We start from the raw sequence: 55,748 nt of genomic DNA, 5'->3' as shown, positions 1-55,748 counted from the left end.
TGACCTACATTCGTCAATTTCTTAACAGATTCAGATGAATACGAAATAGACTTTAAAATCGAGTCTATACCAAAGTTGATTTTAATGAGTCAATATCAAGACAGGGTTCGTTTTCCGCTGTCTTTTTTGTTACATGGCGTTTTTAGACGGCTTCGAGCTCGCCTCAGATGCTTTTCTTTTAACCCCAGACCGTACACCGGATTGTCAGCATTATCGGAGATAACATCGCTGTCAAAACTATCATCCGTGTTCTCCCCTAGTGACAAAATATTATCCATATCTGACATAATTCTACCGGCCGTCAAACAACTTAAGTGGCAATGTGAACGTAGAGTATGTATACCTATAAAATTATACAGGAAAGTGAACCAGAACTACGTTCTTAGAATACACAAAATAAGTTTTAATTTCTAGACTTCGTCCTAGAAACAAGATATTATAACACCTGTATGTAATACACAGGTCCAGGGCTCTACATTAACTTTTTTCCCTACTTGTCCATTCGGACAAGTGACCAAGATACTTACTTGTCCGAACTTCAACTTCACTTGTCCGAAAAAAATTTCAATATTAAAGATCAAATATTGTCAACTTAAAAACTACAGTTCTGTATTACTAAAATAAAGTCATTTATTGACTATTCTTGCTATAATTAATAACCTGACTTTTTAAATGGAAACTTAGTGTCTTTCCTAAATGTATTGGTTCCATATAACATTAAACATGATTTGTCAGCTGTTAACCAATTTTTAAATAGTGTCGTATAAAAATCAAATCTTCATAAATCATTGTACAGTGTACAGTACCATTAAATTCTTCATGCAATTTACTACTGATATCGTCTCTTCACTTGCCTCGGATAGTTTTTTAAACACCATCAACAGTCCTGTAAATTCATGTGGTGCACTTTGTTTACATGTAAAAATGGCGACTCTCGATCTCGATGTAATTTCAACATACTTGATTTTCGAGGTCGGTAGCGTGTTTCAGAGAAAGTCTGAGGCAAATAAAGAGGCGATATCAGTAGTAAATTGCATGAGGAATTTAATGGTACTAATTGTTTTCACAGAATTTGCGTATAAATAAGGTAAATCAGTCCAAAACTAGCGCAAGTTTTTCTGCGCAATAAATATACAATTTTTTCAATGGGTGGCCCTGTAGCTCTCCGGTCTGTCAATATTTTTTTCCCGGAGAGCTACAGTTCTGCAGCTAACAATTCTTCGTCATGTAAACAAGGCTCGTGCCCTGTATTTGTTTACATAGGTTCAATATACCAGTAAAAAATCTGTTTAAAGGTGGTTTGTCTATCTTATTATTCATTTCAAGCATAAATAAACAGTTTCTAACGATTAACACATTTATTTTAGGTATAAAACTGGAGTTTTCCCTTCAACATTCGAAATGTAAACAAACGTTTTGTTTACACAGCGAAGAATTGTAAGCTCTGTAACTCGCTTATAACTCATTAAATGACACTCAAATTTCGGTTGCCTATTAAAAATGCCTTACTAAAGCATTGTAAACATTAAAATCGAAAAAATATGTTTTGACCAAAATCGTGACCATGCCCCTTTAAAGATGTTTGAAATAAAAACGTTAGCGTATACATATATATCTGCATATTTTAAAGCTGCTTGGTCCGATTTTATATCAAATTTGATGCACGCTTTTAAACGATGGCTATGCTTAGTATATGTATAATAATAGACATTGCAGTAGTTTTACCCGTCAATTATGCCAAATTTCAATGAAGAAAAATACGTACAAAATTTGCTAACAAAACAAACGACATTAAAAGGTACCGCGGTATTTCGCCTCATGTTAAATTTCACCCCTGACGACGAGACGGGTATGGTTGTATTACGAATTTGACATCGCTTTAAATAAAGGTCGAAATGATCAGACAATTACAAATAAACATGTGTACGTTTTGTTCGCTAATATTTCCAAAGTCTGCTTTCTTTACAATCGATGCATAGCATGCGGGTTGAATAACCCCAATCATTCGGGGGACGAAACCAAGCGGTTTCCTTTTCTAAACATTCCCGTGATGCATTTTGGTTTGTTTTTTCGTTTGCCCAAAGAGAAATTATTTTTATTTACTTTGAATATTTCTAATTTTGAAAGGAGACTGATTCTGCTGGTGTAAATAGGAGAAAGTCCATAACTTTCTAAGATTAATGATTTGTATGGAAAAAATTTTGATACTGTAATTTCAAAAAAATCGGACCAAGCAGCTTTAAACCAATGAAAGTCATTGAGACGTTGGTTAATCAACCCGCGTTCTGGAAAGTTCTATTCCATTATCTCACCAGAGGTCGCGCTTCGCAAGATATCCATGAAAATTAAAAATCAGGCATTCAAGAAACGAATTGCTTTATTATTTTTTTTACAATTATGAAATATTATCTTTTATTTATACTCCAAGTCCGCAGTAAATATGTTTACTCTTTTCATAATCATTCAATATTAATTCATTGCAAGTACATGTGTATATAGTCTGATGCTAACTATCACTGACTTAGATTGGCCAAAGCGTATTCCCCTCTTTACTCTTTTTTTGTTATTTCGGGCTTGTTTATCGAGAATAAAATTAAGATTTAATTAAAATTGCAATAATTACTCAACAGGAAAATTTCAGTTACTAGCATATCTTACGTACACCGTATAACCCGTGTTAATATACCAAGGAAGTAAGCAGTTACTCTAGATATAGCGCAGACATTGTTTAGTTTATTGGCAAAATGTATTAATTTATACACATGTACATGTAAGTATATACGATATAGCTAGGTTTTTTCTGTAAACTTAAATAAATATAAAAATTCAATGATTATCAAACATTTATAAAGTATAGGACTTGTAATTTGATATTATGATATCATTTCATACTAGTATCATTTTAAATCATTTTTTTAAATTTCAGTTTTGTTTATGAAAGGTTTTTTTTCTTTGTTTTGGTGTTTTTTTTTCTTTTCGTTTTATGTTTTGTTTTTGTTGTTTTTGTTGTTTTGTTTTGCTTTGTTTTTTGGTGTTTTTTCTTCTTTTTTTTTTTTTTGGGGGGGGGGGGGGGTGGTGTTAACAAGGATTCTAATATCAACATGGTTCCACTGTAGTGGTATTTGAAGGCAGGGGGTCAATGCAGGGGGGGGGGTGGGAGTCTTAGTTATGCAATATCCTTTTCTGATACAGAATAACAGCATTGTAAACAGTGAGTTTTAAAGACCGTTGCTACGCGGAAAAACAAACATCAAAAACCTAAACTGATTTATAACAAGGAATTCGAAAGGTGAAATCGCATTTAAAACACAGACTTCGGTAATCAGCGCAACGCTATTCAACGACCAAATATTTGACACTCAAAAAATAAACCAAAACGCTTTCATATTACTTCCGTTCGACATATCTTGCTGACTTAATATTAAACTAAGCTAAAACATGTTCTGATAACCATTGTTGATTGCTGTTGTTTCCCAACTTGTGATTTTCTTGCTTTTAATGAATTTTTGTTGGACTTTACAAATGGAAACAAAAAGTTAAAAGTTTCCTGTGATACAGCAATTGAATTTAAGTATCTAAATAATTATATTATTTAAAAGGATGAATTAGTCATATTTAAGATAAAACGGTAAAATTGTCTTATGTTGAAAAAGTTGATTTTGAATATTTATAACAGTCCTTACTGGTAAGATTAACAAAATGACTCCTTATCTCGGAATGTTTTCTACTATATATATATACACTATATATTCATATTGATAATAAACACGAATCCAATAATCAATCAATATCATAATTTTAGAGGATGAAAATGGGTTGTCGGATTAGAACACACTCTCAACATGCCATAACTCTAGAGTGAAAACTACACTGGAAACAAGTTGTAGAGCAAGCAGAAAAATATTGTCTAAATACATGTATGTAAACTTTAAGTTCAAAAATGAAGAAACCTAAGCATGGTTGTGTAATCTAAAACACTAACTAATTTAAAAGTTAAAGATGGACTCATAGTGGATTGTCACGAGAAAGTGATGCTTTATTCCCCTTAATGCAAATATACTTCATCCAGTGTTGACCCAATTCTTAATGGAACAGATCTTTTTATCTACAAAAGTGGTATGTAATACGGACTAAACAACAAATCCAATAGAATTAAGAAAAAAAGCAATGTTATGATGATTACCGAGATATGGACTTGGTTAGTCACGGGATTAAATCCTTTGAAAACTTCTTGAAGCGTTTAGATTAACGTTTTTACTCTTCTTTAGATTTGTAGATTGAACTTTATTTGCAAATGAAAATATTGTGTTATTGTAATTTGAATATTGTACATTTATTCAACTCTTAACTAATGCTAACTAATTGTCAAAGCAATGCACTTAGTTGATTTAAATCTTTCTCCAAAATGCCGCATACGGTGTCTAAAATTTGTATAGCGATGCTGATGAAGTACACCAAAACCGATAGTAATTTTTCTTCACGTTACGATGCCAAATACATTAAAAAGAGACAACGTGATATGACATCAACATTTTTGGAGTCTTTTTTCTTAATTGCCTATGTCTTTTCGTTATTTCTAAAGTCTAAATTTTACCTATTGTATACTTAATACATTCATTACTTGGGACAATTTACGCTTTAATTATATACTGCTAACCAGTTAAAAAAGCCTATTCAATGTTAAGTCATACACGTATAACATTGTTAGAAATTAAATTTATTCCTTGTAATTTGATTGTATACGACTTAGATTTGAAAACAAAGCACATTATTTTTTAAAACTAACGTTTGATTGTGTACAAGTTAAACACAACGTCAAAATGGTTAATAAGTTTTGCACGCGCGTCATATTGCCACGTAGGCAAGTAACGTTCTACGATACAGATTGATTTGATTAGCATATCAAATAAGGTGGTTCATTATTGTTATGTTGAACACTTCTAGAGTTATTACGAAACAACATAAATTTTGTAGCTGTTTGACAGGCATACGGACTGAAATACAGACAAACGGCCAATGTGGTTTTCATTCTTGAGCTTTAATTATAACTTATAAAAACAAAATCTGTGACTGTGTTTTTCTTAATTCTTCTTCACGTAGATATTTTACAGAGAATAGTTTGAGAAAAAATATTTTCGATTAGAAAGTAACCATTATAAATCTATACAATGGGGAAAACAATCAATGATAAGTTAGCCGTTTGATTACAAGTACATTGTTTTCTTATGAAATATCACACGTTCACATTTACCATGTATATATTTGCAAAATAAGAAAACCATAAACAGTGGCTTGAATGTCTATATGATTCATATTCCAGGTTTAGGAATTGAAGGCAAATATAATGATTGCAACACTGACCTAAAATGAAGAGTTTACAGTATGTATGCATTCTTTTGATGACAATAAAAACCGCACAAATCGTAAGGTCTAATGACGAAATACAAATAGACTCAACAAAAAATATTTCAAAATACTCCAACACTTTGCCTTCGACATCTTCAATGTCAAGCAGCACTTTATACACTACAATGGATGTAGGAACAACAACCCCTTCTGGTACAACAGGTCAGACATTAACAACAAGCATTGCACCATCTACGATTAGTCCAGAACATTCAACAAATGAAACCTCAACAATGACACAGCCAGCAAGCATTGTACCAAATACAGATATGACTACTAATAGCACACCTTTGGACTCATCGACTCTTGTATCAGGCGAGCAGACAACAGAAACTACAGTATCTAGTGAATCAACAATACCTACTGACTCCAAAACAGACTCATCAAGTACAACACCAATATCAACCACTTCTATGGAGCCAACAACCACATCTCCATCTGAACAAACAATGAGCACAGGTTCTGATTCCAGCACTTTGCCCTCGACATCTTCAATGTCAAGCAGCACTGTAGACACTACAATAGATATAGAAACAGTTACCCTTTCTGGAACAACAGGTCAGACATTAACAACAAGCACTGCACCATCAACGATTAATCCAGAACATTCAACAACTCAAACCTCAACAATGACACAGTCAGCAAGCATTGTACCAAATACAGATATGAATACTAGTAGCACATCTTTGGACTCATCGACTCTTGTATCAGGCAAGCAGACAAAACAAACTAAGGTTTCTAGTGAATCAACAATACCTACTGATTCCCAAACAGACTCATCAAGTGCAACACCAATATCAACCACTTCTATGGAGCCAACAACCACATCTCCATCTGAAAAAACAATGAGCACAGGTTCTAACTCCAGCACTTCGCCGTCGACATCTTCAATGTCAAGCAGCACTCTAGACACTACAATAGATGTAGGAACAACAACCCTTTCTGGTACAACAGGACATACATTAACAACAAGGATTCCACCATCTACGATTAGTCCAGAACATTCAACAACTGAAACCTCAACAATGGCACAGTCAGCAAGCATTGTACTAAATACAGATATGACTACTAGTAGCACATCTTTGGACTCATCGACTCTTGTATCAGGCGAGAAGACAACAGAAACTACAGTATCTAGTAAATCAACAATACCTACTGATTCCCAAACAGAGTCATCAAGTGCAACACCAATATCAACCACTTCTATGGAGCCAACAACCACATCTCCATCTGAACAAACAATGAGCACGGGTTCTGACTCCAGCACTTCGCCGTCGACATCTTCAATGTCAAGCAGCACTCTAGACACTACAACAGATGTAGGAACAGCCAACCCTTCTGGTAAAACAGATCAGACATTAACAACAAGCAGTGCGCCATCTACGATAAGTCCAGTACATTCAACATCTGAAACCTCAACAATGACACAGTCAGCAAGCATTGTACCAAATACAGATATGACTACTAGTAGCACATCATTGGACTCATCAACTCTTGTATCAGGCAAGCAGACAACAGAAACTACAGTATCTAGTGAATCAACAATACCTACTGACTCCAAAACAGACTCATCAAGTGCAACACCAATATCAACCACTTCTATGGAGCCAACAACCACATCTCCATCTGAACAAACAATGAGCACAGGTTCTGACTCCAGCACTTTGCCCTCGACATCTTCAATGTCAAGCAGCACTGTAGACACTACAATAGATGTAGAAACAGTTACCCTTTCTGGAATAACAGGTCAGACATTAACACCAAGCATTGCACCATCAACGATTAATCCAGAACATTCAACAACTGAAACCTCAACAATGACAAAGTCAGCAAGCATTGTACCAAATACATATATGACTACTAGTAGCACATCTTTGGACTCATCGACTCTTGTATCAGGCGAGAAGACAACAGAAACTACAGTATCTAGTAAATCAACAATACCTACTGATTCCCAAACAGAGTCATCAAGTGCAACACCAATATCAACCACTTCTATGGAGCCAACAACCACATCTCCATCTGAACAAACAATGAGCACGGGTTCTGACTCCAGCACTTCGCCGTCGACATCTTCAATGTCAAGCAGCACTCTAGACACTACAACAGATGTAGGAACAGCCAACCCTTCTGGTAAAACAGATCAGACATTAACAACAAGCAGTGCGCCATCTACGATAAGTCCAGTACATTCAACATCTGAAACCTCAACAATGACACAGTCAGCAAGCATTGTACCAAATACAGATATGACTACTAGTAGCACATCATTGGACTCATCAACTCTTGTATCAGGCAAGCAGACAACAGAAACTACAGTATCTAGTGAATCAACAATACCTACTGACTCCAAAACAGACTCATCAAGTGCAACACCAATATCAACCACTTCTATGGAGCCAACAACCACATCTCCATCTGAACAAACAATGAGCACAGGTTCTGACTCCAGCACTTTGCCCTCGACATCTTCAATGTCAAGCAGCACTGTAGACACTACAATAGATGTAGAAACAGTTACCCTTTCTGGAACAACAGGTCAGACATTAACAACAAGCACTGCACCATCAACGATTAATCCAGAACATTCAACAACTCAAACCTCAACAATGACACAGTCAGCAAGCATTGTACCAAATACAGATATGAATACTAGTAGCACATCTTTGGACTCATCGACTCTTGTATCAGGCAAGCAGACAAAACAAACTAAGGTTTCTAGTGAATCAACAATACCTACTGATTCCCAAACAGACTCATCAAGTGCAACACCAATATCAACCACTTCTATGGAGCCAACAACCACATCTCCATCTGAAAAAACAATGAGCATAGGTTCTAACTCCAGCACTTCGCCGTCGACATCTTCAATGTCAAGCAGCACTCTAGACACTACAATAGATGTAGGAACAACAACCCTTTCTGGTACAACAGGACATACATTAACAACAAGGATTCCACCATCTACGATTAGTCCAGAACATTCAACAACTGAAACCTCAACAATGGCACAGTCAGCAAGCATTGTACTAAATACAGATATGACTACTAGTAGCACATCTTTGGACTCATCGACTCTTGTATCAGGCGAGAAGACAACAGAAACTACAGTATCTAGTAAATCAACAATACCTACTGATTCCCAAACAGAGTCATCAAGTATAACACCAATATCAACCACTTCTATGGAGCCAACAACCACATCTCCATCTGAACAAACAATGAGCACGGGTTCTGACTCCAGCACTTCGCCGTCGACATCTTCAATGTCAAGCAGCACTCTAGACACTACAACAGATGTAGGAACAGCCAACCCTTCTGGTAAAACAGATCAGACATTAACAACAAGCAGTGCGCCATCTACGATAAGTCCAGTACATTCAACATCTGAAACCTCAACAATGACACAGTCAGCAAGCATTGTACCAAATACAGATATGACTACTAGTAGCAAATCATTGGACTCATCAACTCTTGTATCAGGCAAGCAGACAACGGAAACTACAGTATCTAGTGAATCAACAATACCTACTGACTCCAAAACAGACTCATCAAGTGCAACACCAATATCAACCACTTCTATGGAGCCAACAACCACATCTCCATCTGAACAAACAATGAGCACAGGTTCTGACTCCAGCACTTTGCCCTCGACATCTTCAATGTCAAGCAGCACTGTAGACACTACAATAGATGTAGAAACAGTTACCCTTTCTGGAATAACAGGTCAGACATTAACACCAAGCATTGCACCATCAACGATTAATCCAGAACATTCAACAACTGAAACCTCAACAATGACACAGTCAGCAAGCATTGTACCAAATACAGATATGAATACTAGTAGCACATCTTTGGACTCATCGACTCTTGTATCAGGCGAGCAGACAACAGAAACTACAGTACCTAGTGAATCAACAATACCTACTGATGCCCAAACAGACTCATCAAGTGCAACACCAATATCAACCACTTCTATGGAGCGAACAACCACATCTCCATCTCAACAAACAATGAGCACAGGTTTTGACTCCAGCACTTCGCTGTCGACATCTTCATCGTCAAGCAGCACTCTAGACACTACAACAGATGTTGAAAAAGCCAACCCTTCTGGTACAACAGGTCAGACATTAACAACAAGCAGTTCGCCATCTACGATAAGTCCAGTACATTCAACATTTGAAACCTCAACAATGACACAGTCAGCAAGCATTGTACCAAATACAGATATGAATACTAGTAGCACATCTTTGGACTCATCGACTCTTGTATCAGGCGGACAGACAACAGAAACTACAGTATCTAGTGAATCAACAATACCTACTGATTCCCAAACAGACTCATCAAGTGCAATACCAATATCAACTACTTCTATGGAGCCAACAACCACATCTCTATTTGAACAAACAATGAGCACAGGTTCTGACTCCAGCACTTTGCCCTCGACATCTTCAATGTCAAGCAGCACTCTAGAAACTACAACAGATGTTGGAAAAGCCAACCCTTCTGGTACAACAGGTCAGACATTAACAACAAGCCGTTCGCAATCTACGATAAGTCCAGTACATTCAACATTTGAAACCTCAACAATGACACAGTCAGCAAGCATTGTACCAAATACAGATATGACTACTAGTAGCACATCATTGGACTCATCAACTCTTGTATCAGGCAAGCAGACAGCAGAAACTACAGTTTCTAGTGAATCAACAATACCTACTGACACGAAAACAGACTCATCAAGTGCAACACCAATATCAACCACTTCTATGGAGCCAACAACCACATCTCCATTTGAACAAACAATGAGCACAGGTTCTGACTCCAGCACTTTGCCTTCGACATCTTCAATGTCAAGCAGCACTTTAGACACTACAACAGATGTAGGAACAGCCACCACCCCTTCTCATACAACAAGTCAGACATCAACAACCAGCATTGCACCATCTACTATTAGTCCAGAACATTCAACAACTGAAACCTCAACAATGGCACAGTCAGCAAGCAATGTACCAAGTACAGATATGACTACTAGTAGCACATCTTTGGACTCATCGACTCTTGTATCAGGCGAGAAGACAACAGAAACTACAGTATCTAGTGAATCAACAATACCTACTGACTCCCAAACAGACTCATCAAGTGCAACACCAATATCAACTACTTCTATTGAGCCAACAACCACATCTCCATCTCAACAAACAATGAGCACAGGTTCTGACTCCAGCACTTCGCTGTCGACATCGTCATCCTCAAGCAGCACTCTAGACACTACAACAGATGTTGGAACAGCCAACCCTTCTGGTACAACAGGTCAGACATTAACAACAAGCAGTTCGCCATCTACGATAAGTCCAGTACATTCAACATCTGAAACCTCAACAATGACACAGTCAGCAAGCATTGTACCAAATACAGATATGAATACTAATAGCACATCTTTGGACTCATCGACTCTTGTATCAGGCGGACAGACAACAGAAACTACAATATCTAGTGAATCAACAATACTTTTTGACTCCAAAACAGACTCATCAAGTGCAACACCAATATCAACCACTTCTATGGAGGCAACAACCACATCTCCATCTGAACAAAAAATGAGCACAGGTTCTGACTCCAGCACTTTGCCCTCGACATCTTCAATGTCAAGCAGCACTGTAGACACTACAATAGATATAGAAACAGTTACTCTTTCTGGAACAACAGGTCAGACATTAACAACAAGCATTGCACCATCAACGATTAATCCAGAACATTCAACAACTCAAACCTCAACAATGACACAGTCAGCAAGTATTGTACCAAGTACAGATATGATTACTCGTAGCACATCTTTGGACTCATCGACTCTTGTATCAGGCGAGCAGACAACACAAACTAAGGTTTCTAGTGAATCAACAATACCTACTGATTCCCAAACATACTCATCAAGTGCATTACCAATATCAACAACTTCTATGGAGCCAACAACAACATCTCCATCTGAACAAACAATGAGCATAGGTTCTGACTCCAGCACTTCGCCGTCGACATCTTCAATGTCAAGCAGCACTCTAGACACTACAATAGATGAAGGAACAACAACCCTTTCTGGTACAACAGGACAGACATTAACAACTAGCATTGCACCATCTACGATTAGTCCAGAACATTCAACAACTGAAACCTCAACAATGGCACAGTCAGCAAGCAATGTACCAAATACAGATATGACTACTAGTAGCACATCATTGGACTCATCGACTCTTGTATCAGGCGAGAAGACAACAGAAACTACAGTATCTAGTGAATTAACAATACCTACTGACTCCAAAATAGACTCATCAAGTGCAACACCAATATCAACTACTTCTATGGAGCCAACAACCACATCTCCATCTGAACAAACAATGAGCACAGGTTCTGACTCCAGCACTTCGCCGTCGACATCTTCAATGTCAAGCAGCACTCTAGACACTACAACAGATGTTAGAACAACCAACCCTTCTGGTACAACAGGTCAGACATTAACAACAAGCAGTTCGACATCTACGATTACTCCAGAACATTCAACAACTGGAACCTCAACAATGGCACAGTCAGCAAGCATTGTACCAAGTACAGATATGACTACTAGTAGCACATCTTTGGACTATTCGACTTTTGTATCAGGCAAACAGACAACAAAAACAACAGTATCTAGTGAATCAACAATACCTACTGATTCCCAAACAGACACATCAAGTGCAACACCAATATCAACCACTTCTATGGAGCCAACAACCACACCTCCATCTGAACAAACAATGAGCATAGGTTCTGACTCCATCACTTCGCCGTCGACATCTTCAATGTCAAGCAGCACTCTAGACATTACAATAGATGTAGGAACAACAACCCTTTCTGGTACAATAGGACATACATTAACAACAAGCATTGCACCATCTACGATTAGTTCAGAACATTCAACAACTGAAACCTCAACAATGACACAGTCAGCAAGCATTGTACCAAATACAGATATGACTACTAGTAGCACATCTTTGGACTCATCGACTCTTGTATCAGTTAAGCAGACAATAGAAACTACAGTATCTAGTGAATCAACAATACCTACTGACTCCCAAATAGACTCATCAAGTGCAACACCAATATTAACCACTTCTATGGAGCCAACAACCACATCTCCATCTGAACAAACAATGAGCACAGGTTCTGACTCCAGCACTTTGCTTTCGACATCTTCAATATCAAGCAGCACTTTAGACACTACAACAGATGTAGGAACAGCCACCACCCCTTCTGATACAACAAGTCAGACATCAACAACCAGCATTGCACCATCTACGATTAGTCCGGAACATTCAACAACTGAAACCTCAGCAACGGCACAGTCAGAAAGCAATGTACCAAGTACAGATATGACTACTAGTAGCACATCTTTGGACTCATCGACTCTTGTATCAGGCGAGAAGACAACAGAAACTACAGTATCTAGTAAATCAACAATACCTACTGATTCCCAAACAGAGTCATCAAGTATAACACCAATATCAACCACTTCTATGGAGCCAACAACCACATCTCCATCTCAACAAACAATGAGCACGGGTTCTGACTCCAGCACTTCGCCGTCGACATCTTCAATGTCAAGCAGCACTCTAGACACTACAACAGATGTAGGAACAGCCAACCCTTCTGGTAAAACAGATCAGACATTAACAACAAGCAGTGCGCCATCTACGATAAGTCCAGTACATTCAACATCTGAAACCTCAACAATGACACAGTCAGCAAGCATTGTACCAAATACAGATATGACTACTAGTAGCAAATCATTGGACTCATCAACTCTTGTTTCAGGCAAGCAGACAACGGAAACTACAGTATCTAGTGAATCAACAATACCTACTGACTCCAAAACAGACTCATCAAGTGCAACACCAATATCAACCACTTCTATGGAGCCAACAACCACATCTCCATCTGAACAAACAATGAGCACAGGTTCTGACTCCAGCACTTTGCCCTCGACATCTTCAATGTCAAGCAGCACTGTAGACACTACAATAGATGTAGAAACAGTTACCCTTTCTGGAACAACAGGTCAGACATTAACACCAAGCATTGCACCATCAACGATTAATCCAGAACATTCAACAACTGAAACCTCAACAATGACACAGTCAGCAAGCATTGTACCAAATACAGATATGAATACTAGTAGCACATCTTTGGACTCATCGACTCTTGTATCAGGCGAGCAGACAACAGAAACTACAGTACCTAGTGAATCAACAATACCTACTGATTCCCAAACAGATTCATCAAGTGCAACACCAATATCAACCACTTCTATGGAGCGAACAACCACATCTCCATCTCAACAAACAATGAGCACAGGTTTTGACTCCAGCACTTCGCTGTCGACATCTTCATCGTCAAGCAGCACTCTAGACACTACAACAGATGTTGAAAAAGCCAACCCTTCTGGTACAACAGGTCAGACATTAACAACAAGCAGTTCGCCATCTACGATTAGTCCAGTACATTCAACATTTGAAACCTCAACAATGACACAGTCAGCAAGCATTGTACCAAATACAGATATGAATACTAGTAGCACATCTTTGGACTCATCGACTCTTGTATCAGGCGGACAGACAACAGAAACTACAGTATCTAGTGAATCAACAATACCTACTGATTCCCAAACAGACTCATCAAGTGCAATACCAATATCAACTACTTCTATGGAGCCAACAACCACATCTCTATTTGAACAAACAATGAGCACAGGTTCTGACCCCAGCACTTTGCCCTCGACATCTTCAATGTCAAGCAGCACTCTAGAAACTACAACAGATGTTGGAACAGCCAACCCTACTGGTACAACAGGTCAGACATTAACAACAAGCCGTTCGCAATCTACGATAAGTCCAGTACATTCAACATTTGAAACCTCAACAATGACACAGTCAGCAAGCATTGTACCAAATACAGATATGACTACTAGTAGCACATCATTGGACTCATCAACTCTTGTATCAGGCAAGCAGACAGCAGAAACTACAGTACCTAGTGAATCAACAATACCTACTGATTCCCAAACAGACTCATCAAGTGCAACACCAATATCAACCACTTCTATGGAGCCAACAACCACATCTCCATCTCAACAAACAATGAGCACAGGTTTTGACTCCAGCACTTCGCTGTCGACATCTTCATCGTCAAGCAGCACTCTAGACACTACAACAGATGTTGAAACAGCCAACCCTTCTAGTACAACAGGTCAGACATTAACAACAAGCAGTTCGCCATCTACGATAAGTCCAGTACATTCAACATTTGAAACCTCAACAATGACACAGTCAGCAAGCATTGTACCAAATACAGATATGAATACTAGTAGCACATCTTTGGACTCATCGACTCTTGTATCAGGCGGACAGACAATAGAAACTACAGTATCTAGTGAATCAACAATACCTACTGACTCCCAAATAGACTCATCAAGTGCAATACCAATATCAACTACTTCTATGGAGCCAACAACCACATCTCTATTTGAACAAACAATGAGCACAGGTTCTGACTCCAGCACTTTGCTTTCGACATCTTCAATGTCAAGCAGCACTTTAGACACTACAACAGATGTAAGAACAGCCACCCTTTCTGGTACAACAGGTCAGACATTAACAACAAGCAGTGCACCACCTACGATTAGTCCAGAACATTCAACAACCGAAACCTCAACATTGGCACAGTCAGGAAGCATTGTACCAAATACAGATATGACTACTAGTAGCACACCTTTGGACTATTCGACTCTTGTATCAGGCAAGCAGACAACAGAAACTACAATACCTAGTGAATCAACAATACCTACTGACTCCCAAACAGAGTCATCAAGTGCAACACCAATATCAACCACTTCTATGGAGCCAACAACCACATCTCCATCTGAACAAACAATGAGCACAGGTTTTGACTCCAGCACTTCGCCGTCGACATCTTCAATGTCAAGCAGCACTTTAGACACTACAACAGATGTAGGAACAGCCAACTTCCCTTCTAATACAACAGGTCAGGCATCAACAACCAGCAGTTTGACATCTATAACTAGTCCAGAACATTCAACAACTGAAACCTTAACAATGACACAGTCAGCAAGCATTGTACCAAGTACAGATATGACTACTAGTAGCACACATTTGGACTCATGGACTCTTGTATCAGGCGAGCAGACTACAGAAACTACCGGATCTAGTGAATCAACAATACCTACTGACTCCAAAACAGACTCATCAAGTGCAAAACCAATGTCGACCACTTCTATGGAGCCAACAACCACATCTCCATCTGAACAAACAATGAGCACTGGTTCCAATTCCAGTACATCGCCATCGATATCTTTAATGTCAAGCAGCGCTTTAGACACTACAACAGATGTAGGAACAGCCACCCTTTCTGGTACAATAGGTCAGACATTAACAACAAGCATTGCGCCATCTACGATTAGTCCAGAACATTCAACATCTGAAACCTCAATAATTGCACAGTCAGCAAGCATTGTACCAAGTGCGGATATGACTACTAGTAGCACACCTTTGGACTCATCGACTCTTGTATCAGGCGAGCAGACAACAGAAACTACAGTACCTAGAGAATCAACAATACCAACTGACTCCCAAACAGACTCATCAAGTGCAACACCAATATCAACCACTTATATGGAGCCAACAACCACATCTCCATCTGAACAAACAGTGAGCACAGGTTCTGACTCCAGCACTTCACCGTCGACATCTTCAATGTCAAGCAGCACTTTAGACACTAAAACAGATGTAAGAACAGCCACCACCCCTTCTAATACAACAAGTCAGACATCAACAACAAGCAGTTTGACATCTATAACTAGTCCAGAACATTCAACAACTAAAACTTCAACAATGACACAGTTAGCAAGCATTGTACCAAGTACAGATATGACTACTAGTAGCACACCTTTGGACTCATCGACTCTTGTATCAGGCGAGCAGACAACAGAAACTACAACGCCTAGTGAATCAACAATACCTTCTGACTCCAAAACAGACTCATCAAGTGCAACACCAATATCATTCACTTCTTTGGAGGCAACAACCACATCTCCATCTGAACAAACAATGAGCACAGGTTCTGACTCCAGCACTTCGCCTCCGACATCTTCAATGTCAAGCAGCACTTTAGACACTACAACAGATGTAGGAACAGCCACCTTTTTTTCCAGTACAACAAGTCAGACATCAACAACCAGCAGTTTGACATCTATAACTAGTCCAGAACATTCAACAACTGAAACCTCAACAATGACACAGTCAGCAAGCATTGTACCAAGTACAGATATGACTGCTAGAAGCACACCTTTGGACATATCGACTCTTGTATCAGGCAAGCAGACTACAGAAACTACCGGATCTAGTGAATCAACAATACCTACTGACTCCAAAACAGACTCATCAAGTGCAAAACCAATGTCAACCACTTCTGAGGAGTCAACAACCCCATCTCCATCTGAACAAACAATGAGCACAGGTTCCGATTCCAGTACATGGCCGTCGACATCTTCAATGTCAAGCAGCATTTTAGACACTACAACAGATGTAGGAACAGCCAACCTTTCTGGTACAACAGGTCAGACTTTAACACCAAGCATTACACCATCTACGATTAATCCAGAACATTCAACATCTGAAACCTCAACAATGACACAGTCAGCAAGCATTGTACCAAATACAGATATGAATACTAGTAGCACACCTTTGGACTTATCGACTCTTGTATCAGGTGAGCAGACTACAGAAACTACCGGATCTAGTGAATCAACAATACCTACTGACTCCCAAACAGAGTCATCAAGTGCAACACCAATATCAACCACTTCTATGGAGCCAACAACCACATCTCCATCTGAACAAACAATGAGCACAGGTTCTGACTCCAGCACTTCGCCATCGAAAAGTTCAATATCAAGCAGCACTTTAGACACTACAACAGTTGTAGGAACAGCCACCACCCCTTCTGATACAACAAGTCAGACATCAACAACCAGCGGTTTGACATTTATAACTACTGCAGAACATTCACCAACTGATACCCCAACAATGACGCAGTCCGCAAGCATTGTACCAAGTACAGATATGACTACTAGTAGCACACCTTTGGACTCATCGATTCTTGTATCAGGCAAGCAGACTACAGAAACTACCGTATCTAGTGAATCAACAATACCTACTGACTCCAAAACAGACTCATCAAGTGCAACACCAATGTCAACCACTTCCGAGGAGTCAACAACCCCATCTCCATCTGAACAAACAATGAGCACAGGTTCCGATTCAAGTACATCGCCGTCGACATCTTCAATGTCAAGCAGCACTTTAGACACTACAACAGATGTAAGAACAGCCACCACCCCTTCTAATACAACAAGTCAGACATCAACAACCAGCAGTTTGACATCTATAACTAGTCCAGAACATTCAACAACTGGAACCTCAACAATGACACAGTCAGCAAGGATTGTACCAAGTACATATATGACTACTAGTAGCACACCTTTGGACTCATCGACTCTTGTATCAGGTGAGCAGACTACAGAAACTACCGGATCTACTGAATCAACAATACCTACTGACTCCCAAACAGAGTCATCAAGTGCAACACCAATATCAACCACTTCTATGGAGCCAACAACCACATCTCCATCTGAACAAACAATGAGCACAGGTTCTGACTCCAGCACTTCGCCATCGACAAGTTCAATATCAAGCAGCACTTTAGACACTACAACAGGTGTAGGAACAGCCACCACCCCTTCTGATACAACAAGTCAGACATCAACAACCAGCGGTTTGACATTTATAACTACTGCAGAACATTCACCAACTGATACCCCAACAATGACGCAGTCCGCAAGCATTGTACCAAGTACAGATATGACTACTAGTAGCACACCTTTGGACTCATCGATTCTTGTATCAGGCAAGCAGACTACAGAAACTACCGTATCTAGTGAATCAACAATACCTACTGACTCCAAAACAGACTCATCAAGTGCAACACCAATGTCAACCACTTCCGAGGAGTCAACAACCCCATCTCCATCTGAACAAACAATGAGCACAGGTTCCGATTCAAGTACATCGCCGTCGACATCTTCAATGTCAAGCAGCACTGTAGACACTACAACAGATGTAGGAACAGCCACCTTCCCTTCTAATACAACAGGTCAGGCATCAACAACCAGCAGTTTGACATCTATAACTAGTCCAGAACATTCAACAACTGAAACCTCAACAATGACACAGTCAGCAAGCATTGTACCAAGTACAGATATGACTACTAGTAGCACACCTTTGGACTCATCGACTCTTGTATCAGGCGAGCAGACAACAGAAACTACAATACCTAGTGAATCAACAATACCTAGTGACTCCCAAACAGAGTCATCAAGTGAAACACCAATATCAACCACTTCTATGGAGGCAACAACCACATCTCCATCTGAACAAACAATGAGCACAGGTTCTGACTCCAGCACTTCGCCTTCGACATCTTCAATGTCAAGCAGCACTTTAGACACTACAACAGATGTAGGAACAGCCACCTTCCCTTCTAATACAACAAGTCAGACATCAACAACCAGCAGTTTGACATCTATAACTAGTCCAGAACATTCAACAACTGAAACCTTAACAATGACACAGTCAGCAAGCATTGTACCAAGTACAGATATGACTACTAGTAGCACACCTTTGGACTCATTAACTCTTGTATCAGGCGAGCAGACTACAGTAACTACCGGATCTAGTGAATCAACAATACCTTCTGACTCCCAAACAGACTCATCAAGTGCATCACCAATATCAACCACTTCTATGGAGCCAACAACCACATCTCCATCTGAACAAACAATGAGCACAGGTTCTGACTCCAGCACTTCGCCGTCGACATCTTCAATGTCAAGCAGCACTTTAGACACTACAACAGATGTAGGAACAGCCACCTTCCCTTCTAATACAACAAGTCAGACATCAACAACCAGCAGTTTGACATCTATAACTAGTCCAGAACATTCAACAACTGAAACCTCAACAACGACACAGTCAGCAAGCATTGTACCAAGTACAGATATGACTACTAGTAGCACACCTTTGGACTCATTAACTCTTGTATCAGGCGAGCAGACTACAGAAACTACCGGATCTAGTGAATCAACAATACCTACTGACTCCAAAACAGACTCATCAAGTGCAACACCAATGTCAACCACTTCTGAGGAGTCAACAACCCCATCTCCATCTGAACAAACAATGAGCATAGGTTCTGATTCCAGCCAAGTGCCTTCGACATCTTCAATGTCAAGCAGCACTCTAGACACTACAACAGATGTTGGAACAGCCACCATTTCTGGAACAACAGGTCAGACATTAACAACAAGCATTGCACCATCTACGATTAATCCAGAACATTCAACATATGAAACCTCAACAATGACACAGTCAGCAAGCATTGTACCAAATACAGATATGACTACTAGTAGCACATCTTTAGACTCATCGACTCTTGTATCAGGCGAGCAGACTACAGAAACTACCGTATCTAGTGAATCAACAATACCTACTGACTCCAAAACAGACTCATCAAGTGCAAAACCAATATCAACCACTTCTGAGGAGTCAACAACCCCATATCCATCTGAACAAACAATGAGCACAGGTTCTGACTTCAGTACATCGCCGTCGACACCTTCAATGTCAAGCAGCACTTTAGACACTACAACAGATGTAGGAACAGCCTACCCTTCTGGTACAACAGGTCAGACTTCAACAACAAGCAGTGCGCCATCTACGACTAGTCCAGAACATTCAACAACTGAAACCTCAACAATGACACAGTCAGCAAGCATTGTACCAAATACAGATATGACTACTAGTAGCACATCTTTGGACTCATCGACTCTTGTATCAGGCGAGCAGACAACAGAAACTATAGTACCTAGTGAATCAACAATACCTAGTGACTCCCAAACAGACTCATCAAGTGAAACACCAATATCAACCACTTCTATGGAGGCAACAACCACATCTCCATCTGAACAAACAATGAGCACAGGTTCTGACTCCAGCACTTTGCCTTCGACATCTTCAATGTCAAGCAGCACTGTAGACACTACAACAGATGTAGGAACAGCCAACCCTTCTGGTACAACAGGTCAGACATTAATAACAAGCATTGCACCATCTACGATTAGTCCAGAACATTCAACAACTGAAACTTCAACAATGGCACAGTCAGCAAGCATTGTACCAAGTACAGATATGACTACTAGTAGCACATCATTGGACTCATCAACTCTTGCATCAGGCGAGCAGACTACAGAAACTACAGTATCTAGTGAATCAACAATACCTACTGACTCCAAAACAGACTCATCAAGTGCAAAACCAATATCAACCACTTCTATGGATACAACAACCACATCTCCATCTGAACAAACCATGAGCACAAGGTTTGACTCCAGCACTTTGCCTTCCACATCTTCAATGTCAAGCAGCACTCTAGACACTACAATAGATGTAGGAACAATCACCCCTTCTGGTACAACAGGTCAGACATCAACAACAAGCAGTGCGCCATCTACGACTAGTCCAAAACATTCAACAACTGAAACCATAACAATGACCCAGCCAACAAGCATTGAACCTGTTACAGATATTGTTACTAGTGGTACATCATTTCACTCATCAAGCCAAGTTTCAACGTTTGTAACAACTTCAACCACGTTGTCACTGACTAGTAACAACTCTTTGCCAGCAACTAATATTGCCACAACAAGTGCACCTTTAACAACTACATTAGGGAATCCCTCAACACCATATGCAATTGAGTATGGATTTACCTTCGGAGATTTGCTCCTGACCGGTGATGATAAAATAACCTCTGGTATCAGTTGCACGACTAAGATATTCATTGGCGATGGTTCAGATGGTGGATTTTCACAAGTGTTTGTATGTAATTAAATCTGTCTAAAATTATTTAAATGTACAAATTATTTTTTTTCTTTAAATGTCCAAATTATCTTTTTTCCAGATTGGCACAAATGGAATTATTGGATTAGACGAAGCTTATAATAGTCTTTCTATTCGTGAAATGAATTCAGTTGATATCAGCAAACAAAAAATAATCTGTCCATTTTGGACAGATTTGAAAACTCACCAAAGCAATGCAGGCGTTTTTTACCAAGCTTATAGACGGTACGTAATGATTTATCAGTCACTTTAACACTAGCTATTCATTGGTATGTACATTATTGCTCGATTGTTTATTTTCGTAATGTTTAGAGCAAAAGTAATTGTAAACTGTTAACGACACTTGTCGGTAAAGCATATTGCAGATTTTGAATGATGCAATAAAATTGACCATACTCTTTAGAGTTGTCAATTTAAAATTAGTTTATCACATAAGCATTTCTTTGAATATCTAAAATAAAAAAAACAAGAAATATCGAAGATGCAATATTGTATTTTTAAGACCAAGACACTTAGCCGTACAAAGATAAGTATATATCGATCGCCGCAATATCTAAAGTGGGTGAAAAAAGAAAAAAAACATGTAAAGTCAAGAGCCTAGATTTTTATTGTTTTATATATTTAGATATAAAATATATAGATTTTATATATGTTAATGACAAATCATATTAAAAAATAAGAGTTTTAACAGGATAAATGTTGAGACTTACAGCAATCCTTCATCATGACTTGAATACTTTAATTTGAATTAGATTTGTGACCATTTTTGCGTCTAAATTTGTGAATGATTCCCAAGAAATAAGTGATACAATGGCTCATAGTGCTGAATCGGATTAACATTGACTGTTGATATTTGTAATTAACTTTGGCATATTGAAATTTCAGAGAAATTGATAGCCATAAAGACGTTATAATTAAGGCCAATACTATCGTAAAGGAATTTTTTTCTGAAGACTTTCCTCAATTTGAGGCAAGCTGGATTTTGAAAATCACGTGGACAGAAATGTCATTGTTTGCAGATAAATCTCAGGTGTGTTATCTATACAAATTATACATTGTGGATTGTAATAGTAAGTAAGTCAATGGAAACATTGCAAAAGTATTTCTTTTATTCGTTTACAGAAAATAACCATACAGTGCTTACTTATCACGGATGCCAAGAACACTTTCGTTGTGTTTAATTACATTGACGTGAATCTTAGGCCTATCAAAAATTTGAAAATTTCGATGGGTTACAGATTTCGGAAATTTTTCAGTAAAAATTCATATTCAAACCAACAGGCTGCTTTTCAAATGAGTTCCGTTCCAGGAAATACAGGTATTTAATAACATTTCCTAACATGAAGTTTACAGTATTTTTTTTTCATTTTCCGAAATACTAGTATTAAACATTTTAAGAGATAATTTGAAAGCAATACAAGGCAAAATACATGTCACCATATGTAATAATTTTCCTAATGAAAACATGCATGTATTTTTTTCTCCAAAACCATTAACAACCTGATATTTATTTCTTTAAAACTCTTTGTATTTTGATTAAAATGTTTAGTTTTGACTTCAAATTATCATGATATATGTGTATATTATGTTTTTATAATATTGTTGAAATTATTTTTTATGGTTTAAGTAAATCACACTTTTAATGAGAAGTAGATTCGTAACCAACGTTTCTGTTAAGACAATAAGTTATAACTAGTTGTACTACTATGAGGATGTCCTACCCTAGATCAATTCAACAAGAAATTTTGATGAAACAGCAGTTAACGCTAATTCGAAAATGTATCTGTTACAAATAACAATTTTAGGTACTACTGGCGTTTGGATTTACAAAATGACAACTAACGTAGGTCTTAGCAGTGAAGAAAGAGAGTGTCTGAATTGGCGTTTTAAAAACAAGGAAAACGGTGTTGCTGATCGTCTAAGTAACATGGCACAAATCATCGAATGCCCGTGTGATGGTGGTCTTCTACGATTCGACCCACGATTCATGTTCAGCAGAATAGACAACAGAAAAAATATAATGTGTTATGCCACGATGACATTTGGAAGAAATGCGGTGAGATCATATTCACTGTGAAGAGTTATTATAATATTTTATAAATTTTTATAAATAGTGCCAGCTTGGAAGGGTAACAGTTGAAATTAATACCCCCGAGAAAACCATTGTCAACCAACGCGAAGTGGAGGTTGACAGTGGTTTTCGAAGGGTGTAGGTTTCAACTCTTACCCTCCCAAATCGCGATATTTATTTCAATATACTGAATTTCTTAGTTTTAAACAAAACGAAACTTACTTCTTTAGGATTGAAGCGATTTTTACGGCGAACTGTAAGCGCATAATTTAAGTGGTGTAACAATTCAATGTGTTACCCTTTGCGAAGTGTGTTGTTGACACTGAGGGTAATAGAATGTATTTTAATCTGCGTCTTAACCAATCATATTTTAATATTCAACATTCTGTTATATAAAAGACTTCATGCTCAAAAAATAGATGTGTTGCTTTGAACACAAGGAAAACTTTTACATGTTCGTGAAAGACTTTACATTTCAATTTGTTCAAATGAATAATACAAACACTGACTTGTTAACAATGTTGTCGTTGTATAATGATTTTATTACAAACAAGTATGCAAATACATGTAGACCAACGCTCTGACTGGTAAATACGTTTTGAAAATTCATAATGATAATTTATTGTTTGCTTTTTGTTGTTGCTGTTGCTGTTGTTACTTTTTGGTTAAACCGCAATACTGGTACATGTAAGCATGTAAAATTTGGTCAGTTTTTTGGTGTCTGCTCTGGATTAGCCCGGTTTTCTCTTTTGGCCAGTTTTTGATATCATGATAATTTAAACGGGTTCTATAAGATTTTCCTTACCCTAATCTTGTGTTGTTGGTCAAATATGACAGCAAGAATAAAGTGTTTTTCTGTTTTTTCATAGCTTCGACTTCCGTGGCGGTATGAAATTTACTGGTAGAATTCTTATTACAGATATTAAGATAGATATGAAATCTTCCCTTTTGAGAAACTCGGAAAAAGAGTATACAATACGGCAATAATTCATGTATATAAAAGTTTACTTTTACTATGAACAAATAGCATCCTCCACAGTCCAAGGCATTAAAAAAGAAAAGGATAATCAACTTTTCTCTTGAAAACAACCCGACCCATTCTCTGCATTTCCCAAGTTTATTAAACCTTGCTTTTGAAAGTTTAAAGTCTCCATTTGTAATGTTTTATTTAGGAATGCTGTTACCCGTTCTTTATACCACCTTCTTTCTGGGGGAGCCCAGTCCTTGGATCTTGTATACGGTCTTCTCCAACAGCTGGAACGTTAATGGAATACAACCCTTTCTTCGAACGTTTCAATAACCATAACCATGACGTTAAACCGAAGGATATTTGCTGTCAATCAGGACATTGTGACTGGTTCTATGAAGTTCGACCAATTACAAGATGCTATCGCAGATCGCCCTTTAGTGCTGGTGGGTGTTTTAACGTTGTTTGCAAAACAAATAAAATAATAAAAAGCAAAAAAAATCTTACAAATACAAAAGAAGAGACTTTCTACTAGCTAGTTCGCTGCTAAACATTAGTAAGCATAGATATGCTTGTGCAAAAAGTGGATTATGGAATATGTGATTTTTTCATTTAGCTTGGTTTTTTGGAGATCCTCATATAACTACATTAGATGGACATCAGTATACATTTAACGGTTACGGTGAATACACGATGATGAGGATAAACAATGAAACAAACTTTGAACTTCAAGCCAGAACTGATCTGGCCACCAATGAAAATGGAACGACTATCAATGCTACAATTTTCAGTGCTTTTGCGGCTAAAGACCACACTGGAGCAAGAGTTCAAGTTGCAATGTCAAGAAAGAGAGACAGTAAGACAAATAGTGTAACAAATTTAGAACAGAAGTGATTTACACTATACATGTATTGGCATGATAAATAAATTGGCAATATAAAAAAATGTAATATTCTGCTCATTTACAATGAAATTTTTTGAAAGATTATGCTTTAATAGAAATACAAAACTCATTACTCCGCAGCATAAAATAATTTTCATGTAACGTTGCTAATTTAAACAAATATGTGTTGGTCTTTTCTTAAATCAACTTGAATCATTATTCAAATAGACATAAACGAACATTTTAAATCATCATCATGGACTATGAATTTATTCAATGCTAAAAAAAACTTTCTGCTTAACTGTCTTTGTAGAAATGTACATTCTCGGGGATGGTCGAGACTTGACAAGAAATTTTGAAAACCAGAACTTTACATACATAACGAAGTTTTTGTCTCTTCGGCTGGACAATCGGACAGTGGTAGCTTCCTTCATAAATTCCTGTAAGCCAAATATCTTCATAAATCATGGTGTTATCATTACGTAACAATGTAGCTTTTATGAAACTACCATTTATATGTGAATCATTATAATATCTAATATCATTTTGATCATCTAAACCACGTACAGCAAATATTATTTAATATATGTATAAAATACACTAACTCCTGACCTTGTGTTTTTAAAATGTGACATAAAAAGGTATTGCTAAAATCTATCGTATGTATCAACAAATGAAATTGCATATCCTTTAAGATATATATATATATATATATATATATAGTTTTAACTTTTATTTTTATCGTTATCTTCAGCCATCACGATAAAAGTTGGCCTTGGGGTAAGATTTCTAACATGTGAAGCCGTAGTTGATAACGCTTACAATGGTTCGGTGACTGGATTGATGGGTAATTTTGATGGCAATAGTTCCAATGATTTCGTTCTCCCAAACGGCACAACACTTACAGGCAGTAGTGTCGAAAGCGAACGAAGCATATACATAAATTTTGGGCAGGCATGTAAGTAAAATAATGTACATAATATTGAACAGCATTATACGTTCATGCATCATCTTATATATATATATATATATATATATATATATATATATATATATATATATATATATATATATATATATATATATATATATATATATATGTACAGCTTATCTATTTCAACGCTTCGTTCAATAGGGTCCGTTACCGAGAATACATCGATTTTCCAATACGACACTGGTTTGCCTCATAGTGATTTCCATCATCCAGAGTTCTTGCCGTTGTTTATTGATGAATTTAGTGAAGAAAAGAGAAATCGGTCCAAAGTTGCTTGTGGTGGTTCAGAAAATCAAGCTTGCATTTTTGACTTTTTGGCTACTGGTGACAAGTCTTTAGCCATGTCTTCTGGAAGTGCAGCCAGTACATCAAAATTAGCGGCGAAAACTATTGGTAAACTTCACGAGATAAAGATTTTTAAGAAGTTATTGTGAACATGTAATGTTTTATTACCATGTCTTTTTTCATTAAAGGATTGTTGTATTGCTTCCTAACATTAAAACAATTTACATCCAATCTGTCTCACTTATAAAACGATTATCTAACAATATGAACCTTGCATATTAATCATAATTTGATTGAATTTTAGAAAACGAATCGCCCTATATCTCCGGAGACACTTTTATAGAAGCACAAGTAAATGTCCCAGTTACTATGAAATTTAACATTACTGATGACGGTAAAGCCGAATACAAGATACTACAGAGACCGGAAACAAACTTTGAATTCAACAACTTGTCTGGAATTGCAACTTGGACCCCTTCTGATACAAGTGTATCAGGCATCAGGTAAATAACAAAATTTTATAACAACAACCTCCCCCCTCCCCCCCCCCCCCCCGCCTTTTTCAAAAGTAATATCATATTTGTCTTAATTAATTGATTTCAAGTTAAGACTGTGTTTATCGTTGTACATTGGAAACTTGGTATACTAAGCCGAACAAAATTAAGTATCAAAATAATAATTTTAAAAACTTCACTATGCTCGACAAATACATAATTAGACATTATGTATTTTTTTATTTATTTTTTTTTTACATTCTGTTTATTCCATTTTCAGTATCACAGCTATAGATGACCATGAGGTCGAGGCTTCGCCAGTAGTTATCGTCATAGCTCTGTGTAGTAGGTGCAGCGAACGAGGAATTTGCAATTTCACGACCATAAAAAACTCAGAAACAGAGCAATTTAAAAGAGCGTCTTGTGATTGCAGAACAGGATATACAGGTTTCTTATATAATTTTTTTATCACAAATCCAGTGAAGAAAAAGACGAATTTCTTATTTTTTAATTAATATGTAAGAATATATTATTTCATTTGACTGTGATTTTTCTTGTTATTATGCGTTTTGTTTCTGGTTATTAGGCGATGACTGTGAACGTGAGGTAGATGGCTGTGCCCAGGACCCGTGTCCCCATGGTAGAAATTGTACAGACCTCTCCCCAGAACAAGAAGAGCTCTTCCATCGAGGATACAACTGTTCAGCTTGTCCACATGGGTTTAGAGACGTTGATGAAAAGTGCGAGGGTACGTATTTAAAACCTTAAGATTTTAGAGAGAGAGAGAGAGAGAGAGAGAGAGAGAGAGAGAGAGAGAGAGAGAGAGAGAGAGAGAGAGAGAGAGAGAGATCAACATTAAAAGTACTAAGAATTTAGAAAACAAATCTGTTACATGTCAGTTTTATGTGCACTGAACCCAGTTCCTCAGATTAAAAGAAATACACAGACATTGCATTTGTTTTAAAAACAGACGACAGTGCTATAAATTATTGTCCGAGTTATTTCTTTCTTCAATTCAAGATCTAAATGAGTGCAACGGGACTCGGGCTGTATGCAATGTCAAATCAGAGAGCTGTGAAAACACCGAGGGAGGGTACAAATGCAACTGTTTACCTGGTTACCGCAAAGTGGAAGACATCTGTAGAGGTAAACATGTTCATCCCGTTGATCCTTATGTCCACAGTTATCTGTCAGATATGTAGGACACAGATTTCAGCCTTAAGCATGCAAGTCAAGGGCGATAAAGAAGTCTGTAGATTGTGAAATCTATATCCTTGAATTACCTAAGAAAAACACACAAAAAACAAAGATCATCGTTATGCAATACTTTACTTAAAGCCATCTAGGAGGTTTCCTATTTATTGATTTTGAGAGATTTAATCATACTATATTCAAGAGTAAACGTCAATTTTCTTTTCGATTTTTTGTATTAATTCACCAAACAGTGAAGTTTTTGTTCTGATTTTAATAGATATAGACGAGTGTCAGGAAAGCACGTCTGGATGTTCCCAACGGTGTAACAACACCGAGGGATCGTTCGTCTGTTCATGTGTATCGGGTTTTACACTGAATGAGGACAACAAAACCTGCTCTCAAAGTGGTATTATAAAAATGTCACTCTATTCCAAAAACAGATCCAATGATTATTTGAGCACGACTTAATAGATGTATATTTGAATTAGATCATATTTAAACAAGCTTTAAAACAGAAGGAAGATCGACAATTCACACTCGTTCAACTCTTTATCAAAATACGAGAGCCGCTAAACCAGAAACAAGTGGAATTGAAAAACTAACGGGCTCTTTTTCCAAAATAACATTTGTATGAAATTAAAATATAGCATGCATTTATTCCATTATATTAGCAATTAATGTCGCAAATGCAAATGCAATGAAACGACGCACATGTATGTACAATGTACATGCACATGTACATGTATTTACATGTATATTGTGTACTGTACACAAACATTAAGTGTGAAAAGTCTTAAAGAGTATGTCATTTAGTTTTTTTGTTTTATCAAAGAACTGCCTTGTGGTCTGTAAGATTATATTTTACATTGCATGGTCATATAAATAAGTATTCGTTATATTTAGATACCGATACATGTAAGAATCACAACCTGACATGTGAGTATACGTGCGATAACTCGTCTGGAAGCTTTGAATGCATCTGCAAAAATGGTTTCGAACTTGAAACAAACGGAATAAATTGCACAGGTAAGTTAATATTTTATTTTATCTAATTTTATCTAAATAACATACATGTAGCAATGCATAAAGAGACAAATATTGAGATAGATATTCAAATAATACGTTAAATTACAAAGGAGAGAGAGAGAGAGAGAGAGAGAGAGAGAGAGAGAGAGAGAGAGAGAGAGAGAGAGAGAGAGAGAGAGAGAGTTTTTTCCATCGTGTTGCTGGTATTTGTTCTGATTAATTTGACAGATATCAATGAATGTAACCGGGATATTTGCAGTCAAGTATGTCACAACTCAGTGGGCTCATTCCAGTGTTCATGTTTTCCGGGCTATATTCTGAACGAGGATAAAATAACTTGCTCGGGTGAGGAACTTTCTCTCTTTAGATGGTGATCAACGATAAGATACATGGATATCAAATATGGGCAAATATATTTAACCATTGAATCAATCACTTTATAGAATGTCTTTTAATTTAAATATGAGGCATTATGTCAATTAATTTTTTAACAGGATCAGCAATTGATCGTAAAATACAACTATTGAATGTACTAAAAAATATATTTAAAAAAAAATTGGAAGTCAGTTATAATTAATAACAACAGAAATAATGCATGTAGAATTTATTGTTAATATTGATTTTTTGTTTAATCATTCCCAAATGTAGTGTGCATTCCACCAAAGTATGGAGACAACTGTTCTCAGACCTGTGACTGTGGGTCAGGTGTAGACAGGTGTGACTCGGTCAGTGGGTGTGTCTGTCTGTCCGGGTGGGCGGGGTCCAGGTGTGACCAGGATGTAGACGAATGCACGGACAACCCGGCGATCTGCGGATCAGATATGATCTGTCACAATTTACAGGGCTTCTACAGATGCGATTGTAGAGGTGGATTTGAGAAAATCGGGGAAGACTGTAAAGGTGAAATTTCTGTTGTTTGAATTGATTTTATAACATGCTGGTAAATGTTCTGATATAATTCGAATAGATAAATTTTCTACATATTAAAAGACGATACACATAAAAAAAATTGCTCAGGACAAAAATCTGGTATATGCACATGCATATACTAGTATATATTTTGTATTTAAAATTATAATATTAACTGCTTTATAGTTTATAAGCAATCCTGTTTGTAAATTCATATCTTAAACTATCTCCACAATTCTATTTGTATAATTTGTATTAACTTGATTATACAAGAATCATCTTTTTTTCTGTAAGATGTTGACGAATGCTCTAATCCTGGGTTGAATAAATGTCCGCGCTCTTCGAAGTGCATGAACACAAAGGGAAACTATACTTGTCAGTGTTCCGAGGGCTACAAACAGAAATCTCCATACGACTGTGACGGTATGCAGAGTGTTTTGCACCATCAGCTATGCTCGCGATTGTATATGATTATAATAGATTATAATTAGCAACATTGCGAACGTAGTTATATCACGTTTGATCTTTTGATACTTTTTGCAAGACAATGGTTATCATTAACTTTTGGATTTATTTAATATCTTTATTGCACGTCATAATAAGAACAAGATGGATAACTCCAACGTACGGTTGGAACTTCTCCCCCCGACCCTTTCAAATAATACACACTTTTGAACAATTAAATAACGATTATTCTTTCGAATGCTATTCTGTCAAGATATTGGATATAATGAGGAAACCCGATTTTTACGCTTTGAGCAATTCTTATCTAAATTAAACAGAATTATGCTTACACGTGTTGTACATCCTTCATACTGAAGACATATTTTGCCTTTAGATATCAATGAGTGTACCTCTGGGGTGGCAGGCTGTTCCCAGGGCTGTGACAACAAAGATGGCGGGTTTAACTGTGAGTGTGAGTTCGGCTACACGCTAGATGATGATAGAAAAACCTGTGTTGTTGGTAAGCTTAAGATTGCTACATTTATAATACAATTATTTAGTTTCAAAATGAGAAAATATGTAGAGAATACATGTATATGTTGCGTGCTAATAATGATTTGTCATATTTAAATATCTAACATTCCATTGCAAGCGGTATTTTATAACCATTTCTTCGCTAACATTAATATTTCTAAGAGGATGACTATTTTGGAAAGAGAAAATGTTTAAATACAGAATAATTATGTTTAACTGCTTGGTTATTTCATCATATCCACCAAATGTATAAAAGACGTATGTATGTATTTTACTAGTACACGCAATAACTTAGTCTTAACATGGGTTTTTTTTCAAATTCTTTTCCAGTGAAAGATGTGTGTTTGCTCTATCCAAATCTGAATTGCTCATTTGGATGTAAACAAGATTCAGAAAATAAAACGATAGGTCATTGTTTTTGTGGAGCTGGATATTTCCTTAATGCGCTAGACAAAAGTTCCTGTGTTGGTAAGATTAACATTTATAAATAATATTATTCTGACTTTCGCTTTTATTTGAATACGATGTTTAAGATATATGACTTGTTTTTATATATTGGCATGTGATAAACAAAATATGGACCGCATCTGTTCAATAAGAAGAATTGCTACAAGTTAGGGTTTTTAAATTCTTATTATGTTGTAATAGACATATCATAACTCCATAATTTATATACTTTTTAGTGGGAAATGTTGACTTGCAAGAAATATATTATAAATAAATACATGTAGAGAAAGAGAGATTTTAAAGAATTGGCATGTTAATTGTTTCTCCTACGAGAAACCAATTTCAATATGTCTCAGTTTGTTGATAATTTTTTTTTTTTTTTTTTTTTTTTGGGGGGGGGGTTCTTTTCACATAATTGTGATGTTTAGAGCAGTGTTTGTAATTGTATGTTTCATAGATTAACAAAGATCGTTAAAACCCGTCAAATAGCAAAATTACATGTACACGTGCCTAAATTTCTGAATGAATGGCAAGATTAATCACCTTTTCTGTAAAATGCACGGTTATATTGCAGACAGTGTCATAATTTCTATTTACAGATGTGAACGAATGTGGTAATGCAAGTCTGAATCTGTGTTCGTTTAAAGACAATTGTGTCAATGTCCCGGGGTCCTACAACTGTTCCTGTCCCACTGGATACTTTCTTGAAAACGACGGAAGAACTTGTTCAGGTGAGCTTCATGAAAGTCAACACTTCATCTTGATTAATAAAGTTCTTACTGTATTTTTATTGTTTATTTTAAATACCCCTTCTCTGTAATTTAAACGATGACACATTATTGAATCATAATTACACTTTCAGATATAGGTTTTAAAAAGCCGTTGTTAACAGTGTTATATATAGTTAAATTAATGAATTAATTACATTTATTATTCTTTTCAAATTATAGACTGTGATGAACATCATTACGGACTAGGATGTAAGACGCCTTGTAACTGCGGGCCCGGAGTCTTAAAGTGTGACAATGTTCATGGGTGTCTGTGTAATACCGGATGGGCGGGGACCAAGTGTGACGCAGACATTGATGAGTGTGTCAGCGGTACCCCGTGCAGTGGGGCCAACCAGGTGTGTCAGAATATCCCCGGATCCTACAGATGTATCTGTGAAACAGGATACAACGAAACTTCTCCTGGCACATGCACAGGTATGTTTTATACATAAAACGTAGCGTACATGTAAATATGGGCCGAGGGCCCCGGCTGTGACAAGGCTCTGGGGTGTCAGGGTAAGACTGAGTGGGGAAAGGGGAGGGTGGGACTTGATGTGATACGGTACATGTACATGTACGATATACCTTGAGATGTGGGGCCAATCGGGCATTATATAAAAATGCAACATTCACGAACGTTTCTTGTAAATGATTTGCATTTCTTTAAATCAATGAAGTTAAAATGTTATTTAAAAATTGAATATATCATATGTAAAGACTGTATTTTGTAATATTATAGACATAGACGAATGTCTCAAAAGACCATGTGATCAGAATTGCACCAATACGGACGGAGGATACAAATGTTCTTGTAACTCTGGGTTCAAGCTTTTCAGTCAGTCCAAGTGTGAGGATATAGATGAGTGTGGGGCACCTACACCACCATGTGACCAGTTGTGTTCAAATCTGGAAGGGAGCTATAAATGTTCCTGCAGAGACGGCTACCTTCTAAACACGACAACTAGGACATGCTACGGTATAAAGGAGTCAACATCACTTCTAATTGTTGTTTTCAAATATTACTTTCTCTAAAATGATCAAAATTATCTTTCAGCAATATAAACAAAGTATTAACATTTGGATTTTTATGTCACCTGAGTCGCTCAGATGACCAATTGTAATTCGTCTTAGTCTGTCTTCTGTCGTGCAAGCGTCGTCCTATAACATTCTTTTACATCTATACATGTACAATCAAGGCCAATTGCTACAGTACCAGTTTTTGGTTTGCATTAAGCTTCTCATATATAAGAGTACAACAAATAGTAAAATGTATAAGCTTACAACTCCTAACGCCTCGTGAACGGTACCAAATATACAAAAAAGCTATGAAATAACAAAAAAAATCCGTTAGAAGAAGAGCGAACCATATTCAGTAGATGTGAGTACATGTATATAGTTAAAATGTCCATGAAGTTTTTCTTAATACTTCTGAGATCAATGGCACCAGGAATATTGGTTTAAACACTAGGGAATATCTACTATGACTAGACTATATATGGAGGATTTACTATGACTAAAAAGTGAGAATGAATAAAATTTTAGGACATAATATTATTCTTTGCTTCAATATTATTTTGAGGATTACTGGATGCATTGTAATAATGTTTATCTAACTCTTCACCTTAATTTTTTACTTCATGGCCCCGTGGTCAGGGGTTCATGCCTTCGGGCGGGACCAATATGACCATGCATCGAAAATGTATCAAGTTTAAAAAAAACTCATCTACTTCCAAATACTTGAGAAAAAAATAAGCGCAGGATTATGATATCCTTGAAACTATCTGATGATGACTGTCAGATGATGATTAAAGGCATGTAGGTATGTTTTCATTAAAAGTTTACATCCGCTGGATCTAATCCTATCGCATTCTTTTTATGAACTAATGTTTGCAAACATCAAATGATAAAAATGTGAATAACAGACAGGAGAGTCTGGGACTTTGGGTCAGACTTCGGAAAGACGTTTCAAATGCAAATGGGCGAGTTCTTGACAGGTTCATTATATTGGCTATTGAACAGAAGTACCGTCAACGGCCCGTCAAGGACAGTGGGCCTCTTGTTTAGCTTACGATGATTTTGGCAATAAAATGGATGAGCAGTGTAATGGTAATAATTTAAAGCATTTAAAGCCATCGGGTTTTTTTTTGCAGCTAAAACAACCTGTTCAAAGCTCAACTGCACACAGCATTGTGCTGTTGGTTCTAACGGACAAGAATACTGTTCCTGTTACCAAGGCTTTGTACTTGATTCCGACAACATCACCTGTAACGGTACATTAAACGTGTCAACAATGTACAATGTAGTTAATGAATATTTCTTATATCAGTTTAACTGCAGTAATAGACGTAAGTCGTGATTGTTTCTTTAATAGATATCGATGAGTGTGCATCGAACCCTTGCGATGAAAACTGCACACAAACCACACCTGGCCCAGGATACACGTGTACGTGTGAGGCAGGGAAAATGCTGGACGTCGATAATCGAACTTGTATAGGTACCACACTATTGGATAAGTTTTAGAAATATGTATGCTTATGACATGGTTGATGATAGAATTATATTAGAGAATATAAAAGGCAATTTTATTTTTACATTGAACGATGACTCTGTATTCCTGTTAATTCTTTTCATATTAGATTGCAAAGACGGATTTTACGGAAAAGAATGCTCAGAAAAATGTATATGTAAACCGGAGAATACGGAAACTTGCGGCAATGTGTCAGGCATTTGCACTTGCAGAGCTGGTTGGAATGGAACAGACTGTTCTGTGGACGTTGATGAGTGCAAAACCAATGCAAATATTTGTCCAGATAACTCAAATTGTACAAATTTGAATGGAACATACTTATGTACTTGTAAACATGGCTTTTCCATGTCTAATAACAAGTGTACTGGTAAATTAGCTCTGTTATTCTATCAAATTCTGATTAGCCTATTATCTATCAAATGTATTGTGAGTCATAAATACATGTACATGCTTGTAGAGTTTTAACCCCTAAATTGTTATATTTATACATGTACACATTATTCCTTATTTGAAGAATGTTCTTTGACGACGTTTGGCGAGAACTGTGCTAGTCAGTGTACATGTGACTTCAACAACGCCTGGTCATGTGACAAGCGTAATGGTACCTGCTACTGTAGAGATGGATGGCAAGGCGTCAACTGTAAAGTACAAGAATGCAGTTTAAAACCCAATGTATGTGGAAATAATTCAACATGTCAGGAAACTAATGGGTCATATGTATGCGTCTGTGATTCCGGATTTCAGTCTTCAGATGGATACTGTAAAAGTTAGTTTTATTTTATTTTCCGCATGTTACTTTTTTATCGGAGAACTAATAAATTTTCATGGTTTGACTACTTGGTTTAATTGTTAATAAAAAAAATTGGGTTTTTTTCTACTATCGTTAACAATTATCTTCATCATAGAACAACAGAAAAAGATGTATCTCTTGATTAAAAAAACAATATCGTTGAACTCTATAAATTTTTTTAAAACACAGATATCAATGAATGTGAAACTAATCATAATGCTTGCTCGGAGAATGCTGATTGTACTGATTTAGATGGAAGCTTTAACTGTTCCTGTAGGCCTGGTTTTACGGGGGATGGACAGTTTCAGTTTCAGTTACTATTAATAAGCAAAAAATGAATATGATTTATATCATATATTAAGTGAACATTTATGCATTTTCAATATGATAATCCGTGGGAGTCATAAAATGCTATATTGCTAATGTTGAGCCCCCCCCCCTTTTTTTATATCATTTTCCTGATTTCATGAAACAGAATAAGGTGCATATGGGTAGATGGAGATAGACATAACATTATAAAAGACTTCTTATTTCAACAGTTAACAGTAAATTATTTATTAATTAAATTTCAAACATTGATTTTATTCGTAGCATGCAGTGATGGAACATATGGATATCAATGTTCATATGATTGCGCTTGCAATCGAACGAACTCTATTGATTGTGATGACGTCACTGGGAAGTGTGAATGTAAAGACACTTGGAATGGAACCACGTGTTCAATTCATGTAAATGATTGCTTGAATGGATCCGCTGTTTGTGATTCCAAAACTCAACAGTGTGCGAAAAAAGATGGAACAGAAGGTTACTTTTGTGTTTGTTTGTACGGTAAAAACAACACTGACAACGGAACCTGCTTATGTAAGTATACAATAAAATTATTTATACTTCCAAATCCTTTTTAAATTAAGTTTCAAACATATATTATATATTTTACGTTTTGTTTTAAATGAAAATATGATAACTTATTTTTTATAGCCCCATTACCACCGCACAATATAAGTAAGTATTATAAACATCTACATGTATGTCATGAATCTCTGTTCGTAAGGAATAATCCTTATTGCAGAATCCAGTTGCCTTTGCTATGTATTTTTGTATACACATTCTCTTGTGATTTGGTAAATTGAATTAATGCGCTTCTCAACTATAGTTTATCAATTATGATTCAGCTTTAATATTTCTTTAAACAAAATCATTAAGTTGGAATTTGGGAGAGGGGGTGAGATCACTAATAAAATGATAATACAAAATATTTAATAACATTAGAAAATGATGCAAGGTGTTTCTTAAGAATTAATGCCTCTTATCTATATTTGGTTTGAAGGATTTTGATTCTGATAGATTTTCGTTATATGATTTTTTTTTCATATTATAGAATTGCTTTGTGCAATCATTATTATCTAGAAATTGTATTTATAAGTCTTGCATTTCAATTTTTATCTAGATACTGTAAATTCGTAATTAAACGCGAGGAATTATCTCGTTATCTGCGTAAAATCGCGAGAAGCATCCTTTGCGGATTTTAAAATCTCGCCACTATTTTCTTAGAGTTGAAAACTATAAGAAATAAGGAGAAAAGTTCCACGTTTGCGATTTTATATTCTCGAGATTTGATACAAAACAATGGGAATACGGAATTAAGTACTCACGTAATATAAGGAATTTACAGTATCAAATAATAATTTCTTAATACTGTAGAAGCAGAAATATTCGTTGAGGATTTTATTTCGTTATTTTCGTTGGCAGTAGAAATCAACGTGTTTCTATAATTCGTATTTGAATTTTGCCTGTAATGTCAACAATTACAAAACTCATGAAATGAATCCAAATATACCTGCATTCTGAACTCGTTTTAAATATTTTAAAAACCCTTAAATTGTATCGCATTCATTTTCTAAGGTTCAGTTGTCTAAATTGATCGGACTGCATATACTAATCTAAGTGCTTCTTCATTTTTCTTCTCAGATCATTCTAAGCTGATTATTGGATTAGGAATTGGCATTCCTTTATTCCTGGCACTTATAGCCATTGCAATCATTATCATTGTTCACTGGAAACGGAGTGCAAGGAAGAATAATTTAGATGACAGTGATAGCGACAGGTAATTTGTTATGATGGGTTATACATACATAGAAATATAAATTGCTCACGTGGTGGTTTCGTTAGCCGTCATTGTCGTCATCGTCGTCATTGACTCGACGTCATTTTCGTGAATAGTGTTTGCTAAAACGCTTCACATTTTCATCTTGTTTTCCAAAACTGAATAAGGACCAGGCCGTCTTCAATTTAAAGGTTACGTGTACTTGATAATGAAAAGAGAATAGGATAGGGTAATTAAATGTCTACGGTTCATGAGCCAAATTCTAAGATATCAACAATGTTTACAACAGCTTTGTGATATATGGCAGATTTAACGTATTTTCAAAACACACCCGAAGATCATGAATGGTTTCTCATATTTTTTCAGATTTGTCACAAAATAGCACAGTAAACTATTTCTACGTTTTTCGCCATAGAGAAGAAAGGTTTTTAGAGAAATTGAGTAGAATTTTTTTTTCATTATGGATATTTCAGAACAAAAAAAGAAACACTGAATAGAATAAATTCATGAAACAAATATTTCAGAACTTAGCATACTTTACTTTCGAAAGGTAAATTGTATTTTTTGCAAGGATGGAGGTACATATCTAGGTTGAATATATGGCCAAAAAAGAAAAACAACCCTTTTTGATAGTATGAATGCAATAATTTAAGAGAGAAAATATAGCACCAATCTAGCTATCATATATTATTTGTTATGATATTTTGTCATGCGTTACCCCTGTTGGTCAGAGAGATGCGAAAGCAAGTGACATTTTACAAAATTGATTTTGATGTAAAAAAAAAAAAAAAAAAAAAAAAAAAAAAAAAATCCGTTAGAACAAAAAGGATTTTTTATGTGTGACAATTTAAAAAGGAGATAAATGTCTGGATTTAATAATGCTACACTTTCGCACTTGGGGGCTGGAGCGATATGGAGTAAGTGTCCAATGAATGAAAGTAGCACTTTCGTAGAAAATGTTGTTGATATGATTTGTGCAAGTCATTTAAAAGTAACCCATATTAAATACACGCATAACTTAACGTTGACTGTTGAATATCGGATTAGTACAGGAAGGGTATTCCAATGAGTGATGCAGTGCAGAGGAAGGACCTATGTTTAAGGTGTTTGGGGCTTCGGGGATACAAGAGTTCATCAACCGGGCCAATTACTGATGTGATAAAGGATTTCGATTTTAATAAAATTAGTCTTATATATCCGCCACTTGAGGAAAACCACGATTTTGACCACGTAGATCAATGATTTTATCTTTTATAAAATGAAATATAAATTTTAAAAATGTGTCTGATTTTATTACTTTACAGATCGCCAGAAGGTAGCGAAATCTTCAGATCAAGACTCCCTGTCCGCTATGGAGGTTGGGGGCCATTATATTCACCTTGGGGTCAAAAATCTGACTCTAAATTCGAAAGTAGTTACCTAGGACCAGGTCAAAATACCCAAGATGGCTGGTATCAAGAGGATTCTATTCCTGAAGGTATGAATTCTACCGGTGTAATATGTTTTAAATAATTTAACACTTAAACCCCGGTTTGATCGAAGTTTTTAATTTTAAAAAACTATTTTGAAACATGATTTTTGGATGTTAAAATTGTTTATTACATTTAAAATGGAAGACATCTTTATATGAATGTTTATAGATAAACAGACAGATGAATTTTCTTGGGACTTTATGCGATCAATGAAACCCAAAGATCTAACGGTATGCATATCAATAAATAAGTATTCAACGGCATTGACATTTTCTTTACCTTTTAAGGGTTATGTCAAAAAATTTATTTCTTATTAATCAAAATATCAATGAAAAAACACTAACCCGTTACAGCAATTATTTTGATACAAAAATCATTTTACATCAGAAGATGATAATGTTTATAGTGCTTCACTTCTCTTCTGAACATTCTTTAACAAAAATATTCTTCCATGAATAGACAAGCATACAAAGATATTTTATTTTCTACAGTTTGAAATAAAGAGACCTGTGGCAGACAGCTTACCTAATCCTCTCTATGTAAGTTTACTGATAGACCAAGCAAAATTAATATTATTTCGTTTTCTTTTTAACTCGCAATAGACTTTTTTAAAATATCAGGTCAATGTGTGGACCTTTCCATTTTATTTATTCTTCCTTATTCTTCCTTTCTTTTGATATGCTCAATTAACAGCTTGAAAAGTTAAAGACTAATTTGTTAAATGTTAAAATGAAATATATATTGACCTGTACTTCAATTTAAAAACTGCAGATAAGATATCATTTTATATAAGTGAAACTTATTTCATTTTTGTTTTTTTTTCCTTTTGGGGGAGGGGGGTCTTACAATAACTTAGTATGCATCTGATTAATTTGTAAGATATGAGGATGATTATTTTATATTGGTTTATTTCACAGACCAGTCTACAGTCAAATATCGACGATGTCACCGTTTGATTAAAAGACTTGGATATATACATGGAAAAAATATATGGTCAGCTGAACGTTGTTTAATTTTGAAATGGTGCAATAATATATCTGATTCAAAACTAATTTTTATATTATTGCTAGGTGCATGTAACTTATTCACTTTAATTACACTTAAAGATGTACTCTTACCCGTATGTGTCTGTTCTATTACAGTGTACATTTTTTATTACTTCAAACAACGAAATGTTTTCATTTACATATTAAGTTCTGTTAAGGTTCTGTTGTATATGTTTGGAGTACTTAAAGGGCAGAATAGATATTTTAATATGTTTCCGGTGTGTACTTTATTAGTTTTACAAAAATAAATCAATATATTTTCCTAACACACATGAATTTCTTTGTTAAAAAAAAACAAAACCAAAAAACAAATGCACACTAGAGTAGCCAATATATTGCGTTAAATATCAATTAAGCATTATGTATGTATATTAAATATATACCGTAGCTAGAATGTTTTTCATAGAATATTGCATGTAACTTAATCATACATAATATATAATGTGTATTGCATTTACGTTTAATACTGTGGCTACAAGATTGCCTTTTCCTGATGACAGACTCCTGTTGAAATCCAGAACTATAACCGTTGTACTTTTATCATATACTGAATAGCGTATATAGACGTGCAATGTAAACCTTTTTGCATAATATCTTTTTACTTTTGCAGCTACGAGTATAAAATCTTTTAGCAAAAAGTTTTAAAAAATGTATACAGCCAACAATGCACGGATCGAAATATTGGTTTTAGCTTTCAGTTATTTCATTAAACTTATGCTGCTCAGATCGTTATATATATTAGCAATTTTTAAACAGAGCCAAATCATCCTGTATTAACATTGTATGCTTCATAACATAAACTCATTTTCCTATGTATTGATTGCAATATTGCCGATTACTCTCTGTTCATGTCTACGTAATTAAATACCGTATGTATGTCAGATGGTATATTTTTGTTGACTTTTTATACGTATGGACATGAAATACATTACTTCTTTTATTCTCAATCAATTTTGTATTTATTCGTTGTTTGTTATCATACCATTACCTCTCTAAAGGATTAAAATTGTTTTAATATTTGGTGTTTTTTCGGTGTGTTTTATGAATATCATAACAATTTGTGAAGATATCCGAAATCACGAGGGAAAATACTATGAATATTGAATGAAAAAATATCAATCTGATTCGCGGTGCGATATTTTTTAGTTAAAATATAATGAAATTGATCATGTGGTTATTCGATCCATTGATTGGAAAAATGAAAAAATCTTCACTTGGTTTGAGAGGCTTGAGTGCATCTTATACATGTATAACTTACAAACAATATTACATCTAGATAAATTCATGGTCTTTATATTGTCTTATGAGTAGTAAAATATATGAACTACATTTGTCAGAACAAAACAACTTGCGTGTATGAATAGTCCGTCTGTTAAATTCATTTTTATTCACAACTATGTGTTTTCTATCTTCTAACCAAGGCTCAGGGATACAAGCAGAAAAAAGAGTAGCTAGTATTTTGATGAAGAATAATCTAGAGCTAATAACGGTGAGTGGTCTTTGAGTCACCTAAGGCTTCCAATAGGTCAATGGCAGCGTGTAACAAAATAGCCCTTGTTACATCTACTCTTGATTTATTCTTATTTATTCTATTATTCTTTTGGGTATTTATTTTCTGGTAAACATGACTGAAGGTTTAGAACAAGCCACAAATATTGTTGCTGGTACGATACAGCAAGGGTTTACTGAACTTAGTACGACAGTGAATGAGAAACTCGAACAAATTAAAATTGCCATTAAAAAGCAAGAAATCATAATTGATACACCTCCTTTATCGGGGAAGCCGTCGGAATTCCGGGCTTGGACAAATGCAATAAACAAAGCTTTGGTCTTAAATCCCCATTTGACAGATGATGGAAAAGTCCGTCTTGCTCTAAGACATAGTAGGGGGATGTAAGTGACTATATCGGCCTGTACATTGAACAGCGCGTGCATGACCAAACTGTAGAAAGGGGATGGGGGCACCTGAAAAACCAATTAATTTTAAGATTTGGGGAATGTAATGACAAACATCACGCATATGCATCCCTGTTCAAAATTAAACAAAAGCCTGACGAAAATGTCCAAGTGTACAGCACTCGACTCTCTCGACTGGCCCTCGATGCATTTGACAGCCTTGACCCTCCTGAGGTACAGCGCCAGTTGGTACAATTATTCATTGACGGTATGTCCGACGATCACATGAAAATCAAAATCATGCATCAAAAGCCGACTACGCTGACGGCTGCCGCGGATAGCGCGCTTTCAATACAGAACTTTCATACCGAGGTTAAAATGCGGTTAGGGAAAGAGTTTGTCCCGACGCGAGATCCGGAAGAGGTGGTATTTCCCAGGCTCAGACCTGTCGCGCCTGATCCGCCTTACCCTACCCCAACTTTAATTCCTCAAAACCCCCTCCCTGCCCCTCGCCCTATTGTGCCTATTGAAATAGGTCACATGCGGTATAGAAGAAGCCCCAGAACTGAACAATTTGAGAATGGATGCTTTTATTGTAAAAGAGAAGGTCACATAGCTCGAAATTGCCCCGAAAGACCAGGACAGCCCCAAGCTCGAAAACGTCCCACCCCGAACCACCGTTTAAACTAGAAACCCTCCGTCGCAATGAGGCCGGCGGCGGAGGAGGAAAGGTAAGAGTAGGAGAATTAAGTAATCAATCACCAGCCAAGAAGTTAAAATCAGCTTTCATTAATTTTGCTGGTAGTCCAAATTCTTGTTTAATTAAAGTTCAGAACCAGAAACTCAGGGCTTTAGTGGATACTGGAGCAGAGGTGAGTCTTATCAAACGGAAAATTTACGATTCACTAAAATACAAACCAGAATTACAAAGAAATAGGTTAAATTTAATGGGTGTGGATGGTTCCCCACTAGACATAGATGGAGTGGCTAGAATTTCTTTTATTATTGGCGGAAATAGTGTTGTACAAGATTTTTATGTAACGCGCTCAATGTCCAGAAATGTTATCCTTGGGCGTGATTGGTTGCTTAGTAATGGTGTTAGGTTGTATTTTGACCTAAAATCTTTAAGAATTAAGAATGCGTATGTACCCCTGGAGGAGGATGTGCACATTTCCTCTGTAGAAAAAGGTACGAATTGCAGACTAGCCTCACTGCAAATTAATGATACTATCGTACCATTGGATGATGATTTGTGCATATCCTCCCTGCTACGAACCACGGGTAAAGTTAAAATAAAACCACTGAAGTATGTCTTGGAATCCCCATTGCAGAACAAGAAAATCCAGCTGTGGGCAATGTGTATGGCTGGGTATGACTGTACTGTAGAATATATTGCGGGTACAGAAAACTCTTGTGCTGACCTCCTCTCTCGGATAGATCACTCACTATTGACTGATGACTCTGATATTTGCACAGAGACGGGACCGGATGTAAGCGACAAGACGTACGAGATCGGAGTCCTTGATTCTTCTAATTTTCGTCCTAATTTTCGTCCTAAGGATCATATGGACTCCATAATCGAAGACGTAGGGCCAGAAGCTCTCAATGACAAGTTCCAAGACGAAAGGACGGACTCCTCCGATGAGGATGACATACCACTGGCCGAACTGCAGAGTCGAATAAGACAAAGGGAGGAACGTTTAGCTGATAGGCTAGATGAACGTAGTGACCAGATAAAACTTGACCCCGACGACATTAAGACCGATGAGACTGTGCATGGTGACGTTGAACCACTAACAGACGAGCAACTTAGTGGGGATGATATAAAGTCAAACTCGGACCAAGACATGTCAATTGTAGAGGTCAAGGTCAAGAGGCCCAAATCAAGGAGCATAAAGGCTAAGGGTCTCTTGAAAGCACTGTATCAATATTTGTAAACTCGTATATGCCCTCTCCACGTGGATTTTAAAATCCGGACGATATTTACGTCTTTAGGTCATAATGACTGACTTAAGCGTGGGAATAGCTAGATACATGATTAAAGCATTGTTTGTAAAGAATATTTGTTTTCTTTTCCTATAAATTAAAACTGTTGGCCATGGGACGTTTAAGCCCAGCAGATATTTCCCATTGTTAATTCACAACCCTCTCTTAGACGGATATTCTACGTTTGAAGTTTACCGATGTCATGTCGAGCTGTACACGGTCAAATAACCTTATCCCCATATTTTTGCCGAGAAACGACTGTCAAATTCCCTGAAAACCACCTTAATATTACAATTACACCTTAATATTACAATTGTACACACCCTCAACACCAAAAATATTTGGGAGAAATTTCACCGAACCTTACCAAACTTTACCTATTCTACTTATCCTTTTAAATTAAACAAAATTAAACACATTGAAATGGATGATTTGCAAAATGTGCTAAAGTACATGTATTTTCCACCTGAAGAAAAGTTTTACTTACCCCATTGGTCTTTTCGTTTCATAGGGATTTTGGGTATCTTACTCATTGTCGTATGTTTAATTGGTATTAAATGTCGTAAACGAATCAAGAGTAAAATAATTGGGCTCTGGAATGCAAAGGGGGATAGTGGGGAATATAAGATGTCTGTACTGCCGACGTATGCAGCGGTCAAGACCCAAGGTGGTGACATTCCTACACTATCCACTGCACCGCCTGCAGAGACTGAACCTACTGCGACCTTGCTACCTCAACAATCTCCAGAGACGCTCAGGATGACTGCTGAACACGGGCCTATCTATCCAAACCTACCAAGATTTGAACTGATTACAAGCCGGGCCTCATCTTTAATTGGGTCAGCTCCGACATCTATTACTGAATAAGGCAAATTAGGACATCTCCGGTTTACCGGACATGGGATGTATTGGGCACGTCTCATGTAAATCAACGGCCTTATTTTTATTTGACCTGATCTGGACTTGTATCAACGACCTGGACTTTCCTAAAGAACTTTCCTTGGGTATGTGCTACCTTACCCATAGCCAATAACTTTTAAATACTTGTTACAGCAAACTACAATCATGTATAGTGAAGCAGATGAGGGAAATGGAATATGTTAAACATTCCGATGATGACGGAAGGATGAATTACCTTATACTTTTTGTGTGAATTGTGTATAATCACAACCAGAGCCGAGGAAATACCGATGATTCTGGAAGTATCAACTTTCTAGTATCACTTCGACGATGTTACCGATGACACCGACTACGACGAACCTACACCAGACCTGTGTTTCGTTTCCGATGATTCCGGAAGTGTCATGCGCTATTCGATGAATTCTCCGATAATACCGGACGCTGAACTCTATACAGACTTTTCTGTGTAAAGAGACTGTTTTGTGTAAAGAGACTCTTTTGTATATAGAGACTTTTTTGTGTAAAGAGACTCTTTTGTGTATCGAGACTGTGCTTAAAAAGTTGCAGTATATTGAGCAACTTTTTCCTGATGTGGTGGAGGTGTGTAACAAAATAGCCCTTGTTACATGTAATTATATAATCGAACACTGGTGATTGGATTTTATATTTACCTATTATTATATAATCGAACACTGGTGATTGGACTTTATATTTTACGTATCATATAACTTTGACTATACTGATTGGACGTTATATTATTCTTTGAACTATTGTGATTTGACTTTATCATTTAATTTCAGAATCAGTATAGAGTGCTTTCGTAAATTAAATACCTTTATTTAATGTATATTCCATGTAAATTGAATCACGATAATTCTGTGTCCATCAAAGACTTTATTGCTTTAAAGGAAGGTCAGAGAGAGAGAGCCAATAGCTACCATGTTTACATATTTATGGGGTGTATTGTTTTGAGGTGATGATCCTTTAATGACCGTAATTAAATCCTTGCTGGTCAATATGTCTCCAATTTGGACATTATGTTCCCGATTTGTACACAAATATCCTGAGGGGGTAAAGTTTGATATAAACTAATAATTACATACAGCATTCGGCTAATCGAAGTCAATTAGCCCTTTGATCGGCTCAGGTAGATGACAGTAATTGGTCACGATACAGTGACCCTCCCACTAGTAAATATCTGTCGTAACATTGATTGACCCTAAGTACACTGATTAAGGGCGGGTTCTTGACTGATCAGCTTGACGCCATCTTGGAGCATCATAGTAACAAGGTGGTGGCGCCCTCTTAAGGGGCTTTTTAACACCCAATGAACACTTGTATTACTTTGATAGTTGTTTTCCCCAAATAGTATAAAACTACTAACTTCTCGCAAGTTAGGTTAATTCCGACGCTCTTTCGAACTCTTAACATCTCTCTCTGACTTCCCCGAATTGGGACTGTGTATTTAGTTTGCTTTTTTGTCGAATAAAACCACTATACGATCACTTAAGACTTTTACTTAACGTGTACACTACTTACGTAAGATACGCGTGGTAGTGTTATAAGCGCATTGGTTGCTAAAATATGGGACGAAGTCGCCCAACAGAAATGGATTTAACTATTGTGAGCCTCTGAAGTAACACATTCTGGATGTTTCAAAAAATTTGTTGTAGGTCCATTTAATTTTTAAAAAACTTTTATAAAAATACGTATTGTCCGATTTCCACTACCAAACCAACAATTTAAATGGCTATAATATCTTGATGGTAAAAGGTTGATATACAAAAATGATTTATATCACTGGCGAAAATCATGTTTAGCTCATGTTTTTCTTCATCTGTTTTACACTTTATGTTTCAATAGTTTTCTTTTCTCATATACATGCATTTAGCTAGTAAAAAGCCCATGCCCTAAGTGCGCCCCTTAGCATTGAATAAAATGACAAATACAATATTTCACACATTATTAGCTTCAATTTTTTTTATCTCCTTGAGTGAATATATGTTTGTTTGTCACGTGTTGGTGGGTGTCGTTTTTTTTAAATTCATATAATATCTATTGCGCATAACACTATTCTATCAAAGATGATTTTTACCTTTTGAATACATATACAACTCAAGCTAATAAAAAATCCTACGGGTAACCGGTTTTGTTTTATAATTATCGAAAAGGATCATTGGTCAATACCTACATGAATATTTAAAATACGCTGTTCTTGTTCAAACAAAGAAAATTTTTACATGTGTGCAAGACCATATAAGAGTTCGCTGCGATAACACCAGTGTATTAAAATATACTTTATATACATTTTGGAGGAGAACTGAATGTGTTTATGTACATAAGGTACACCAAATAAATAAAAACGAATTATTCTTCCTTCTTTGGTATATAAAAAAAACAAATACGAGTTTGAAACATCGCTCTTATTTCATTTTGAATTGACACCTTCAAGTGCTTTATAACTTCGAAAAACTAATAAAATCAAGTATCATACTTTGCAAAACGTGTGAGAAAATGAGGAGCACGCATTGATTTATATAGATTTGCCAATAAGATGAGAATATATTCATTCTACAAATCAAATATCACTGCAATTATAAGAACAATTATTAAAACAAACTTGAACAAATTACAACAGATTATTAACAATTTATAACGACCTTATCATTTTTACACGCTTTTGTCATATATTTACTCATAACTTCACAAAACATGGAATTATAAAAAAATGAGAGAGAGAGAGAGAGAGAGAGAGAGAGAGAGAGAGAGAGAGAGAGTATGTGAGTCTTTAATTGTTGAGTTTTCATATCAGACAAAAATATCGAAAAAACATGACAATTCACACTAAATATTCCTTGTATTCACGGGGCTTGTGCACAGTCATATGATCTGAATCGTATATTTTTTATCGTGTGCCACATTAGACATTTGATAAGTTATAAAAACCTTAAGTATGAATTTTACAACCCGATTCCCTAGTGACAAATCATAGCTGTCTACACAAAATTCTTCCTTGTTTGATACTAAATTTAGATATTTGGACACTATATATCATTCCCACTTTTTAATTATTTATTGGTAACTGCATACTTGTAGTCTTTACGTATGTAGATTTTGCAGCATAGAATATAAGACTTGGCAGTGTATTCACAAACATGCAGTACGCGTAATGTTTAATCTTTAAATTGGCAGTGGATTTTGTTTGTAAATAAAAGACGACATTATTTTAAAGAATTTCTGATTATAAATAAATATCAGCATATAATACGAAATATTTCGAATACCAAAAAAGCAATGAAGTATGCCAAAAGAAAATTATTCATAATTCAACTAAGTTATTTTAATTATTGACCTAATGATCAAATTTAGTTTCACCGGCAGAGACAAATTTCAACTTTCCGTCTACAAAAGACTAATTACGATCAAACATAATATACAACATTAAATATGTGCATGGAAAAAGATATGTATATTTATAATTGCATGTAGCATATATTGCAGGTTGCTGGAACGACAAAAAAAATGACATAAAGACGTAATGCAATTTAGATATCTGAATATTTTTATACCCGCACTTTCTAAAGAAAGTTCGGGTATATTGTTGTTACCCTGTTCCGTCCGTCCGTCCGTCCGTCTGTCACGTTTTACTTTCTCAAACTGCTCCTACATCTTATAAACCAGCAAACTGAACTCTTGGAGTTTGATTTGGGGTATCATGTTGTTTTGTAAAAAGGTTTCAAAAATTCTCTGTTAGTCCTGGGGGTCAAATAATTGGTAAAAAATGACGTTTTTTCACAAAAAACCTTCTTCCTCGAACTCCTCCTACATTTTCAACAGTAGACAAATCATCTTTTGGAATATGTTTTAGGGTATCCTATAGATGCGCAATAAGGTTTCGGAATTTTCAATTTTGTCCTGGGGGTCATTTAATGGCTAAAAAATGACGTTTTTTTACAAAAAAACTGGTTTCAAAAACGTCATTTTTTTTTGGCAGTAGCCAAATGATCTTCTAGAATATGATTTGGGGTGTCATATTGAGGCGTGATCAGGTTCCAGAATTTTTTTTTTTTATTAAGGGGATCAGTGGGCAACAAAAAATGACGTTTTTTGGCCAAAAAAATATGATTCCCAGAACTCCTCTTACAACTTCTGGAGTAGCTACGTCATCTCTTGGGATATAATTGGGGCTGTCCTATAGATGTGCAATAAGGTTTAAAAAATTTAAATTTCATCCAGGGAGTCAAATAGTAGCAGAAAATTGACGCTTATCACTAAAAAAACAAACATTGATCCAAGAGCTCCTCTTATGATTTAATGGATAGTCAATCATATCTTGGGATATGATAGGGACTGTTCTTTAGATGTGCAGTAAAGTTTTCAAAATTTAAATTTCATCCAGGGAGTCAAAAAGAAGCAGAAAATTGACGTTTATCACTTCAAAAAAACATAGATCCTAGAACTCCTTTTATGATTTAATGGATAGACACATCATATCTTGGGATATGATAGGAACTGTTCCATAGATGTGCATTACGGTTTTGAAAAATTAAATTTAACCCTGAGGCCCATTACCTACCGGTACATACCTTTTGATGCCCTTTAAGGATCAAGAATATATATGGTTAAGGGGTGGGGATCTCAACCGTTTTCGAGATATTCGTGCACTTCCTGTTCAAGGGGGGTCATGACCATCCCCGGGGCCCATGACCTACATACCGTTTGATGCCCCTTGACACAAGGAACAAGAATATATATGGTTTAAGGGTGGGGATCTCAACTGTTTTGAAGATATTAAGGGACTTGCTGTTTGAGGGGGTCAGGACCACCCACAGGGCCCATGACCTACATAACATTTGATGCCCCTTGACATCAGAAACATGAATATATATGGTTTAGGGGTCATGATTATAACAGTTTCTGAGATATATGGTAATTTCAAATTCCTGGGGGGTGGGGATGACCCCAGGGGTCAGATCTAATAAACCCTATATATTGCCAGTAACAAAAATCAAACCAGGGTGCACAACTAGATATGCATGTGCAGGCCTATCATATCCTAGAGTTTTGTACAATTCTGTTCAGCCATCTCTGAGAAACAAGTTCAGAGCAGGAAAGAAGAAAAAGAAGATGAAGAATAATAATACATGTACCGTATTAAGAACCGTACAAAAACAATAAGTCTCCAAATTTCATTCGGGAGACTAAATAATAAAGATTAAATAGAGATAGGATCATCAAATCAATAATTTAAAGATAATTGACAATTTCTGATTCTAAGGGGGTCAGGATGACCCCTTAGGGTCATGACTTACATGCCATAATGATCTGATGCGCCTGCATGACCTAAGGAGGAATAATATCTTTGGATTAAGGTGGGGATCTCAATGGTTTTTATGATATTTAATAATTTTAGGAAGAGCACTTGGGATCATGACCTACATACCATCTTAAATGCCTTGAAGAAAGAAACAATAATATAATATGTACATGATATATGATTCAATTTAAGAACCCAGATATAGATCAATCATCTGTTTTGTAATACTTCCTATGTATATATACATGTACATGTATTAGTTTGTGTTTTGTTCTATACTATTCATGTTCATGACTGTAGTATGGCTTAGTCTTATTTTAAATTACATTAAAAAATTGTCAAATATATGACTTGGAACCCCCACTCCCAAACAAACTCAAATATAAACTGTTCTCTCCCCCCCCCCCCCTCCCTTGTCGAATGATCTATTAAAATCAAAATATAATTTGGGTGTCTAAAAACTTTTATAAACTGGTAAAAAATGTTATTCTTAAAAAAATTTATATTACACCTTGCATAATTGACAAATGATCTATTGAGATATGATCAGAGGTCATATTTCTACCTTGGGATCAATAAGTAGTATTCATTGACAAGTTAAAATTAATAACAATAAATGATTCAAATTATAAATGTTTATACTCCACATTCACCCCCCCCCCCCCCCCTTCAATCTAACCTGGTTATAAAGATTCATGCAGTCTTCTTAATACATTCTTACATGTGTACAGTAGCAAATTTTAAATCATTTCTTGATTGCTTTTTCTCTCGTGATTCACATTAACATTTTGGAAATTGCTTAATTCAATTTTTAAGATTTATAAACAAAATGTTATATGCATCACTTCCATGTGTATTCGCCTATTTGGGGCAATTGTAAAGTCTCCTAAACAAAGCAGTGACATCATTAGGCTAGGATTTACCCACATGGATCGAACACTACTGTATAACATATGAATAAGATAAAATACATTATTATTCCTAGTTCTAAAATGTCAGGGTGTCTCCAAGGGGGCATAATCTACATACAATTTTACGCGCAATGACACAAAGAGCAAAAATAAATTATATGGTTTAGGGATGAGAATCTCAGATCTCAGAAGTTAACAAAATATACAGTGTATCATATCATTTCCTATTTCATAAAGGTGGGGGGGGGGGGTTGTTAATGACAACACCTGGGGGTCATTAATGTACTTTACACCATTTGATGCATCATAATGACATTAGAAGATATTTTGTATTTTCCTGTTTCGTGGGGTCAGAACAGTCCCATAAGGTCATGACCTACATTGTATTTGATGCATTATAATACATTAAGAAAGAAATACTCCTTCCTTCCTATTATAACTCATGTAAAAATAATAAGTGTCTACACCTACTTACATGTAATACACAAATTTAATAAGAAATTGTTTATACAGGGTCAATATGGGGTCAACTCAATAGTGCATGCAGTCTGACAAATGAAAAAAATAACTTTTGCAACTAAAATGACAGAAACTTTACAAATGCGATAGGATAGGTAACGATGATAAGCTTATTTAAATATCAAAAGATGATGATACAGTATGCTGTCAAAGGGAGATCACATTTAGTGAAAGTAGAACTTATATATATGTATGCTGGCATTGCTGGCATCTCATTATATTGTGCTACTGCTACTACATGTATTATGCTTACCTAAATTGGTCAACATCATAATGATAAACCAATTAAAACACAATAATGAATTCCTTTAGCTGATCTTAATTAATCCTTTTCTGCATACGGAAAACACAGACATGCATGTATGGGTGTTGCTAAAACGCGGAACGGAAAACGGAACGGAATGGAAAATGTCATCACGTTAATCGCTTAAAAAGGGTATAGACTGGCCAGAAACGATTTACTTTGAATTTTTTATTTATATCTAATGAATGATTATCAACATGTTGTTATCTTATTAATATTCATATGAATGTCTATCAATTATAGCATTGTATTCATTCGGCTTTAGTTGAGTACGGAAACGGAAAAATCAAATGTATACGAATTGTGAAACATTAACATGATTAAACGAGCAAATTAGCTATAACTTTTTACTTATTTTTCTTATATGGTATTGCTGGCATATCAGCGTAACGTACGCAGTTAGTGAAAGCGTTTTATGCGTGTTTTGAGTATTTTTATATTTCAAATGTGATGTACATGTATATACTTACATCAAAATTGAATTTTCGGTGTTCTAGACGATCTTTTATCATACAGACGATACAGTATCATTGAGATGGAAGAAAAAAAACCCGTAGGACTGACGACATTAAAATTAAAATACAGTAAACATTAAAATACTAGTACCCGGTAATTTGTGAAACTAGTAATTTGAGAAACTAGTATTTTTAGCAATGCAATTTTGTTTACGTTTGCATTACTAAGCAGTTGTTTATTCCTATGATCCGAATAGAGAGCTCTAGACGTTGCCTGGTTTGATTTTCCGATTATATATTGGGACTATAGTCTGTCGATCCCAAAATATTCATGCAGCACATTTGGACGATTTATAATGGAAAATATTGACATCTTTTCTCCATTTGGAAGTCACTCAGAAGACCTTGCACAATTTTTCAACACTATCATCCGGGTCTGTTGAAATGCAAAACCCCATAGACTTCTTTATTTTTAGCCGTGTATTTATACCAGCTGATAAGCTAGAGAGGACGTTTTAAAGAAAGAATAATGAGAATGTTTAATGCTTTTAAAAGAGAATTGCTTGAACCCTGAGGTATATATAAATATACACCAAAAAGTGAATCGAGGATATTTTGGGACAGAATATAGTGGTCAATGCATGTACTGTTAATTTTGAGGAGATAAATATTCTTGAATAAATAATCTAATATTGCTAATCTTTCAAACAAAATTAAAAAGGTACATTAAGTATATCGTTTTAGCATGATTAACAAATCTACGAGGTAAATAACATTAGATAAGATTTTCCGTTTTCCCTTCCGTTCCGCTTTCCGTTCCGTTTTCCGTTCCGCGTTTTAGCAACACCCATGTAATCGAAGAGCTGGGTAAAACTAGTACCCGCTAATGAGACATGCAGACCTGTGTTGTGTACGTAACTTGAGACAAAGATCATTCATTTGTAACATGCATGTATTTTTATGACCTATTCTTCAAATCCACTTGCACTATTTTATAAGGTAAATAACAGCTTTAAGGTTGTGCAGGACACCTGCATATTGTGATTTACTTTCTGTATACTTTCTATTGAGATAAACAATAAAGTATATTAAATATTGATTAAATATTTACCCCCCAAATAATGTTACCTAACATTGAAGCGCAATGGGTTTGAGCGTTTGTCTGTAAGAGCATTGGGGTCCAAGGTGTATTTTTGGTAATTTTACAATTGATATAAATGAATTTTCATGGGGGGGTGGGGGGGGGGGGTTTGGACCCCTCACTCCCACCCCTTCTCTAAATCTGTGCACACGATGATGTTCATATAGGCACACAGAAGCAAATCTAAAACCGGCAACCGCCACGGGGAGGGGGCATAATTTAATTTTTAATTTTGTTTGTAATATTTATTTAGACCATTATACTTTCTATGACATAAAATGTTAAGATTATTGATTAACTGAAAATTCACTGCAAACAGTTCTACCCCAAATTGCATATAAAGTGCTGCTCATGTCATGATGTGTATTATCATATGGGAAGGGATCTCATCCTTCAGTTATGAAAATTATAAATTTTAATTGTATTACCGGAGCTTGCATATAGCCTTCATTTTTAATTAAACTGTATGGAACGCCATAGCTGCCTTATGTGCCTATTTCATGTGAAGATGGTGCTTTATTATATTATGCTGTGGTTATATCATGTGAAGATGGTGCTTTATTATATGAAGGTGGTGCTTTATTATATGAAGATGGTGCTTTATTATATGAAGGTGGTGCTTTATTATATGAAGCTGGTGCTTTATTTTATGAAGGTGGAGCTTTATTATATGAAGATGGTGCTTTATTATATGAAGATGCTTTTTTATGTGAAGGTGCTTTTTTATGTGAAGATGGTGCTTTATTATATGATGGTGCTTTTTTATATGATGGTGCTTTTTAATGTGAAGGTGATCACTCGGAACCCCTCTTATTTTTTAAAACTGAGTTAACCATTTATGTATTTTATCTCGAAATATTGAAAGTAAAACAAAAAATTGATGCGATCAAAATCCATTTGATACACTATTGCTAGTTCCTCTTTTTTCTAGCACAATTAGTATATAAGCTATCGAGGAGATCTAGCTGTGTACGACTTTACCCCAACCGAACTTACATCTAGTTTAAAGCGACAACTATATAATAACGGAATATTACAAGAATTAAAGCCTATAGTAACGTTATCCTGAAAAGCAGAAAATTGAATTTACTAATTATTTGTGTTTAAGCGAAGGTTATGCCCTAGCAATCTGATTAAAATAAGATCTTTGATCCGCTTTTAATTGGGAGTTGATTTTAATCAACTCTCTTATGCAGTTACTCAGACAAACCGAACGTGAAACAGTGTTTGGACCTCATCACAAATCATCGCTGCTGACAAGACTTAGTTCTTGAACATAATTGATAGATTCGATGTAATGTATGCTACAGCATTGTTTTTCAAGGAAACTTATTTATAAATACCTTGAAAATAGTCAGATTTTAAATGGTACGAACAATTTAGATATTTTTTGTAGTCGTATGTATTCCTACGCCAGAGTTCAATATAGACTCGTTCAATTCGACGCTCGGCTGTCTCCGTAAATCGCCGACAAGCAGAGAGTCTCCCTTAATTGCTTGTCGGGGATTTACGGTGTCAGCCGAGCGTTTGGTTGAACGAGACTATAAAGTTCAATATTGCTTGGATCCATACAATTTTCGAGAAATATTTCTATTACTGATACATAGTTTGATTGAATTAATTTTATCTTTAAATATTATTTAAGATGATTCATATGGGGGTTTCTCGACATTCTTGTCGAAAAAGTCCAAGGAAAGGTCTACTATACTATAAGATAGCTCAAAGAAAGCCCTTTTATAAGTGGTAAAGGCAAAAGTAAAATGTCAAGAAATACTGACAAAATATTGTATTATTCAATTAATCATATTTGTCAATTCAGTTGAGATTAAGTCGTACAGTTCATCTCGTAACATAGATACTTATTATGCTAAAAAGAAGAAACTAGCAATTGTGTA

General features: G+C 36.0%; 1 protein-coding gene across 1 annotated transcript; it reads left to right on the top strand.

The window, feature by feature from the left end:
- Window positions 1–5,531: 5,531 nt before the first annotated feature.
- LOC105318521 (pneumococcal serine-rich repeat protein) lies at window positions 5,532–41,444 on the top strand. Its single transcript, XM_066085184.1, has 36 exons — window positions 5,532–21,446; window positions 21,529–21,692; window positions 22,353–22,497; window positions 22,590–22,785; window positions 23,273–23,523; window positions 24,711–24,951; window positions 25,122–25,361; window positions 25,702–25,830; window positions 26,143–26,346; window positions 26,524–26,775; window positions 26,972–27,170; window positions 27,442–27,608; window positions 27,748–27,909; window positions 28,182–28,307; window positions 28,633–28,761; window positions 29,259–29,381; window positions 29,610–29,726; window positions 30,030–30,281; window positions 30,585–30,713; window positions 31,129–31,254; window positions 31,599–31,736; window positions 32,315–32,446; window positions 32,666–32,920; window positions 33,225–33,461; window positions 34,636–34,755; window positions 34,857–34,979; window positions 35,122–35,379; window positions 35,527–35,778; window positions 35,992–36,129; window positions 36,394–36,663; window positions 36,781–36,804; window positions 37,771–37,906; window positions 39,211–39,383; window positions 39,547–39,608; window positions 39,870–39,917; window positions 40,296–41,444. Exons 1-36 carry the CDS (start codon window positions 5,532–5,534, stop codon window positions 40,332–40,334), a joined length of 21,672 nt encoding a protein of 7,223 aa, XP_065941256.1. The 3' UTR covers window positions 40,335–41,444.
- The last annotated feature ends 14,304 nt before the right edge of the window (window positions 41,445–55,748 follow it).

The sequence above is a fragment of the Magallana gigas genome, chromosome 5, assembly GCF_963853765.1.
Source record: "Magallana gigas chromosome 5, xbMagGiga1.1, whole genome shotgun sequence".
Lineage (NCBI taxonomy): Eukaryota > Metazoa > Mollusca > Bivalvia > Ostreida > Ostreidae > Magallana > Magallana gigas.
The sequence above is the reverse complement of the archived record's forward strand: the minus strand, read 5'-3'. Positions and strand labels throughout refer to the sequence as shown.

Coding starts and splice junctions, on each gene's coding strand:
- LOC105318521 (XM_066085184.1), top strand. CDS start 5,532: ATGGATGTAGGAACAACAACCCCTTCTGGTACAACAGGTCAGACATTA. Junction 22,786..23,272: donor TTCCGTTCCAGGAAATACAG/GTATTTAATAAC, acceptor TAACAATTTTAG/GTACTACTGGCGTTTGGATT. Junction 34,980..35,121: donor CGATAATCGAACTTGTATAG/GTACCACACTAT, acceptor TTTTCATATTAG/ATTGCAAAGACGGATTTTAC.